The 72,089-nt window shown below is 43.0% G+C and overlaps 1 protein-coding gene across 2 annotated transcripts; it reads left to right on the top strand.

Moving 5' to 3' along the window:
* The first annotated feature begins 22,997 nt into the window (after nucleotides 1–22,997).
* LOC112217439 (dual specificity protein phosphatase 10) lies at nucleotides 22,998–50,104 on the top strand. 2 transcript variants are annotated; one of them, XM_042319559.1, is made up of 5 exons: nucleotides 22,998–23,178; nucleotides 29,570–30,446; nucleotides 43,606–43,992; nucleotides 44,762–44,940; nucleotides 45,693–45,827. In XM_042319559.1, exons 2-4 carry the CDS (start codon nucleotides 29,618–29,620, stop codon nucleotides 44,899–44,901), a joined length of 1,356 nt encoding a protein of 451 aa, XP_042175493.1. In that variant the 5' UTR covers nucleotides 22,998–23,178; nucleotides 29,570–29,617; the 3' UTR covers nucleotides 44,902–44,940; nucleotides 45,693–45,827. The 2 variants fall into 2 exon arrangements, with proteins under 2 accessions (XP_042175493.1, XP_024233495.1); XM_024377727.2 differs by lacking the exon at nucleotides 44,762–44,940 and having other exon boundaries at nucleotides 23,002–23,178; nucleotides 45,693–50,104.
* Nucleotides 50,105–72,089: the final 21,985 nt, after the last annotated feature.

The following is a 72,089-nucleotide window of genomic DNA, read 5'->3' as shown; positions in this document are numbered from 1 at the left end:
TTTATATATAAAATTAATATTGATATGTGTGGTCGTAACATGATTTTGTGACATACCACAACAATATCAGGTGACCGTATCAATTGTCCAACACATAAATATATGCCGCATGCATCTGTTTATGTACTGTATATGTGCACCTGACTCAAGTTTCAACTCCGGTTGCATGGCCTTCACTTATGTATGGAATACTGTGATAAGTGCATGTGTAACAGTATATGAAGTATGCTAATGTACTGACTGGTGTGAAGACATTTGGGCAGTGGTGTAAAGTACTTCAGTAAAAATACCGTGAAGTTCTACTTAAGTATTTTTTGGAGTTATCTGTACATTACTTTACTATTTATATTTTTGGCAACTTTTACATTTACTTAACTACATTCCGAAAGAAAATAATGTACTTTTTACTACATACATTTTCCCTGACACCCAAAAGTACACCCAAAAGTACTCGTTACAATTCAAACACTTATCAAGAGAACATCCCTGGTCATCCCTACTGCATTTCATCTGGCAGACTCACTAAACACAAATGCTTCGTTTGTAAATTATGTCTGAGTGTTGTAGTGTGTCCCTGGCTATCCGTCAATAAAAAAAATATATTAAAAAATGGTTCTGTCTGGTTTAATATAAGGAATTTTTAAATGATTTATACTTTTGTACTTTTACTTTTATACTTTTAGCAATTCCATTTACTTTTGATACTTAAGTATTTTTAAAACCAAATACATTTAGACTTTTACTCAAGTAGTATTTTACTGGGTGACTTCATCTTCAGTCATTTTCTATTAAGCTATCTTTACATTAACTCAAGTATGACAAATTAGTACTTTTTCCACCACCAGATGTTGCTGGGGGATATAGCATTTCTGTCACATGACCCATCAATTTAGACAAGTGTGTCTGGGGAAAGGGGAAAACCTAGTCAGTTGTACAATTGAATGCGTCTTCTGCATTTAACCCAACCCCTCTGAATCAGAGAGGTGTGGGGGGCTGCCTCAACAGAGCCCGGGGAACAGTTTGTAAACTTCCTTGCTCAGGGGCAGAATGAGAGATTTTTACCTTGTCAGCTCGGGGATTCAATCCAGCAACCTTTCAGTTACTGACCAAGCACTCTAACCACTAGGCTACCTGCCACCCCTGCCCTCAACCTATATTCATGTACTGTGTATCCTATTTATGTTCGCCTAGACAAGTATATGTGACTCATCACCTGGATTCGGTCTTATGTAGCAAAATTTGAAAAAAAGCTCTCCTTTGTCTACACCCATTCAGCATTGTTCACACCCTCTTAAACCAGCCCCACCCACCTACCACTTTTAGTCTTAATCTTTGCTACACTACTCACTCTTAAGCATATGACCTCACATGTGAATCCTTAAAGAGATGGGTGGTGCTGGCTTAACTGTTAAGAGGGTGTGAACAATGCTGAATTGGTGTAAACAAAGGAGAGCTCTCCAGTAGGTACCACAACATTCAAAGGCCCTTTTCTCAAAAGTGAGCTTACAAGTTTATCAACTTTCAAAGCAGAACTACTTTCCCATTGTTCCTAAAAAAAACGCAGTATATGATATAACATTTTGTAGCTCTGAGTCTCCACCTTTTACCAATGTAATTAATTTTTTTATTGTATTTTTTTACATTTTGCCACATAAGACCGAATCCAGGTGGTGAGTCACATATACTTTTCTAGGCGAACATAAAGTGGATATACAGTACACGAATATAGGTTGAAGGCAGGTTACTTTTAAAAAAGCAATGTAAGAAAACCTGTTTCTTGGGTTAACTAAAAAATGTATATGTAGGACAACCTATTTCCTAGGCTACAAGAGGTTAAGTTGTGACAGCGCTTGGGCTGCTCTTTAAGTGAACACAGGAAGTGGTTTAGCTTCTTCCTGTGCTTCAGAACCAGCAAATACCACATGGTGAATTAGCTGTCAGATTTTCCAAATAGAGCGAGAAACATGTACAACCCCACGCTGCCCTGTTTAGCATCAAAGTTTTGATATGATCCGGTAATATGCGTGTCATCGGGTCAATGAAGGAAACCTGTGAGTTCATTTTATCATGCGTTCCAAGCCTTGACATTAAGAAAGCTCCCATTGAAGTGAAACACAGACCGAACCATATCTGCAGCCAAAGATGATTTGGGCCTGAGAAATTGAAGATACAAGAACATTCTTCTCCCAATGGGGACCTTATGACCTCATATGGCACATTAGCATTTCTCTAGTGCTGCTGTGTCAAATCATGGATCATTTATGTTGTGGACACATGAAGATTGGTAAATAGATGTTCACTTAAATATAACTAAAATAATGTGAGTAGTCCTAAAAGCTAATGAACATGAATTTGCAAGTTCCCTTCCCAAAGATACTGTATACTGTATGCCATTGCACTACTGTAAAAAAAACAAGCCTCCATTTAGCTATCTCCATTGTAAATTAAACATGCCTGTAATGTAAGTATTATTATTTATGGTAACCAAGGTACATTTTGTTCTACAACATAGTTTACAGTGCAAGTCAAACTTTGGAATGAAAAGTGGGGTGAAATTCTCAAGATAAACTAGTTGAACAACTAAATGAAAAAAAATGCATGTTAACACATCAAGGACTTTCCCACATTTAATTTACATGTGTGTAAATAAAGGTATGATTATAAAAATAGATGGGAATGCTACTCTCTTTTGATTCAAACAACACATTATCTGAAGAGTAGGCTTCCAAACTGAAAATGAAATACCATGAATGTGTCTGATTTATGCAACCCTGGTTTAAATGTAATTTTTCAACATTACATTAGGTAATTTTACAAACAGAACATAGGCTGCATACTAAATGAAATTCTACAATAAAATTCACTGGCAATAAATAATTTTGCGATCTTTCAATGTCTGGTTAATAAATAATAGGACTGTGGTTCATCATGAAAAGTGACAAGACGCAAAACGCTACACACAAAAAAGGAGGGTTCCTCAAGGGTTCTTTGGGAAGGGTGGTGGTTCTATGTGGAACCATACTGACCCAAAGTAACCTTTGAGCCTTTAAATGGTTCTTTGAAGTTCAAAAAATGTTTTTTTTCCAGAATATTTTGGGGTGTGGTTTGTGCACAGCTCTTTTTGTGCAACCATAAGTGAGTGTCATTTCAGTTGATCTGTTGTGTTATGCTATTTCATGTTATATACTGTATGACTATGGCCAGTGATGGTGTTTTGTGAAAGACTCATATGGCCTTCTGTCAATTGAGAACGGTTGACTATGTCAGTAGTTCTAAATTGTCGCATATACTCCCTCTCCAGCTCTTTAGGTCACCAGGCTACTCATTATTACACACACCTGTCACCATTGTTGCGCGCACCAGTGCCTCATCAGACTCAGACAGACTTCATCACCTTCCTGATTACCTTCCCAATATCTGTCACTCCCTTTGGTTCCTTCCCCAGGCGTTATTGTTTCTGATCATGTCTGTACGCTACCCGTGTTTCTTGTTTTGGTCCATGTTCATTTTTTTACTAAATACACTCACTGAACTTGCTTTTTTGTTACATCAATTCTCTCCTCAGGGGCCCCTAGCTGTTCCAGAGCTAGCACACCTGATTCAACTTGTTAATAAACACAATAATAAAACCTATTGAAATTGTAAACTATAGTATGGCTATTAAACCAGAATAAAAAACCCTGTAAGGTTATAAAAAAAAGGTTGAGATTGAGCAAGGTTATTTATATAACCATTCTCCATAAAGGTTCCACAAAGAACCATAAGAGAAGGCTATATATACACAGATGCAATATCTTAATTTGATCACTCTTTTGTGCAGGAAATGCAAACTTGTCTATTCAAGGCAATTTTAGGCTTCTAATGGTTGCAATTTCCATTCCACTTCATTTGCCCTAATGAAAAATGTATTAACCCCTACAAAACATGCATATTAATTATAATTCACATAATTATTTACATTTTCTGTTGCTGCAGGATTATTTTCCTGCTGTAGCAAACTGGCTCAAATTAAGATCCTATATTTGTAGTCCTAAAAAGGGTTGTATCCATAGCAGAACCCTTTTTTGATGGTGTATATAACCTTTTTTAATGGCTATTTATAGAACCTTAGGATAGGGTTCTTTATAGCACCATACAGGTTCCATTTAAAACCTTAAGAGCATGGTTCTTTATAATAAACCTTATTTGGCACTATATAGAACTATTTGTTTTTAGAGTATAGGTTCCACAGCATACATGCAGTTTATCTAAGCTATTTCTAGGTTTGACAAACATAGAATCTATGCGCATAAAGCTAAACCATTCTATAGGACAAACTAGCCTTTCAAAATACCTCACTAACATCAGTGTGACAATCCTCCAACCAACGTTGACCTGTACTTTTATTCTATGTTTTGTAACCAGACAAACTGGCTCAGTTTGCAAAAAGCACATTCACCACGCTGTCAGTGTTAGCATGGGTTTCACTGGGGAAAGCTGATGAATCTGCTATGCTGAGTCATTTGTTGTGTATTTTTCAGAAATCCCAGAGTACAACCGTGTTGTGTATTTTGGAAGAGGCTTTAGAATATAACAGAATCACTTAATTTTTTTACCAGTGGAAATAGTTGTGGCTTTCACTAGCACCTGACACGTAGGCTGCATAGCCTTTGCTGTCCTGAATGGTGCACGCCTACCACAGAAAACAATAGGAGATCATCATCAAGAATGGTCTGGTGATATTATTTTGGTTACTATTGTAAAATGTGACTAAGATGAATATTGATTCAGGGTTGGTGATTAATTGTTATGTTTATTCAACCTGGGACAATTACTGTCAGTGCTTTTCATGAACATGAAAGGGGAATTTCACACTGGCTCTGTCACAGCATATAGTCATTATTTTATTGACAACATTAAATTTTTGTCATAAACATCAACATTATCCAAACCACAAGCTAGAAAGAGCGCATTTTCATTTTACCGGTAGAATCTGGAAGTTTTGAATTCCTGTGTATTCGTCTGCTCATAGTGAACCACAGTCCACCCTTACAAAAAAAGATTGCAGTCAGAGTGCAGTATAACTGCAATTATAGTGCAGTGTAACAGCAGTTTGCTGCAAATACTGCGTCCAAAGTTACTTTTTTTACTGCAGTAATTTTGCAGTGCAAATGCAGTTAGAGTGCAGTATAACTGCAGTATAACTGCAGTTACTGCACTTTTACTTCAGTTTCCAAACGGCAATGTGTTTTTTGTAAAGACAGCATTCATAGTGAATGCAGATAGCACCGTTAGGTAGATGGAGTGTGACCACAAACTTGGTTCATGGCGTTGTTTACAACACACAGAAATCTCAGAACTTCTCCAGGCACATATACGTTTGTTTTTTAACTAACGTTTGTCATCATGCCCGTGTGGTCTTCTGTCTGGCTGTCCTAATTACAACCAAGCGCAAAAATGTGTTATCTTTCACCTTTCTACCTACCAGAGATTTATCCAGATGCTGCCAGTGGTTTGTGGATATGAAGAATGATGCTTACGGTGACCAAAGATTATCAGAGGGATTTTCAGGCTGAACAGATGGGGAATCCATTTAGACGATAGCTGAGAAGTGATGCGATACCATCGTTTTCTCCTTTCACAACAAAATGAAAGATTCTCAATTCGAGGTAGCGTAACGTTAGCTGGACTAGTTAAATTATCTGCGTTAGCAAACATTACAGTCTTGTATTGAACTCTGAAAGCTATCAGCAAAATCATATTGCTAGCTATCATTTGGATACACACTGTTAATCAATTTCGCCAATGCCATGGTAGTCACTGCTAGACTGGTAGCTACCTTCAGCAGAGTAAGCATGTTTGTTTGTCTGTTTTTTCTATCTTGGACTAATGTTAGCTAGCGTAAGCTAGCTAATGTTAACAAATAAGAGTAACTCAATCTGGTAGCCATCTATTCCACCCTTGTCTGGAAAACACTATAATTGTCTATATAGCTAAGTATTTGTTACAATAAATGAGCATTTTCTAAACTCAAACTGAACCCCTGCAATTGGACATGGACATTTTCTGAGACTCCTGTTTCCACAAACCGAGGACGAAGACACCATCAAAAATGCCATGCTACACCAAATAGTACCTATCCTGTAACTCCCAGTAATGGACACCAAACATATTTGGTTAAATCACATTGTCTGGTGTATCAATTTGTAGCTAAGAGAACTGATGATCAGCAGATGATGGGTGAGGTGGTCATGATAAAATTGCCATTCCAAAGAAACATACAGTAAGTTCAGAGACCAAATGTATAGCTGTGGGAGGTGTGTTGTCATGCTCAAACTGCTATTCAGCTCCTCTTGAGTCATCTTCTGCTTGAAATCCAGCATAATGTCCAATCCATCGAGAGGGATACAGTTCACAGGAGTCAGTTCTACAATGACATACGCAGGCAAAGGAATTACTTCTCTCTCTAAGAATCCACTCTAGAAAGAAGCCCAGGCACCACACAGTATTGCCTGTAAGACAAAAAAAGATAATAAATGATATTCCATTGCACAGTTTAAACAACAGTTGAACTGTGCCAGCATAACACTATTAGGGTAGACTAGTTGAACATGCAAACATGTGCATAGGCACATAGATTACATTTAGAACAATATCTAGCCTAATAGAAAGAAATATGGCATAGCCTTCAACCTTTGCACAGTGACCAGACAGTAGAAATGTACCTAGGTAAGTAGGTAGGCAGAGTATCTAGTATCTATTTTTACAGTAAAACCAGTTTAGCATTTTTTGAGATTTACAACATTTAAATTGTTGTATTATTTTTTTCTCCTCACTGTTAGCTAGTAAACGTAAGTAGCTAGCTTGCTGCATAGCCTATAATTGTTATTCACATCTGTTTGTAATCCTATTTTGCGTCATGCCTATGATTTTGTGATTTTGAAATGCATCCATGGTCATTGTCAATTATGTTACATAGCTAGCTAGTAAAACTATTTACAGTTGCTGATGTTACATGTTTGCTAAAAAGTTACATAAGGGAGGCCTGGTGCATAGTAATAAGTTAGCAGGTGCCAGGCTAACTAGCTAGCCAACTCCAGTCATGTGTTAATGTTTGCTGATAAACCTAGCTTTAGGTAGCTGGTTGTAACATTATCACTTGCTGTTAAGTAGCCATATCTACGACTAAAAAGAGAAGAGGTTTTACAATAGATCTCTCTTGGTAAAACCTCTTAATTTTTTTTGGTCATGGATATGACTACCTGTATTGTTTAGCTAATTTAGCTAGCTAGGTACCTAAAGTTAGCAAACTGGGAAAAAACATGATGTCCCCCCACTGTACCACAAAAGTATGTTCGTCAGTAATACGCAATATGGGTTTCAGTAGATAAACTAAAGATATCTAGGTGGCTTGCAGGAAAAATGACTTACTAGCCACCGTATTTGTCATCTGCCCTCTTGGTACTGTAAATGGCTCTAGCTGAGCCTCTAGCAAAATCTAACTCCTTGTTTTGAATCCTCTTCGCTATATTCCGGTTGAAACATGTATGGTTGAATGTCACCATGTAGCTAAAAAAAAAGCTCCATCTTCGAATTCGTGTTGATGAGAGGAGTCACTTGAAGCCATTGTGCTCTGGTCAGTTATTTCCGTTTTGCCAAATGGATTGTGTCCGCCTGTCACGCCCTGGTCAAAGTATTTTGTGTTTATCTTTATGTATTTGGTCAGGCCAGGGTGTGGCATGGGGTTTTTGTAATTGTGGTGTGTTTGTCTTGGGGTTTTGGTGGTGGTATTGGGATTGTAGCTTAGTGGGTTGTCTAGCAAAGTCTATGGCTGTCTGGAGTGGTTCTCAATCAGAGGCAGGTGCTTATCGTTGTCTCTGATTGGGAACCATATTTAGGCAGCCATATTCTTTGAGTTTGTCGTGGGTGATTGTCCTTAGTGTCCTATGTGTACTCTCTGTTAGTTTGCACCAGATAGGCTGTTTCGGTTTCGTTTATTGTTTTTTGTAAGTTCGTGTTTCTTTGTTGTATTAAACATGGATCGCAATCGACACGCTGCAGTTTGGTCCGACTCTCCTTCATCACTATATGAAAACCGTTACAGAATCACCCACCACCAACGGACCAAGCGGCGTGTCAACAGCCAGGAGAAGCCGAAGAAGGAGATGCTAAATAAGGATTTCTGGACATGGGAGGAAATCCTCGACGGGAGAGGACCCTGGGCTAAACCAGGGGAGTGTAGCCGCCCAAAGGTGCAACAGGAGAAGAGGCAACAGAGGCAGCAGCAGCAGGAGCAGCAGAAGCTACAGTGGGAGAGGTTGCACCACAATGGAGAAATGGACATGGGAGGAGGAATTGGATGGTAAAGGACCCTGGAATCAGCCTGGAGATTATTGTCGCCCCAAAGCCGAGCTGGAGGCAGCAAAAGCAGAGAGGCGGCATTATGAGGAGCTAGCACGGCAGAGTGGATGGAAGCCTGAGAGTCAGCCCCAAAATTTCTTGGGGGGCTTACAGGGAGTATGGCTATGCCAGGTAGGAGACCTGCGCAAACTCCCTGTGCTTACCGGGGGGCTGGAGAGACCGGGCAGGCACCGTGTTATGCTGTGGAGCGCACGATGTCTCCAGTGCGGGTGCACAGCCCGGTTCGGTATATTCCAGCTCCGAGTATCGGCCGGGCTAGATTGAGCGTCGAGCCAAATGCCATGAAGCCGGCTCTACGCATCTGGTCCCCAGTGCGTCTCCTTGGGCCGGCTTACATGGCACCAGCCTTGCGCTCGGTGTCTCCGGTTCGCCTGCATAGCCCAGTGCGGGCTATTCCACCTCGCCACACTGGCAGGGCAACCGAGAGCATTCAACCAGGTAAGGTTGGGCAGGCTCGGTGCTCAAGAGCTCCAGTGCGCCTGCACGGTCCGGTCTATCCAGTACCACCTCCACAACCCAGCCCTCCGGTAGCAGCTCCCCGCACCAGGCTTCCTGTGCGTGTCCTCGGTCCAGTACCACCAGTACCAGCACCACGCATCAGGCCTACAGTGCGCCTCGCCTCTCTAGCGCTGTTAGAGCTTTCCTCATCTCCAGCGCTGCCGGAGTCTCCCGCCTGTTCAGCGCAGCCAGAGCCTTCCTCCGACACAGCGCTTCAGGAGTCTCCCCGCCTGTTCAGCGCAGCCAGAGCTGCCAGTCTGCATGAAGCAGCCAGAGCTGTCAGTCTGCATGAAGCAGCCAGTCTACATGAAGCAGCCCGAGCTGCCAGTCTGCATGAAGCAGCCAGTCTACATGGAGCAGCCAGAGCTGTCAGTCTGCATGAAGCAGCCAGAGATGTCAGTCTGCATAGAGCAGCCAGTCTGCATGGAGCTGCCAGTCTGCATGGAGCTGCCAGTCTGCATGGAGCTGCCAGTCTGCAAGGAGCTGCCAGTCTGCAAGGAGCTGTCAGTCTGCACGGAGCTGTCAGTCTGCACGGAGCTGTCAGTCTGTAAGGAGCTGCCAGTCTGCAAGGAGCTGCCAGTCAGCACGGAGCCGCCAGAGCGGTCAGTCTGTAAGAAGCCGCCAGAGCTGTCAGCCTATATGGAGCAGCTAGTGCCGCCAGTCTGCCCAGCGCCGCCAGTGCCCCCAGTCTGCCCAGCGTCGCCAGTCTGCCCAGCGCCGTCAGTCTGCCCAGCATCGCCAGTCTGCCCAGCATCGCCAGTCGGCCCAGCACCGCCAGTCTGCCCAGCGTCGTCAGTCTGCCCAGCGTCGCCAGTCTGCCCAGCGCCGCCAGTCTGCCCAGCGCCGCCAGTCTGCCCAGGGTCGCCAGTCTGCCCAGCGTTGTCAGTCTGCCCAGCGCCACCAGTCTGCCCAGCACCGCCAGTCTGCCCAGCACCGCCAGTCTGCCCAGCGCCGCCAGTCTGCCCAGCATCGCCAGTCTGCCCAGCGCCGCCAGTCTGCCCAGCGCCGCCAGTCTGCCCAGCGCCGCCAGATCTGCCAGTCAACCAGACTCTTCCAGATCTGCCAGTCAGCCAGACTCTTCCAGATCTGCCAGTCAGCCAGACTCTTCCAGATCTGCCAGTCAACCAGACTCTTCCAGATCTGCCAGTCAACCAGACTCTTCCAGATCTGCCAGTCAACCAGACTCTTCCAGATCTGCCAGTCAACCAGACTCTTCCAGATCTGCCAGTCAGCCAGGATCTGCCAGTCAGCCAGGATCTGCCAGTCAGCCAGGATCTGCTGAAACCACCAGCCAGCCAGGAGCTGGTAGATCTATCTACCTGCCTGAGCTTCCTCTCACTCCTGAGCTTCCTCTCACTCCTGAGCTTCCTCTCACTCCTGAGCTTCCTCTCACTCCTGAGCTTTCTCTCACTCCTGAGCTTTCTCTCACTCCCGAGCTTCCCCTCAGTCCCGAGCTGCCTCGGTCCCGAGCTGTCCTTCAGTCCCGATCTGCTCCTCAGTCCAGTGGGGTTCTGGGTGAGGACTACTAGGCCATGGTCGGCGGCGAGGGTGGACTATCCAGGGACGAAGGGAGAGGGGACTAAGACATTAAAGGAGTGGGGTCCACGTCCCCGCGCCGGAGCCGCCACCATGGACAGACGCCCACCCGGACCCTCCCTATTGTTTTGAGGTGCGTTCGGGAGTCCGCACCTTAGGGGGGTTCTGTCACGCCCTGGTCAAAGTATTTTGTGTTTATCTTTATGTATTTGGTCAGGCCAGGGTGTGGCATGGGGTTTTTGTAATTGTGGTGTGTTTGTCTTGGGGTTTTGGTGGTGGTATTGGGATTGTAGCTTAGTGGGTTGTCTAGCAAAGTCTATGGCTGTCTGGAGTGGTTCTCAATCAGAGGCAGGTGCTTATCGTTGTCTCTGATTGGGAACCATATTTAGGCAGCCATATTCTTTGAGTTTGTCGTGGGTGATTGTCCTTAGTGTCCTATGTGTACTCTCTGTTAGTTTGCACCAGATAGGCTGTTTCGGTTTCGTTTATTGTTTTTTGTAAGTTCGTGTTTCTTTGTTGTATTAAACATGGATCGCAATCGACACGCTGCAGTTTGGTCCGACTCTCCTTCATCACTATATGAAAACCGTTACACCGCCTCCCTTTAAAAAAAGTCTGCCTTTGGGGCAGGACGGGGCCAGAGCACGAAACACCGCCCATACGAGTTGTAGTATTTCAAATATGGAAAAATTGTGTCAGCTTGTATAATTAGCAATGAATCTGCTGATAAGAACATCGCTGAAAGATGTCCAAAGGCTCTATTGAATAAGGACAACCATATCTACATGCACAAAACGTATAGTGCGATCAGCATCACATAGAGCCTTTGCGAAATGCCAAAAAGCAGGACTACATTTATTGTCAGCCTCCCCCTATAAATACACCAGAGGCCGTGATACAGTGTATCAATTCAGCATGCAAAGCCCAGACCGGCCTTACTCCTGGGCAATTATGTGTGAAACACATCTCACTGTCCTAGAAATGCCTCAGACATGATGAAAACAATCCCAGATTTCCCCTGGGTGAAATTCCCCTTTAACAGTGACACATATTCATGACAACACAACCCGGCTGTGATATCACCAACTGCCGATGCTATTTCAACATTGACTATGAGTATTAATTTGAATGTTATGTAAATCTGAACGTGTTGTATTTCCTGTATCTACACCTGCATCCATTTTTAGCACATTCAGCAAAAACAATAACACCAGGAGTAGGTTACTGCCTTTAAAGTTTTAGCATAATGTCAGGTGAAATAGTTTATGGGATAAACATAACGTAACGTAACATAACATAACAAAACATCGCCAATCGCCAAAACGACACCAATCACACTCTCTATCAAACCATGATACCATACACTTAAGTGTGGACATTGATACGATTATACTAGGGTCTTGCGGGGTGAACAATTATTCATGGCCAGGTCTCAGATAATTCAAATTGGATGGGGCTTTGATCAGCTCCAGCCACACATTTATAAATACCCCCTCTGTGCAGCTGCTAAGAATAGAAGCAATAATAAATGTCCTGCATTGTTCAAGGCTGCCAACGGGTATAAATAGAGAGTCTCGGTGAGACCCTCTCCCTACGACATGTGTCCTGTCATATGGGAGCATGTGCTCTTAGCCAAGTTGGCACTTTTCTCAACGGGCCCGCTGCCACTTAATTACCCAACAACAATATTACCTCACATTTTTTACAGGCTTCAGGGGTAACTTTAGTTTGTGTGTGTAAACAAGCAGCACTATAACCCTATTTTCTTGGACAGGTTTTCAAAGTCTTTGCGTCATTGACCTGCTATCCCTTGTCAGAATTGACTGGATGGGATGGGCAGCCAACTTTGTGTAGTTAATCAAAACTAACTTTAAAAAGTTTTATTTGGACTTTTTTAAATTTTATCTTTTGACCATCATGCTCTCTCACACACAGCAACTCCACTCCCACTTGTCTCCAATTCCACATACCAACCCTCAGCCCATCCCATCTATCTCTGCTGGCCACCCACTTCGTGTTTCTACGCAACACATATCTTTCAACTATGCTATGATGTTTAACATACAATTTCAATCTATCTAATCGAATAGAATCTACAGATTGTGTGTTGAAGAGAAATACTTTTACTAAGAGTATCAGTATATTAGTAATTGACTGACCCAGTCTCTCCAGATCTCCTAACATTACTATTTCTAGGGTCAATTTTAGGTCAATGCTATGCATTTTCAGCCATTCCTGAACCTGAGACCAGAAACAGGCTACCTGAGGGCAATACCAAAATAAATGGTCTATTTATTCTGTATCCTCACAACAAAATCTGCAGAGCTTAGATGATTTTATGCCCCAAATATTCAACATTTTGATGGTGGCAAGAATTCTATATAATAATTTTAGCTAAAAAGCACGAAGTTTTGAATCTTGCGTTGTTTAATATATCAACTCATACACCCTGTACCATGAAATCGGTACATCAAAAATCTCTTCCCAACTATTTTGCAATCTGTATGGCAGTTGTCAACATCCTGGTCCTCAAATGAAACTGGTATACTTTCCTATTTATGCTATTTTTATTCCTTTGATCCTTTATATTGGGCAGACAGACCAGTTCCCTACCTCCTCCCGCTGCCACCCGCCTCCTCCATTTTTGGGGCAATGCTGTAATCAATTGGTTATACTATTGGATTGAGGAGACCTTCCCATACAATTCTGATAACTCCATGAAGGACATAACAATATAATTTAAGAACAAAATACCCTTTTCAAACATCTTTCACATAAATACAGGTACTTTATCAACCAGCACATTTAAGTTCAGTAATAATATTTTTTGTAATATTTGTTCTATCTTTTCAGGGGGATGAAATTGAAATTGTAGCCAGCTCTGCAATGCTTGTTTGAAAAAGACAGATTCTTTGAAAAAAGGCAAAAAGGCCATTTTTAAACAATGGATGAGCTTTTCTTATTAATCTAGTTGAGAACCATTTAGGATTCAAATAAAACTTTTGAACGAGTGAAGCTTTTACAGAGATTTAGTGCTTTTATATTTCATCTTAACCCACCCAATTCATATTCATTATATAGATAGGCACGTTTTATTTTGTCTGGTTTAGCGTCCCAGACAAAGTGAAATATTTTTTTGCTCATATGATCTGAAAAACAAATCAGGAGTAGGCAGCGCCATAAGTAAGTGAGTAAACTGAGATATGACTAAGGAATTAATCAGGGCAATTTTTCCACAAATAGACAGGAATTTACCTCTCCATGGTTGCAGGATCTTGTCTACTTTTACAAGTTTTCTATTGAAATTCATTGTGGAGAGCTTATTTATGTATTTTGTGATATGAATACCGAGTATGTCTACTTCACCATCAGCCCATTTTATAGGTAAGCTGCAGGGTAATGTAAACATTGTATTTTTTAAGGATCCAATACGTAATATTGTACACTTATCATAATTAGGTTTTAGTCCAGAGAGTACAGTCAAGTTATCGAGACCTTTAATGAGACATTGCAGGTATCTAGCTTGCGGACTTAACATAAAACTTGAGTAATCGGCATACATGGACACCTTTGTTTTTAAGCCTTGGATTTCTAATCCTTGTTTTTGGATCTGATTTTAATAGCTAGCATTTCGATGGCCAAAACGAATAGATATGGTGACAGCGGACACCCTTGTTTATCTCCTTTTGACAATTTAAAACTCTCTGAGAAGTAGCCATTATTTACTATTTTACACATGTGGTTGCTATACATTATTTTTACCCATTTTATAAGAGAATTACCGAAATTGAAAAAAATCCAGGCATTTACAAGTAAAATCCAGTCTTACTTTATAAAATGCCTTTTCAAAATCCGCTATAAATACCATTCCTGGCTTCTTATACAGTGGGGAGAACAAGTATTTGATACACTGATGATTTTGCAGGTTTACCTACTTACAAAGCATGTAGAGGTCTGTAATTTTGCACACACTGCAGCAGGGATTTTGCCTCCATCATACAGACCTTCTCCAGATCCTTCAGGTTTCGGGGCTGTCGCTGGGCAATACGGTCTTTCAGCTCCCTCTAAAGATTTTCTATTGGGTTCAGGTCTGGAGACTGGCTAGGCCACTCCAGGACCTTGGGATGCTTCTTACGGAGCCACTCCTTAGTATCTTCAATGCTCTTACTGAGGGAAGGAGGTTGTTGGCCAAGATCTCGCGATACATGGCCCCAACCATCCTCCCCTCAATACGGTGTAGTCGTCCTGTCCCCTTTGCAGAAAAGCATCCCCAAAGAATGATGTTTCTACCTCCATGCTTCACGGTTGGGATGGTGTTCTTGGGGTTGTACTCATCCTTCTTCTTCCTCCAAACACGGCGAGTGGAGTTTAGACCAAAAAGCTATATTTTTGTCTCATCAGACTACATGACTTTCTCCCATTCCTCCTCTGGATGGTCATTGGCAAACTTCAGACAGGGCTGGACATGCGCTGGCTTAAGCAGGGGGACCTTGCGTGTGCTGCAGGATTTTAATCCATGACAGCGTAGTGTGTTACTAATGGTTTTCTTTGAGACTGTGGTCCCAGCTTTCTTCAGGTCATTGACCAGGTCCTGCCATGTAGTTCTGGGCTGATCTCTCACCTTCCTCATGATCATTGATGCCCCACGAAGTGAGATCTTGCATGGAGCCCCAGACCGAGGGTGATTGACCGTCATCTTGAACTTCTTCCATTTTCTAATAATTGCACCAACAGTTGTTGCCTTCTCACCAAGCTGCTTGCCTATTGTCCTGGAGCCCATCCCAGCCTTGTGCAGGTCTACAACTTTATCCCTGATATCCTTACACAGCTCTCTGATCTTGGCCATTGAGGAGAGGTTGGCGTCTGTTTGATTGAGTGTGTGGACAGGTGTCTTTTATACAGGTAACGAGTTCAAACAGGTGCAGTTAATACAGGTAATGAGTGGAGAACAGGAGGGCTTCTTAAAGAAAAACTAACAGGTCTGTGAGAGCCGGAATTCTTACTGGTTGGTAGGTGATCAAATACTTATGTCATGCAATAAAATGCAAATTAATTACTTACAAATCATACAATGTGATTCCGTCTCTCACAGTTGACGTGTACCTATGATAAAAATGACAGACCTCTACATGCTTTGTAAGTAGGAAGACCTGCAAAATCGGCAGTGTATCAAATACTTGTTCTCCCCACTGTATGTTTCATGATGTTCTATTATTTCTAGTAGTTGTTGTATATTATCTCCAATGTATCGTCCATGTAAAAAACCTGTCTGATCAGGATGAACAATACCTGGTAAAACCCTTTTAATTCTGAGTGCTATGCATTTTGCTAGTATTGTTGCATCACACATTGAAGTGTAAGGGGCCTCCAGTGTTTTAGATGGACTGGGTCTTTATATTTGCCATCTGGGTCTTGTTTTAGTAATAGAAAAATCAGACCTTCCTGCTGAGTACCTGGCAGACTACCATTTCTATAGGAGTAGATAAAACAATCTAACAATGGTGTCACGATCGTCATGCGAACTGGAAATATACTCAGCAGCGTGATTTGGGATCCACATGTTTAATAAAGGACTCTCACAAAAACAATAAACAGCAAACTAAATGTGAAGCTCAAGCAGTGCTCACAGGCAACTACACAGAAATATGATCCCACAAAAACCCAGTGGGAAAAAGGCTGCCTAAATATGATCCCCTATCAGAGACAACGATAGACAGCTGCCTCTGATTGGGAAACATACCAGGCCAACATAGAAATACAAAAACTAGAGTACCCACTCTAGTCACACCCCGACCTAACCAAATTAGAGAATAAAAGGCTCTCTAAGGTCAGGGCGTGACGAATGGAGCTTTTAGTATATCAAAAAATACTTGATATCCCTCTACCGGTATGCCATCAAGCCCTGTGGTTTTTCCAGACTGAAAGGAATTAATAGCCTCAAAAAGTTATTCCTCTAATTTGGTACACTGATCTTTCTGTACATTTGTTAATTTTCCATTTTTTATATTATTTGGAAAGAATTCCTTACCGTAATCTTCATTCAGTGGGAGAGGATGAGACGGAAAAGAGAACATCTGCCTAAAATAATTAGCTTCCTCTTTTAAAATATAATTTGGAGAATCATAGATGACTCCGTCTTCAGTAACGGGTTTCTGCTAATTATTTTTGTTAGCGTTCCTGTATAGGAGAGACAGGAAGAATTTTGTGCATTTTTTGTCCATATTGCATCCCGTTTGCTTTATTTTTTGTAATAGATTACATTAGATCATTCTTGAATAAGTTCCTCAAGTCAAAATAAAACATAATAAAAGTACATTCGAATGACACTAAGTGGCAGTTAAAAAAAAATTATAAAAACTTTAAAAAGTTATTCTACAGTAATAGACTTGTATCAAACCATGGTGGACGTGTTGTCCTGGTGGACCATACTTTTATAATAGGGGTTAATGGATTCTTGAAAGGACATACACTGAGTGTACAAAATATTAAGAACTTCCTAGTATTGAGTTGCACCGCCTCCCAACCCCCCCTTTTTAATTTAATTTTTTTTAAATTTCACCTTCATTTAACCAGGTAGGCTAGTTGAGAACACGTTCTCATTTACAACTGCGACCTGGCCAAGATAAAGCAAAGCAGTGTAACACAAACAACAACACAGAGTTACACATAGAATAAACAAACATACAGTCAATAATACAATAGAAAAAGTCTATATACAGTGTGTGCAAATGAGGTAGGGTAAGGGAGGTAAGGCAATAAATAGGCCATAGTGGCGAAATAATTACAATATAGCGCCCTCAGAACAGCCTCAATTCATCGGGCATGGTCTCTACAAGGTGTTGAAAGTGTTCCACATGGATGCTGGCCTATGTTGACTCCAATGCTTCCCAAAGTTGTGTCAAGTTGGCTGGATGTCCTTTGGGTGGTGGACCATTCTTGATACAGACAGGAAACGGTTGAGTGTATATATTTTGTCTTGCCCATTCACCCTATGAATGGCACACATACATAATCCATAGCTGTGTTCGAATACCCATACTAACATACTGTATACTACATACTTAATAAGTATATACTACATACTATGTACTATTAGTTAATTTTAGTATACTGGAAATGAACGGTATTGTTTAAGTTGAGCATACCAGAGCTTCGACTGTCTACCTGAAGTTGCTAGATTGTTAGTTTTACAAATGACTAGCTAAACATTCGTAAATTCAATCTGGAGTGTGCCCTCTAAATTCAGAGCGTCAGATTGTCCGTATATGTAAATTCAGAGCACACACTGGACGCTCTGGCCAAAGAGTAGGGTTGATCCGAGCGTTCTGCCCTCACAACGGCAGTCAAGCACCCAAGCTAACTGGCTAGCTTGCTAGCTACTTCCAGACACAAATGAGAGAACACCTCACTCTGACCATTTTACTCGCCCTAGCAGAGCTGGATAGGCTGTTTTCATGTTATCCAGATCGTTGGTGACTGTACCTGTGCTGCTGGGAACAATTTAGTTATGCTTTTTTTTGCCAACATTTACTGACACTGGGCCATATTCAATGGGTGTTGAGCACTCGTAAATTCATCAGTTATTCTGTGCGAGAGTGCTCTGAAATCGAAGTAGATAGCCATTGAATCGTGGCGCCGGAAGAAATGGCAGCAGTTTTATGGGCGCCCAATTAATTGGACTATTATGTGTTTTTTAAAACTTTTTTCTGCAAACATATCTTACGGCAAAAAAGAGCTTCTGGATATCAGGACAGTGATCACTCACCTCGGATTAGATTTAGATTTTTTCTTCAACAAGCAGAACGCAAAGGACATTCTCCGAACACCTGACAAGGCCAACATCCCAGTTATTTGCAAGAGGAAGTGACACAGGTACAGAGGACACAGAGCTGGGTGCCTCGTAAGGATCCGCAGAAGGCAAGTGGGAAAGCTGCCGTTACCATCAATATTACTCGCCAACGCGCAATCACTGGACAATAAATTAGACTAGGTACAATCATGAATATCCTACCAACAGGACATCAGAAACTGTAATATCTTATGTTTCACGGAATCGTGGCTGAATGATGACATAGATATTCAGCTAGTGGGATATACGCTGGGGGGGAGCGGTCTTTGCATATTTGTAAACAACAGCTGGTGCACAAAATCTAAGGAACTAAGGAATTTTGCTCACCTGAAGTAGAGTATCCTGTGATAAAATGCGGGACACCCTATTTGCCTAGAGAGTTTTCAGCTATACTTTCCGTGGCTGTTTATTTACCACCATAGACGGATGCTGGCACTAAGACCGCACTCAGTCAGCTGTATAAGGAAATAAGCAAAAAGGAAACCGCTCACCCAGAGCTGACACACCTAGTGGCCGGAGACTGTAATGTAAGGAAACTTAAATCAGTTCTACCTAATTTCTATCAACATGATGTGTTGTGCAACCAGAGTTGGAAAGAAATTCTAGATCACCTGTACTTCACACACAGAGACACGTACAAAGCTCTCCCTTGCCCTCCATTTGGTATATCCGACCACAATTCTATCCTCCTGATTCCCGCTTACAAGCAAAAATTAAAGCAGGAAGCACCAGTGACTCGGTCGATAAAAAAGTGGTCAGATGAAGCAGATGCTAAACTGCAGGACTGTTTTGCTATCACAGACTGGAACAAGAATTCTTCCGATGGCATTGAAGAGTACACCACATCAGTCACTGGCTTTATCAATAAGTGCATCGAAGACGTAGTCCCCACAGCGGCTGTACGTACATACCCCAACCAGAAGCCATGGATTACAGGCAACATTCACACTGAGCTAAAGGGTAGAGCTGCTGCTTTCAAGGTGTGGGACTCTAACCCAGAAGCTTATAAGAAATCCTGCTATGCCCTACGATGAACCATCAAACAGGCAAAGCATCAATACGGGGCTAAGATTGATTCGTACTACACCGGCTCCGATGCTCTTCTTATGTGGCAGGGCTTGCAAACTATTACAGACTACAAAGGGAAGCTGCCCAGTGACACTAGCCTACCAGATGAGCAAAATCACTTCTATGCTCGCTTCGAGGCAAGCAACACTGAGGCATGCATGAGAGCATCAGCTGTTCCGGACAACTGTGTGATCACGCCCGTAGCCGATGTGAGTAAGACGTTTAAACAGGTCAACATTCACAAGGCCGCAGGGCTAGATGGATTACCAGGACGTGTACTCTGAGCATGCGCTGACCAACTAGCAAGAGTCTTCACTGACATTTTCAACCAGTCACTGACTGAGTCTGTAATACCAACATGTTTCAAGCAGACCACCATTGTCCCTGTGCCCAAGAACACTAAGGTCTAAATGATTTCCTACCCATAGCACTCACGTCCTTAGCCATGAAGTGCTTTGAAAGTGTCACGCCCTGGCCATTTATTCTCTATTTTGGTTAGGCCAGGGTGTGACTAGGGTGGGCATTCTAGTTTATTTAATTCTATGTTTTCTATTTCTTTGGTTTTTGCCGAGTGTGGTTCCCAATCAGAGGCAGCTGTTTATCGTTGTCTCTGATTGGAGATCACGTATAAGTTGTCATTCTCCTTTTGTTGTTTGTGGGATCTTGTTTTTTGTTAGCTCTGTGAAGCCTGCAGAACGTGACGTTCGTTATTCTTTTGTTGTTTTTGTTTAGTGTTCTGAGTAATTAAAGTATCATGAACACCTACTACAACGCTGCACCTTGGTCTCCTTCCGACGACAAACGTTACAGATAGGCTGGTAATGGCTCACAACAACACCATTATCCCAGAAACCCTAGACACACTCCAATTTGCATACCGCCCCAACAGATCCACAAATTATGCAATCTCTATTGCACTCCACACTGCCCTTTCCCACCAGGACAAAAGGAACACCTACGTGAGAATGCTATTCATTGACTACAGCTCAGCGTTCAAAACCATAGTACCCTCAAAGCTCATCACTAAGCTTAAGATCCCGGGACTAAACACCTGCCTCTGCAACTGGATCCTGGCGTGATCACTGACAACGACGAGACAGCCTATAGGGAGGAGGTCAGAGACCTGGCCGGGTGGTGTCAGAATAACAACCTATCACTCAACGTAACCAAGACTAAGGAGATGATTGTGGACTACAGGAAAAGGAGGACCGAGCATGCCCCCATTCTCATCGACAGGGCTGTAGTAGAGGAGGTTGAGAGCTTCAAGGTCCTTGGTGTCCACATCACCAACAAACTAGAATGGTCCAAACACACCAAGACAGTCATGAATAGGGCACGACAAAGCCTATTCCCCCTCAGGAAACTAAAAAGATGGGCATGGGTCCTCAGATCCTGGCATGGGTCCTCAGATCCTCAAAAGGTTCTACAGCCGTAACATCGAGTGTATCCTGACTGGTTGCATCACTGCCTGGTACGGCAACTGCTCGGCCTCCGACTGCAAGGCACTACAGAGGGTAGTGCGTATGGCCCAGTACATCACTGGGGCTAAGCTGCCTGCCATCCAGGACCTCTACACCAGGCGGTGTCAGAGGAAGGCCCTAAAAATTGTCAAAGACTCCAGCCACCCCAGTCATAGACTGTTCTCTCTACTACCGCATGGAAAGCGTTACCGGAGTGCCAAGTCTAGGACAGAAAGGCTTCTCAACAGTTTTTACCCCCATGCCATAAGACTCCTGAACAGGTAATCAAATGGCTACCCAGACTATTTGCATTGTGTGCCCCTACCCAACCCCTCTTTTACGCTGCTGCTACTCTCTGTTCATCGTACAGTGCCTTGCGAAAGTATTCGGCCTCCTTGAACTTTGCGACCTTTTGCCACATTTCAGGCTTCAAACACAAAGATATAAAACTGTATTTTTTTGTGAAGAATCAACAACAAGTGGGACACAATCATGAAGTGGAACGACATTTATTGGATATTTCAAACTTTTTTAACAAATCAAAAACTGAAAAATTGGGCATGCAAAATTATTCAGCCCCCTTAAGTTAATACTTTGTAGCGCCACATTTGATGTAAATAATCAAGTCAATAAACACTGGTAGTTTGATAGATAGCAGATAGTTAATATACTGCCTGGCAAGTTGAATGTATTGGTAGCCAAATAACGTTAGGTAACTATAACATACCGGTACATACTGCTATAATGCTATGCGGTTCGTAAGGATAGCATAGCTAACAAATTGTCAGCCAACATTAACATGTAACGTAACTTATTTGAAAAGGCATTACTTTATTACATTTTTCAACATTTTCTTAACATTTGTCATAATTAGTCAAAAGCAATGAACCTGTATCCGCTTTCGTCGGACTTCGGCTGAATATATTCTGCCATTTTCTTCAAAACCCGAAAAGTTATGAAGCCACGCCTCAATCATCTCAAGGCACAAAAAGAAATGCACTTGTCTCCTCTTAATCTACACTGATTGAAGTGGATTTATCAAGTGAAATCAATGAGGGATCTTAGCTTTCACCTGGTCAATCTATGTCATGGAAAGAGCCTAATATTCATCATGTTTTGTACACTCAGTGCATATCCAAGAAGAATGTATACAGGCTATAATTAACAAGTATATGTCCATGTAACCTAGATGTGCAAGCCACACATCACAGTATCTTGAGTAGGGTATTGGTTCAGGGTCTTATAAGCAGAGATATGCTCCCTTTCATATGAACCTTTTAATGTCCATATAATATACGTGCCTAAGCCATAGCCCTACATCAAAATATCGTGAGTAGGGTATTGGTTCAGGGTCTTATATGCAGAGACATGAGCCTTGTTACACAGTATCTACTAGGGAGGACCTAGGCATGGCTATTCTGGAGCAGGACATCACATGACTATAATTATCCATGATACACCCCTAAATGAGCAAATTGTCAAGATCATTTCCAATGAACATGAATCACAGACAGGCTAATTGAAGGCACCTGTGGCCATAACCTTATATAATAGGCTATTGTAGATTATGCATTAGCATTGTAATATCATAGCCTAGCTGCATAATATGAATCACTATAAACCAGTTAGCCCCTGAAAAAACAATCATTATTAAACTATTAAATTGCATGCAACTACTACAGTGGTTATGACTGTATGTTCTGCAAAAATAGGCGGAGAAGAACGCATTAAAGACGAAACAGGATGAACGAATTTCTAATCTGAGAATGTTATCATCCGTCTACACTTGCTTCACTCTTCCTCGTAGCGCACTTTTGATTGGTTGCCAGTGACATCACCCTGCTCTCATACATGGGACTCTGAGAATTGTTAATTTGACTATTTAAGGAGAAACTCAATTACTCACTCCTCGCGTCCTGTCTCTGCTCTCCTCGCCTTCTCAAAATCCATTGGATGAGAAAGCCAAATGTCCCGCCCCTCTGAATTTCTCATCCAATGTGTTTTGAGAAGGAGGCGAGGAGACAACAGAGAGTACACGAGGATTACAATTGAGATTGAAATCCTAGCCGATTTTTAAGACCCGCTGCGGAACACCCACTACTGGGTTGGTTCTCGCTGCGCTCTCACTGTACAAAACGACTAATTGAATATTAATGAAGTCGTTTATTGGCTCATACACGTGCCAATCCTAAAGTGCCAATTCTCTAGGTTGGCTGAACCCCTTGTATATTATTACTGGGGACCAGGCTAAAAGTAGAAATGTTGCGGATCCGCGGCACTGGGAAAGGCTGAATGGATTCAACATTGAGCACAAATAAAATTCGTCAACACTCAACCGGAGCACCCAAAACATTGTCTTACAAAAATGTAAGTAAACTTCTAAAATTCCTTTATTAGGCGACCTTTCACAGTGTATATAGCTTACAAGTTGTGTATAAATTACGCTGGCGGTTATCAACATGAACATACCATACTCAGCAATTTCAAGTCATAACAGTGCTAACGTTAAATATGAACGATTTCAGATATCAGGAATTTCACATGAAACTATAGGCTATTCGATATCCTATATCCTTTAGATCGTTGCAAGAACTCATTTTCTTCATGCTAACTGATAGATGATAAACTGCTGGCTTTTCAATATCACTTTTAACAAATATCTGTTACTGGCTACAATGTTGCCAAAATTATCCAGACTAGACTATCACTACAAATGATACAATGTTTTACTATACGAGATAAATATGTGCTGTCCAACCGCGGCGTCTTTGAATTGGAATTGACATGTTTAATCTAATCAAACCGTGTCTGTACCGCTGAAGCCCTCCAATACTTTTATTCTCAGCACGTCCTCATGCCGGTCTCTTCAATGAATGTACACCCTGTGATTTTTTTTACATTACCAGCCAGTTGAAACAGCTGGACACTAAATGCACGGGCCAGACGACGCGACCATGGGCGTACTTTGACGTGAGGACATGGCTTATTACATCGTTATTATTACAACGTTTGATGACATTTAAGCAGCCTCGCGCATCCCATGACTGTCCCAGATGTGATTTGGAGGGAGAGACCAAACTGCGGCGTAGCTCTACTACAGGTTGAAGCAGTATTCCAGTCTTTTTTGTCACCTGAAATGCATAGCCTTATTGCACTGCAATGTGAAATTGACAGTAGCCTAGCTGCGTAGTCCAGATATTTGCTCTGTGAATTTCAATCCCCGTGTGACCTGCACATATTTGTGAGGATTATATTATTTGCTCATAGGCTACATATTCATTGGACACTCCACATATATCATATAGTCTATGGTTTATATCCACCCTCACTAAATGGTCAGTAGGCTCTCTGTTTAACCTGCATATTCCCATGACTGTGGTAGTTGTCTTGCAGACGTTTACTTAGCAGATATGTGGTGACTGTGTAGCTGTTTAGTTTCTCATTCACTGTCCCCAGTCAGTGGCATTGGTCATCAACAAACCTCCATGCTATTCGATAGACGCTGTGGTTATTATTGATTCTACCCACGTCATAGTAGCCTATAGCAGAAGTCTTCTCTGGTTTAACTGGGCCCGAACGGACCCAGTAGAGCCTACGTTGAAATGCTTGGAATGTTCTTCCTGTGAAACGCATTAAACAATGCCCACGTTAATTTCTACTCCCGTCTCATGTCCTGTCCTTATATTAGTTGTATAAGTAATACAGTGTGCTATACAACACAACTGGCGACGAATAAGAAACGTTCTCACGTTTGTGCTCATTATCTTCAGCAGAAAGTCTGAGTTAAATTCATTAAAAAGAATTCGCTGTAGAAAGACGCAAACAAAACGTGCTTTTGATGTCACAGCAGACCCTCGAGGGATAGGAAGAGTTTGCTGCTGGAGAAAGTGAAGTCAGCGTGAGTTAAAAGAAGAAAAAAGGGCCTGGGAGTAAGGGAACGTCTGAAAAGTGTGAGAAAGAAAAATAAACCGAAAATGTCTGCATTGGTTGGAAATATAGGAACATTTGATTAATCTGTGGAACAATGGAGTTCTTACACAGAACGTTTTGAGTACTTTGTGTTGGCAAATGGAATTAAAACAGAAGTCGTGCCAACATTTTTGACTGTGATGGGAGGAAAAACATTCAATCTATTGCACAGCCTGGTAACGCCTGAAAAACCTGGTGATGAATCATATCTGTCAATATGCATATTCTAGCATCTGGTCCTGAGAAATAGGCTGTTTACTTTGGGAACGTTATTTTTCCAAACATAAAAATAGTGCCCCCTAGCTTCAAGAGGTTAACATTGCAGAGAGCAATAGAAGTGAGTACGTCATTGGAAATGGCAAGTAAAGATGCACAACAGTTAAGTGCATCGACCCAAGTGCCAAAGGTGTCTATGGAGTTAAAAAACAAGGCACGAGGTGGCAAGCCATGCTATCGCTGTGGGAAACCAGGTCACCAAGCAGAGGAGTGTTGGTGCAAAGATTTAGACTACAGAAGTTGTGGAAAAAAGGGTCACATCGAACGTGCATGTAAAAACAAAAAGAGACAATCAAACAAAAGTACTGAACAAAGGAAAAGCGACTTCAGGGAGTACAAAAAGAAAGTGCATAAAATGGAGCACATAGAGGATGAACAAAGTGATACCCTGTCTGAAGGGGAAGAATCTTTGCATGTTTTGTCCATTTCAGACAATGGATACGAATACTGGGTGACACCGCTACTGGATGGAAACGCAGTACGGATGCAAGTGGACACTGGAGCAGCCATATCTTTGCTGTCTGAGGCTGTATACAAGGATAAACTACATTACTTCACACTACAGCCCACAAAGATGATGCTGAAAACATACACCGGTGAGATTGCTTCAGTGAGAGGAAGCGTGATTGTTACAGTGGAGCTCAACAAACAGAAGGTAAAGCTACCACTCTACATTGTGAAAGGCAACCATCCAGCATTGCTAGGACGCACATGGCTGGAAAAGATCAAACTAAACTGGCAGGAAATTCACATGGTTGCAAAAGAGGACACAAACCTACAAGGGATATTGAGGAAACACGCGGGTGTGTTCAAAGGAGAACTTGGCAGTATGAAGGACATAACAGTTAAATTGACCGTGAAACCAGACAGCAAACTAAATGCTTCAAAGCTAGACCTGTCCCATACGCCATAAAACCAAAAGTTGAAATTGAGCTAAACAGACTAGTGGAGAGTGGAGTATTGGATCCAGTGAATGGGCTACTCTGTGGTGATTTCAAAGTCACAATTAACCCAGTCTTGACTGCTGAAAAATATTCACTACCCCTCATTGATAACCTGTTTTCTGGTTTAGCTGGAGGACAAAAATTCAGTAAGATAGACATATGTCAGGCCTATCTACATGTGCATGTGGACCAAGAGTCACAAGAACTGTTGACCATAGTGACTCACAAAGGACTGTACAGGTACCGGAGGCTTCATTTTGGAATCACCTCAGTTCCGGCCTTGTTTCAGAGAGCTATGGACCAGATACTGAGTGGGCTCACTGGGGTCCAATGTTACCTCGATGATCTACTCATCACCAGCAAAGACGAGCAGGAGCACCTGAGAAACAAGAACGCTACACTACAGAGATTGGAGGAGAACGGTCTGAGGGTCCGGAAGGACAAATGCAAGTTTTTCCGGCCCTCTGTTGAGTACCTGGTCCACGTCATCGACAGTTCAGGTCTCCACAAGGTGCCATCGAAGGTGAAGGCCGTTGCGGAAGCAACCTAGCTAACATGTTAAAGCAACTGCATTAACTTTTGAACAAAACCAAACAGTGGAAGTGGACAGACAGATGTGAGGAGGCCTTCAAGAAAGTGAAAACATCCTTAGCTCAGTCAGAGGCCCTAACCCACTTCAACCCCAACCTGCCATTACAGTTGGCATGTGATGCATCGCCTTATGGCGTTGGTGCGGTTGTCTCACACATTATGCCATCACGTGAAGAAAGGCCAATTGCTTTCACATCACGGACCTTAAGTAAAGCCGAGAGCAATTATGCACAGATAGAGCGTGAAACACTCGCCATTGTGTTTAGAGTTAAGATATTTCATCAGTTTCTGTATGGCCGACGATTCACACTGCTGACAAACCATAGACTCCTCAACTTCATCTTTGGTCCCCACACCGGCATTCCGCCGCTTGCAGCCAGCCGCATGCAGCCAACCGTATGCAGCGATGGGCATTGTTATCTGCTCACCAGTACGATATCAAGTACAGAAGGTATGAGCAGCACTGCAATGCAGACGGTCTCTCAAGGCTTCCCTTACCTGTCGCATACACTGAGCACTCCCAGGCTGAAATCTTCTACTTCAAGGAAGTGACGAACGCCCCAGTTACATCTGTCCAAGTGAAAAAGTTCAGCCACACTGTCCCAGTGATGTCTGAGGTCACGGACATTGTCACTCGTGGAAAAGAAGGAGAGATGTCGGGCAGCCTATAACCTTACCTAGTGAGGAGAAACCAGCTCACAGTTCAGTTCGGATGCTTGCTATGGGGTTTTCCGGTCATCATACCGCCGCCACTGAGAAGGCAGGTGCTTGAAGAACTCCATTCAGGGCACTGTGGCATGGTGTGAATGAAGGAGATTACACGCAGGTACTTTTGGTGGCAAGGTCTGGACACCGCTATCAAAGACAAGGTCAAGTCATGATCTGCACGTCAAAAGATGAGGAACATGTCTCAGCTAGCGCCACTACACCCATGGCACTTCCCAGGGGAGCCTTGGCAGCGAGTCCACATAGACTATGCAGGCCCACTGGAGGATCGTATGTTCTTAGTCGTAGTTGACGCACACAGCAAATGGCCTGAGGTCATAGTGATGAAGAGCACCTCAGCGGAGAGAACCATTAAAGAGCTACTGTCAATCTTCAGTCGCTTCGGCTTGCCAAAGCAACTCATTAGTGATAATGGCCCCCAACAGGTGTCTGAAGAGTTCCGGTCATTCATGGAAGCAAATGGAATTCAGCACATCAAGTCAGTGCCGTATCATCCTGCAACGAACGGCCTCTCCGAAAGGTTTGTCCAAACGATGAAGCAAGCTTTAAAATCATCACAAGGGAACGGCTCCCTCAATAGGCACCTAAAAACACCTTCCTGTTAACCTACATAAACACTCCCCACGCTACAACCAAAGTGGCACCCGCGTCAGCCATGATGAAAAGACAGTTTTGCACGCGACTCAACCTCCTGAGACCTCCAAAGACTAAACAGGTTGTACAGACACAACAGAGAGCACAGGAGGGAGAGACAGGGCAAAGCAAATGACAGAAGCTTCATAGCTGGAGAGAAAGTTCTTGCTCGGAACTACTGTAAAGTTCCAAAGTGGATACCAGCCACAGTGGTTGCACAAACAGGACCTGTGTCCTACACAGTTCACACACCAGAAAACATCATCTGGAGGAGACACGTGGATCAACTGTTGCCAGGAACCATCCTCAGAGATGACTCCTGTCAAGCGACAATCCAAGATCAGCTACTGGAGGCCTATCATGACTACGAGCCATCACTTGAACATCCACTGCAGCAACCTACAAATGTGGAAAGTGCTCTAGACTCACCTGAACCAGCCAGAGAGCCTATTCAGGGTACTGTTGCACCCCAGTCTGGGCATACACCATCACCACTCCGACTCAGAGACAATGTGACTGTAGACTCACCTGTACGTCGTCATTACCCTGCAAGAGAAAGACGAACCCGTGACAGGTTGACTATTTAGTTCAGACTAACCTCTGACATTGGGGCAGAATTACACCCCAGGGTTAAGTCGGGGAACTGTGTCAGTCTACCCTCTTTCCCTTGTTTAAAAAAGGTTATTCTGAGAAGTTCATTTATTTACATTAAGATAACTTATGTTAAAAAGAAAACAATAGGCAAAACATTGAATCATCAAAGGTAAAGGGGGAGGAATATGTTGTGTATTGATATTCTAGTTTTGTCCCTTTAGGGCACCTGTAACTCCCTTGCTTACCTACGATGAAATGCTTGGAATGTTATTCCTGTGAAACGCATTAAACAATGCCCATGTTAATTTCTACTCTGGTCTCATTTCCTGTCCTTATATTAGTTGTATAAGTAATACAGTGATACAATAATACAGTGATACAATACAGTAATACAACACAATCATTTTAAGAAAAGGGGACCCGGACTTGAACAATCAGATCCGAACCCAAATGGGCCCGACTACAACTATATCAGACCCAATTGGACCTTAATAAAAAATAAAAAAGATTATCAGCCAGTTGCTCTTCTCGTTAACGAATAGGTCTTCATATGTTGGCTAGGCCTTCTATAAGTGAACAGATTCACCTTATTACTGTAAAATAAATATGCTATAGGCTATGCAAACCCGTGATCAGGTCCATTCAGGTCCACTTGGGTCTATCAATTGCAGTTACATAGACCCGAGACCGATGACAATCAAACAGGACCTGACCTGAACCTGAGGGAAAAGTTTGAATTTTGGATCCGGGCCCCTTGTGTCCCGGGTCGGGCTCGGGTATTCAGGTTAGGGTGGACCCATAAAGACCTCTAGTCTATAGTGGATTCCGTTGGTGCACTCACAAACCTAATCTAGGCCCATATTCATAAAGCATCTCGGAGTACTGGTCTAGCTTCGTGTCAATGTAATCTTATTTATTATTATCTAAAAGGCAAAACATATCCTAAATCAGCAGTCTTACTCTGAAATGCTTTATGCATGCAAGCCCTGACATTTTGTTTCTTCTGTCAATCTTTCCCCATGTAGACTGGCTTCTTGTAGTTCTCCCTAGACGTCCTGACCCTCAGCCTCCCCATGCCTCCATCTCCCCTCGACGACAGAATTGTGGTGGCGCTGCCAAGGCCGATCCGACCTCAGGAACTCCGACTGTGCCTGGACACCAGCTACCTGGACACCACCGTCACCAGCCACAGCAGCAAGGCAACGGTCATCAGCACCACGGTGGTGAAGATCCGGGCGACCAACCTCACGTATATGCCCTCATCCAACGGCTCCACGCGCTCCCTGTCGTGTGGATGCAGCAGTGCCAGCTGCTGCTCGGTCACCACCTACGAGAAGGACAGCCAGCACAACCAGCGCCACCAGCAGAGCCACCAGAGCCATGTGAGCCAGGTGAGCGCCAGCAGCCCCAACCTCAGCTATGCTGGACCCACCTCTTCCTCCAACCCCATGGGCATGGTCCACCATGAGGCCTTTAGTGACCCCAGTCTCACCTCAGGCTCACCCAGGGCTCTAGGGTCCACCATCCGGGTCATCCACCCCAATGAGCTGGCCAAACGAATGGCCAGATGCCCCATGGGACACCTGGTCGGGCCGGTCCCGGTCATCATCGATTGCCGACCCTTCATGGAGTACAACAAGAGCCACATCCAGGGCGCGGTACACATCAACTGTTCGGACAAGATCAGCCGGCGGCGGCTGCAGCAGGGCAAGATCACAGTGTTGGACCTCCTGTCATGCCGCGAGTCTTCCGGCAAGGACTCCTTCAAAAGCATCTTCTCCAAAGAGATCGTGGTGTATGACGAAAATACCATGGATCCCCAGAGGGTGACTTCCTCGCAGCCCCTCCATGTGGTCCTGGATTCGCTGAGGAGGGAGGGCAAGGACCCCATCGTTCTCAAAGGTAGGATGAAGTTCTGGGCTCATATTCACAAAATGTCCCAGATAAGGTAGTGTAGGAGTGCGGATCTAGCATCAGTTTTGCCTTCCAGATCATAATCTTGAGGTTCTCCGGAGGTTGTGTCGAAGCTTCAGTGAGTCAATGTAGAAACATCAGGGATGTTAACTGGAATTGTTGAAAGATGAGGATGAGGTCTTTCATATAAAAAGCCTACTGGACTGTTTTAATTAGAGACAATTTTTTAAGAGCTCTGGTTTGTTTCTGAGAAGATGAGAGAGATTGGTTTACGTAGCTCTAAGCTGGTCCGTCCAAGTCCTTTTCCAGAGTCTTTATGCTTCTGTTGTGATGGAGATAGACGTTTAGATGACAATAGGCAATGAAGTTGGTGCAATGGTGATATTTGCTATTGATTGTATGTCCCTGATGAATAGGCTCATGTTAGGTGTAAAGTAGGAATTTGTCTTGCCTCCATTGTGTGTAAGACTCTTTTACTGTAACTCACACTGCAATTTACTTTGTACTACCCATATAAATTACAGAATGAAGGCCTAAACTGACACTTCTGCTTAATCTACACACACACACACACACACACACACACACACACACACACACACACACACACACACACACACACACACACACACACACACACACACACACACACACACACACACACACACACACACACACACACACACACACACACACAGACAGGGATCTTAATTTGGCAGGCAGCTCTTGTCCTGCCAGGGTATGTAATATGCTTTGGCTGTTGGGCAGATACGAGGAGGCAGCTGTTCGTAAATACTGAGCCCTGTTGAGGCAGCAGCCTCTGGGTTAGTGCCATGTTTTATATCTTCGGTTCGTGTGTGTCTGTGTGTGAGTGTTTGTGTGTGTGCAGAGCTGGAGCAGCAGCAGGCTGTGTTCTGGGTTGGGGGCTAGGACATGTTTCTGCCGTCTGCTTCGCAGACGCTGTCTTTCAGGGAGATCATACTGTAGCACCTTGATGCCATCCCATCCTCCTACGGCTCTACTGTCCTCTCTACCCTCCTCTCCTCTCGACCTGATGGCTTCCTCCATTCCTTCCCCCTTCCTTCCTCCTTCGCTCTCCCTCTGCGCCCATCTCTGTCTGCGGCGGTGGGGAACAGGGAGCGGGCTACAGTAGGGCAGAATGTCTTGGTCTTTTTATCTGATTTAATTCCCCTGAAATGCAGACATCTGCTGCTGCAGGAATCCAACGACTCAGCTTCAGCCCTGAGCTCCATCGACCCTGTTTCTCCTGGGGCGGCAAGGTAGCCTAGTGGTTAGAGCGTTGGACTAGTAACCGGAGGGTTGCAAGTTCAAATCCCTGAGCTGACAAGGTACAAATTTGTCATTCTGCCAGTTAACCCACTGTTCCTAGGCTGTATTTGAAAATAAGAATTTGTTCTGAACTAGTTTAAAATAAAAATATTTATGTCTCGGCTGGTCTCAACCGCCGTATGTGGGTTTCCCAGTGTCAGTGTAATTTATAACAAGACATGATTAATTCTAATATTGATCATGGAGGGTCTTAGTGATTAATTGGATCCTGTAGAAGAGAGGCCTCTAACCATAGACATAGGATGCGTCCCAAATGGCATTCTATTCCCTATGTTCTGGAATAGGGTGTACTAGTCTTTTTAAAGAAGTTTTGAAAAATAAAAGGAGCATGTTATTTTCTTCACCTTCTTCTTTCATTCTTCTTCAAAATTGTAAATACATTTAAAAAAAAACTTTAGTAAAGTTTCATTGGATCAAGAAGTTGTGGGTATTTTTTTAATCAGTTATGACCCTGCAATCAAAAGCCAGAAATACACTACATGGCCAAAAGTATGTGGATACCAGTTCAAATTAGTTGATTTGGCTATTTCCTCCACACCCGTTGCTGACAGATGTATAAAATTGAGCACACCGCCATGCAATCTCCATAGACAAACATTGGCAGTAGAATGGCCCATTCTGTAGAGCTCGGTGACTTTCAACGTGGCACCGTCATATAATGCTACATTTCCAACAAGTTAGTTCTTAAAATGTCTGACCTGCTTGAGCTGTCCGGGTCAACAGTAAGCGTTGTTATTGTGAAGTGGAAACGTCTAGGAGCAACAACGGCTCAGCCGCAGGCCACACAAGCTCACAGATTGGGTCTGCCGAGTGCTTAAGTGAGTAGCGCGTATAAATCATCTGTCCTCGGTCCTCTGGAAGCAATGTCAGCACAAGAACTGTTCGTCTGGAGCTTCATGAAATGGGTTTCCATGACCGAGCAACTGCACATAAGCCTAAGATTATCATTCGCAATGCCCAGCTGGAGTGGTGTAAAGCTCACTGACATTGGACTCTGGAGCAGTGGTAACGTGTTCTCTGGAGTGATGAATCACGCTTGAATATCTGGCAGTCTGACAGAAGAATCTGGGTTTGGTGGATGCCAGGAGACCGCTACCTGCCCCAATGCATAATGCCAACTGTAAAGTTTGCTGAAGGAGAAATAATGGTCTGGGGCTGTTTTTCATGGTTCAGGTTAGACGCCTTCGGTCCAGTAAAAGGAAATCTGAACACTACACAATCTTCCAACTCCAACTGTGGGGAATCCCTTTCCTGTTTCAGCATGGCAATGCCCCTGTGCACGAAGCGAGGTCTATACAGAAATGGTTTGTCGAAATGGTATTTAATTTACCCATAAGGAGGGATACCAAATGTTAGTTACGATTTACTCATGCATTAATGAAATGTGAAAAACAGTTTTGGATGCATCCCAAATAACATTCTATTCCCTAGCTACTTACGTGCACTACTTTTGACAGGGCCCATAGAGCTCTGTTCAAGAATCAACAGTACATAAGGATTTCAAATAAAATTTTATTGTTCACATACACATGGTTAGCAGTACAGGTCAACCAATTAATCGAAATGGCCGATTAATTATGGCCGATTTCAAGTTTTCATAACAATCTGCATTTTTGGACACCGATCATGGCCGATTACATTGCACTCCACGAGGAGACTGCGTGGCAGGCTGACTACCTGTTCTGCAAGTGCAGCAAGGAGCCAAGGTAAGGTGCTAGCTAGCATTAAATGTATCTTATAAAAAACAATCAATCTTAACATAATCACTAGTTAACTACACATGGATGATGATATTACTAGTTTATCTAGCTTGTCCTGCGTTGCATATAATCGATGCGGTGCCTGTTAATTTATCATTGAATCATAGCCTACTTCGCCAAACGGGTGATTTAACAAGCGCATTTGCGAAAAAAGCACTGTCGTTGCACCAATGTGTACCTAACCATAAACATCAACGCCTTTCTTAAAATCAATACACAAGTATATGTTTTTAAACCTGCATATTTAGTTAATATTGCCTGCTAACATTAATTTATTTTAACTAGGGAAATTGTGTCACTTCTCTTTTATTCTATGCAACAGAGTCAGGGTATATGCAGCAGTTTGGGCCGCCTGGCTCGTTGCGAAATGTGTGAAGACTATTTCTTCCTAACAAAGACAGCCAACTTCGCCAAACTGGGGATGATTCAAGAAAAGCGCATTTGCAAAAAAAGCACAATTGTTGCACGAATGTACCTAACCATAAACATCAATGCCTTTCTTAAAATCAATACACAGAAGTATATTTTTTTAAACTTGCATATTTAGTTAAAAGAAATCCAGGTTAGTAGGCAATATTAAACTAGGGAAATAGTCTTCTTGCGTTCATTGCACGCAGAGTTAGGGAATATGCAACAGTTTGGGCCGCCTGGCTCGTTGCGAACTAATTTGCCAGAATTTTATGTAATTATGACATAACATTGGAAGGTTGTGCAATGTAACAGAAATATTTAGACTTATGGATGCTACCCGTTAGATAAAATACGGAATGGTTCCGTATTTCACTGAAAGAATAAAGGTTTTGTTTTCAAAATGATCTGCGGTTATGGTTATGGGCAGTGCAGTTGCCGTACCAGGCGGTGATGCAGCCCGACAGGATGCTCTCAACTGTGCATCTGTAAAAGTTTGTGAGGGTTTTAGGTGACAAGCCAAATTTCTTCAGCCTCCTGAGGCACTGTTGCGCCTTCTTCACCAGACTCTCTGTGTGGGTGGGCTATTTCAGTTTGTCCGTAAAGTGTACGCCAAGGAACTTAAAACTTTCCACCTTCTCCACTGCTGTCCCATCGTTGTGGATAGAGGGGTGCTCCCTCTGATGTTTCCTGATGTCCACGATCATCTCCTTTGTTTTGTTAACGTTGAGTGAGAGGTTGTTTAACTGACATCACAGTCCGAGTGCCCTCACCTCATCCTTATAGGCTGTCTCGTCGTTGTTGGTAATCAAGCCTACTACTATCTCTACCAGGTGAGATAGGGCAGTGTGCAGTGTGATGGCGATTGCATCACCTGTGGACCTATTGGGGCGGTACGTAAATTGAAGTGGGTCTAGGGTGGCAGGTAAGGTGGAGGTGATATGATCCTTGACTAGTTTCTCAAAGCACTTCATGATCCCAGATGTGAGTGCTACGGGGCGCTAGTCATTTATTTCAGTTACCTTTGCCTTCTTGGGTACAGGAAGAAAGGTGGCCATCTTGAAGCATGTGGGGGACTGCAGACTGGGATAGGGAGAGATTGAATATTTCTATAAACACACCAGCCAGCATGCTCTGAGGACGCTGCTGGGGATGCTCTCTGGGCTGGCAGCCTTGCGAGGGTTAACACGTTTAAATATCTTACTTACGTTGACCACGGAGAAGGAGAGCACACATTGTCCTTGGTAGGTGGCACTGTATTATCCTCAAACTGGGCGAAGAAGGTGTTTAGTTTGTCTGGAAGCAAGACGTCGATGTCTGTGATGTGGCTGGTTTTCTTTTTGTAGTCCATGATTGTCTGTTGACCCTGCCACATACGTCTTGTGTCTGAGCCGTTGAATAGTGTTTCCACTTTGTCTCTATACTGACAATTCACCTTGTTTGATTGCCTTGCTGAGGGAATTACTACACTGTTTGTATTCGGTCATATTCCCAGTAAACCTTCCATGGTTGAATGCAGTGGTTCGTGCTTTCAGTTTTGAGTTTCTGCCTATAGGAAGGGAGGAGCAAAATGGAGTTGTGGTCAGATTTGCCGAAGGGAGGGCGGGGGAGGGCCCTATGGTTTCCAGTTTGTGTAAAGTCCAGTGAAGTTCCTTGAGGGCCGTCGTGGTATGGGCTTGAGGGGCGATATACATAGCTGTGACAATAACCGACGGGAATTCTCTTGGGAGACAATAAGGTTGGCATTTGATTGTGAGGAATTCTAGGTCACGTGAACAAAAGGACTTGAGTTCCTGTATGTTGTTACGATTACACTATGAGTCGTTAATTATGAAACATACACCCCCACCCTTCTTCTTCCCGGAGAGATGTTTATTTCTGTCGGCGCGACGCACAAAGATTCCCGGGGGCTGTACCGACTCCGACAGCAAATCCCGAGAGAGCCATGTTTCCGTGAAACAGAGTATGTTACAATCCCTGATGTCTCTCTGGAAAGCAACTCTTACCCTAATTTCACCTACCTTGTTATCCATAGACTGGACATTAGCGAGTAATATATTCGGAAGCGGTGGGTAGTGTGTGCGCCTCCGAAAGTCTGACCAGAAGGCCACACCGTCTACCTCATCTATGGTGACGTTATTTTGGGTTAGCCTCTGGAATCAGTTCAGATGCCCTGGGTGGTTCGGACAAAGGATCCGCTTCAGGAAAGTTGTATTCCTGGTCGTAGTGCTGGTAAGTTCACTTCGCTCTGATATTCAATAGTTCTTCCCAGCAGTATGCAATAACACTTCAGATTTTCTGTGACACCAGTGTAAGAAATAATACATTTAAAAAAAATATTTCAATGTTTCCTAGGAAGAAGCTAAATCAGTCTTTTGGGATGCAACCTCAGTCTCCGGTTTAATTATTGTTTTTTTTTCCAGAAGAGTAAATCATCAAATGGCGTATATCAATATGGTTGTTGGAACTTGGATGGCGTATTTTGATGCAGAGAACAGCAACATTTCTGGTCCTGACTTGCTTTTTTCCCTGTGACCCAGACCTACACACACACACACACACACACACACACACACACACACACACACACACACACACACACACACACACACACACACACACACACACACACACACACATAACTAGGTTGTGGTGGTCACTATGATTTATTCAACTGTAGTAATGTTCAACGCCTTTAAGACTCGTGTGAAGAGACTCTCATTCCATTATTTACACTCAGAGTGAGTGTTTTTCTATTTCATTTTTTAATTTCACCTTTATTTAACCAGGTAGGCTAGTTGAGGACACGTTCTCATTTACAACTGCGACCTGGCCAAGATAAAGCAAAGCAGTGCGACACAAACAACAACAGAGTTACACATGGAATAAACAAACATACAGTCAATAATACAATAGAAAAAGTCTATATACAGTGTGTGCAAATGAGGTAGGAATTTTTAGAGACTTGTAGATAACCTGTAGCCAGTGGGTTCGGCGACGAGTATGAAGCGAGGGCCAGCCAACGAGAGCGTACAGGTCGCAGTGGTGGGTAGTGTATGGGGCTTTGGTGACAAACTGGATGGCAATGTGATAGACTGCATCCAATTTGTTGAGTAGAGTGTTGGAGGCTATTTTATAGATGACAAGGATCGGTAGGATGGTAAGTTTTACGAGGGTATGTTTGGCAGCTTGAGTGAAGGATGCTTTGTTGCAATATAGGAAGCCAATTCTAGATTTAATTTTGGATTGGAGATGCTTAATGTGAGTCTGGAAGGAGAGTTTACAGTCTAGTTGTCCACGTGTTGACAGAGTCGAAAGCCTTGGCCAGGTCGATGAATACGGCTGCACAGTAATGTCTCTTATCGATAGCCGTTATGATATCATTTAGGACCTTGAGCGTGGCTGAGGTGCACCCATGACCAGCTCTGAAACCAGATTGCATAGCGGAGAAGGTACAATGGGATTCGAAATGGTCAGTAATCTGTTTGTTAACTTGGCTTTCTGTCACGACTTCCGCTGAAGTTGGTCCTTCTCCTTGCTTGGGCGGCGTTCGGCGGTCCACGTTATACCGGTCTTCTAGCCATTGCCGCTCCACCTTTAATTTTCCATGTGTTTTGTCTTGTTTTCCACACATCCTCTGTTCCCTCCATGTCTGTGTGGGATATTGTTTATTTTCTAGTTGGGCACACTTCTGGCTGGGTTGTGCCAGGTTTTATTTGTACTTGTGATTTGTGGCAGCTGGTACTTTGTACTTGGTTGTTGTACTTTGTGCTGCCTCACTTGTTCTTTGGGCATTTGTTTCTGTGATGCGGTTGCGTTCTGTTCTTACAATTGCCTCAGTAAAGTGCTTCTTTATTCACTCATCTCTGCTCTCCTGCGCCTGACTACACCCACCGCATGACATTTTCGAAGACCTTAGAAAGACAGGGTAGGATAGATATAGGTCTGTAGCAGTTTGGGTCTAGAGTGTCACCCCCTTAGAAGAGGGGGATGACCGCAGCAGCTTTCCAATCTTTGGGAATCTCAGACGATACGAAAGAGAGGTTGAACAGGCTAGTAATAGGGGTTGCAATAATTTCTGCAGATAATTTTAGAAAGAGAGGGTCCAGATTGTCTAGCCCGGCTGATTTGTAGGGGTCCAGATTTTGCAGCTCTTTCAGAACATCAGCTATCTGGATTTGGTGAAGGAGAAATGGTGGGGGCTTGGGCGGGTTGCTGTGGAGGGTGCCAGGCAGTTGACCGAGGTAGGGGTAGCCAGGTGGAAAGCATGGCCAGCCATAGAGAAATGCTTGTTGAAATTCTCAATTATAGTGGATTTATCAGTGGTAACAGTGTTTCCTAGCCTCAGAGCAGTGGGCAGCTGGGAGGAGGTGCTTTTATTCTCCATGGACTTTACAGTGTCCCAGAACTTTTTTGAGGTCGTACTACAGGATGCACATTTCTGTTTGAAAAAGCTAGCCTTAGCTTTCCTAACTGCCTGTGTATATTTGTTCCTAACTTCCCCGAAAAGTTGCATATCATGGGGGCTATTCGATGCTAATGCAGAACTCCACACAATGTTTTTGTGCTGGTCAAGGGCAGACAGGTCTGGAGTGAACCAAGGACTATATCTATTCCTAGTTCTACATTTTTTGAATGGAACATGCTTATTTAAGATGGTGAGGAAGGCACTTTTAAAGAATAACCAGGCATCCTCTACTGACGGAAGGAGGTCAATGTCGTTCCAGGATACCCTGGCCAGGTCAGTTAGAAAGGCCTGCTCACAGAAGTGTTTCAGGGAGCGTTTGACAGTGATGAGGGGTGGTTGTTTGATTGCAGACCCATTCCGGATGCAGGCAATGAGGCAGTGATCGCTGAGATCTTGATTGAAAACAGCAGAGGTGTATTTGGAGGGCGAGTTAGTTAGGATGACATCTATGAGGGTGCCCATGTTTACAGATTTGGGGTTGTACGTGGTAGATTCATTGATAATTTGTGTGAGATCATCAAGCTTAGATTGTAGGATGGCAGGGGTGTTAAGCATGTTCCAGTTTAGGTCACCTAGAAGCACGAGCTTAGAAGATAGATGGGGGGGCAATCAATTCATATATGGTGTCGAGGGCACAGCTGTGAGCAGAGGGTGGTCTCTAGCAAGCGCCAACGGTGAGAAACTTGTTTCTGGAAAGGTACATTTCTAGAAATAGACGCTCAAATTGTTTGGGTACAGACCTGGATAGTAAGACAGAACTCTGCAGGCTATCTTTGCAGTGGATTGCACCTCCGCCCCCTTTGGCAGTTCTATCTTGTCGGAAAATGTTATAGTTAGGAATGGAGATTTCAGGGTTTTTGGTGGTCTTCCTAAGCCAGGATTCAGAAACGGCTAGGACATACGGGTTGGCAGAGTGTGCTAAAGCAGTGAATAAAACAAAACTTAGAGACAGTGAATAAAACAAAACTTAGAGAGGAGTCTTCTAATGTTGACATGCATGAAACCAAGGCTTTTATGGTTACAGAAGTCAACAAATGAGAGCGCCTTTTGGAATGGGAGTGGAGCTAGGCACTGCAGGGCCTGGATTAACCTCTACATCACCAGAGGAACAGAGGAGGAGTAGGATAAGGGTGCGGCTAAAGGCTATAAGAACTGGTCGTCTAGTACGTTTGGAACAGAGAGTAAAAGGAGCAGGTTTCTGGGAATGGTAGAATAGATTCAAGGCATAATGTACAGACAGGTATGGTAGGATGTGAATACAGTGGAGGTAAACCTATGCATTGAGTGACGATGAGAGAGATATTGTCTCTAGAAACAATTTAAACCAGGTGAGGTCACCGCATGTGTAGGTGGTGGAACTAAAGTAGAGGTCAACCGATTAATCGGAATGGCCGATTAATTAGGGCCATTAATTAGGGCCATTTAATGATGGCCTAGGAACTGTGGGTTAACTGCCTCGTTCAGGGGCAAAAAGACAGATTTTTACCATGTGATCGGGGATCTAATCTTACAGTTAACTAGTCCAACGCAATAACGACCTGCCTCTCTCTCGTTGCACTCCACAAGGAGACTGCCTGTTACACGAATGCAGTAAGCCAAGGTAAGCTGCTAGCTAGCATTAAACTTATCTTATAAAAAACAATCAATCAATCATAATCACTAGTTAACTACACATGGTTGATGATATTACTAGATATTATCTAGCGTGTCCTGCGTTGCATATAATCTGACTGAGCATACAAGCATACACGTTTCTAAGTATCTGACTGAGCGGTGTCAGGCTTGTAAACATTAATTCAAACAGCACTTTCGTGCGTTTTGCCAGCAGCTCTTCGTTGTGCGTCAAGCATTGCGCTGTTTATGACTTCAAGCCTATCAACTCCAGAGATTAGGCTGGTGTAGCTGATGTGAAATGGCTAGCTAGTTAGCAGGGTGCGCGCTAATAGCGTTTCAAACGTCACTCGCTCTGAGCCTGTGGTTGTTTCCCTTGCTCTGCATGGGTAACGCTGCTTCGAGGGTGGCTGTTGTCATTGTGTTCCTGGTTCGAGCCCAGGGAGGAGCGAGGAGAGGGACGGAAGCTATGCTGTTATACTATACTATACACTGGCAATACTGAAGTGCCTATAAGAACATCCAATAGTCAAAGGTTAATGAAATACAAATGGTATAGAGGGACAACAGCCTAAAACTTCTTACCTGGGAATATTGAAGACTCATGTTAAAAGGAACCACCAGCTTTCATATGTTCTCATGTTCTGAGCAAGAAACTTAAACGTTAGCTTTCTTACATAGCACATATTGCACTTTTACTTTCTTCTCCAACACTTTGTTTTTGCATTATTTAAACCAAATTGAACATGTTTCATTATTTATTTGAGGCTAAATTGAACTTATTGATGTTTTATATTAAGTTAAAATAAGTGTTCCTTCAGTATTGTTGTAATTGTCATTATTACAAAAAAACAAACAATTTAATCGCCAGATTAATCGGTATCGGCTTTTTTGGTCCTCCAATAATCTGTATCGGTATCGGTGTTGAAAAATCATAATCGGTCGACCTCTAAACTAAAGGGTTAGCTAAGGCATATTGAGCAGGGCTAGAGGCTCTACGGTGAAACAAGGCAATAATCACTAACCAAAACAGCGATGGACAAGGCATATTGACATTAGGGAGAGGCATGCGTAGCCAAGTGATCATAGGGGTCCAGTGAGTAGCTCGGCGGGCTCAAGACACGGCGGTTCAGACAGCTAGCGGGCCGGGGCTAGCAGCTAGCTAGCAGTTGCGCCTTAGAGGGACGTCGCAATGGAAGAAGTCTGTTGTAGCCCCCTCGTGCTGTTACGTCGGCAGACCAGTCGTGATGGATCAGCAGAGCTCCGTGTGGTAAAAAGGTCCATGCCAATTGGCAAAATAGGTATAGTGGCCAAAGAATTTGTCCTATGGGCCTCTTCAGCTAACAGTCCGATATGCTCTAGACAGCTAGCGGGCCGTGGCTAGCAGGCTAGCAGATGGGCATTCAGAGGACGTCCCGACGTAGGAGCCAGTGGAAAAAACACCTCGGGCAGTTTACATCGGTAGTCCAGTTGTGATGGATGGGCGTGGCTCCGTGTCGGCAGTAACAGGGGTCCAGGCCAATTGGCAAAATAGGTATTGTAGCCCAAGGAGTGGCTGATGGACCTCTTTGGCTAGCCGGGAGATGGGCCTAGCAAAGGCTAGCTCCAGGCTAATTGGTTCTTGCTTCGGGACAGAGACGTTAGCCAGGAGTGGCCACTCGGATAGCAGCTAGCTAGATGCGATGATCCAGGTGAAAAGGTTCAGAGCTTGCAGTAGGAATCCGTAGATATGGAGAAAAATAAGTCCGATTTGCTGTGGTCTGAGTCGCGCTGTGCATACTGGCAAGAGTTGTCCGGGCAATAGGTTAGCTGATGACCGCTAGCAGTGGCTAGCTGACTACTAGCTAGTAACTAGTTAGCTGGCTAGCTTCTGTTGGGGGTTCCGGTTCAAAAGTAAAAAAAATAGCAGATCCGTACCACATTGGGTGAGGCGGATTGCAGGAGAGTATGTTGAAGTTGAGGTTAATAAAAAAAAGTAAAATAAATATGTGAAGAAAAAAAAATATAAAGATATATACACAGGACACGACAAGACGAGGACAAAGACGTCTGACTGCTACGCCATCTTGGAATACTTGCGTGAGAGAGTGATGAAAAAGCGTTACTTTAGAAACATAGCAGTTTAATATGTTTGTTTAGTGTGGCCCTATCAGTTAGACTCATTTTATGACCCTCTTATGATAGACAACATCCTCCCTAGTTGAAAGTTGATAGGAGATGCTTACCTGCCCCATTTCTATGGTGAAGCCGGTGAGGCCATACCATGAACTCACTTAGCATGATGTTAGATTTTGTTAACTGACACTGATACTCTGTGTCAGGCCCCCATGCCGATGGTGTCATGCCCTATGTGTGTTAACGTTATGTTAACGTTGTGTCAACATTGTGTCAACGTTACACAATGTTATTTGAAGGAGTGCAGATGTCCAGAAAGACAAATGTTCAACATTTATTATCCTTATTTGGCCATCATCTTTGCTCTGAGGAGAGTGATGACAGCTATTTTTCAGAGGTAAAAAAGGGAATGCTGTGTGGATTGCCTTGGGGCCATGTTTTATGTTTCTCTCACTCTCTAAATGATCAAGGAAATAGGACATTACCTCCAGGACCGTAGGTGATTGAGAGACAGAAACAAATGAAGTGCAAAGCCTTCCCTTCAAACTGTTGTGATATCCAATTCAAACACATTATATGGTTTGAATGGTTGGGTTAGTTGGTTAGTTGGGGGATTGGAGTGTCCCAGTGTTCGACTTCAGGCTATAGAAGTGTATGTTATGATAATTTGGTCACCTATTTTGCCACCCTATCAGATTGATATGAAAAACTCCACTTTTCAAAGTAGAACGAGGAGAGATGGGCCAGAAAGAAGGAAGAACAACCGAATAATAGGTAGATACATCAATTGGACTCTAAGAATATTTTGAAGATAAATACACAACACATAGGATGAGAAGATGAGAGTACTAAAAACGAAATATACTAATGGTCAATAGGGAATTGTCAATGTAAATAGGAGTTGATTTTCAGTTCAACAGCTGTTTAGAATCTGTGGAATGTCACTCCTGAACTCAGAGCTACGTGTGCTACGTTCTGTGCATTGAGTCGGGGATAGTTGTTATTCGGCCATTGGCCCAGTTGTACTGCAAGGACTTCTGATTGGTCAACCCCAGGCTAGGGTGGGGGGTTATAAATGGCGTCCTGTTCCTTTGTTCTGTGGAGAAAAGCTGAGGAGACTGAACATCTACCTCCCAGCATAATATCTATGATTTGTCCTTCTCAAATAAACCTATTTTTCTCCTCCTGATTTGCTTTGGAGTCTGTGTTATTGAAGAATAACATCAACTGCTAACAATATGGACATGGATTGTTTTTGATAGTTTAATACAGTAATATTTCCCTCCAATAGACACGTAGCAGACGTGTTCCTGTCAGGCAGTAGTAACCTGCCATTGACATAAAGGATTATACCTGCAGGCGTTAAGTTTATTGTCACATTTAAGTGTATTTATGTTTCGCTAACTCATCCTGTTGTTGTCTATTGTTTACCCAGGGGGCCTCAGCTCCTTTAGACAGAACCACCAGAGCCTGTGTGACCACTCCCTCCACCTCCACGAGAGCCTGGACGCCAGCATGGGCGTCAGTGGGGCCTCCGGCCACACGGGGGTGCTACCTCACTCCATGTCCCTGCCCTCCACGCCGGACATCGAGAATGCCGACCTGACGCCAATTCTGCCCTTCCTCTACTTGGGCAATGAGCACGACGCACAGGACGCACACACGCTGCAGCGCTACAACATCAGCTTCGTGCTTAACGTTACCACCCACCTGCCGCTCTACCATTACGATACGGGTCTCTTCAGCTACAAGCGGTTGCCCGCAACTGACAGCAACAAGCAGAACCTGCGCCAGTACTTTGAGGAGGCATTTGAATTCATCGGTACGAAATTTTTCCAAGTTTAGTCAGTGCATGGCAGCTTGGCCCACATGAAAAAGTACTATATTGTGTACAATGGTAGGAATACTATAGTATTCACTGTACTGTTTTTGCTGACCCTACTGTAGTATACTGTAGTATTTATTGTTTGCTATAGTATAAATACTGTATTTTTTTTTTTTTGTATATACTATAGTCATTACTGTCGTGTTTTTGCGGACTGAAGTATACTGTAATGTCTTTATACTTTAGGATTTACTGTAGTGTTTTTGGGGACATTACTGTCATATTTACTAAAGACAGACAGACAGGCAGGCAGGCAGGCAGGCAGGCAGGACTGGGTTCTGAACAGAGAGTTTCGTGCTCCTGCTCTTTTCTATGACCTGTATGGAACACAGTATATGGTCTATATTTGGCATGTAGGTTTTTCACTTACAGGTAGCACAAATTGGGATATGGGGGAGGGGAATGGGCAAGGTATATGCAAATTCAATACTATAGTAAAACATATATTACGTTTTTGCAGACATTTCTGTTGTATTTACTACAGTGTTTTTTTTGTGTGGATAATACTGTAGTATTCTATACTATACTACAAAATTCTATACTAAGTACTACACATAATTGAGGGATGCTAATGTATTCTAAAGTATGCTATAGTAAACTGTAGTATTTCTTATTTGGGTGGGTGCACAGTAGAAGTGTACACTGAGTGTACAACTCATTTAGGAACACCTTCCTAATATTTAGTTGTACCCCCTTTTGCCCTCAGAACAGCCTCAATTCTTTGGGGCATGGACTCTTCAAGGCGTCGAAAGCGTTCCAGAGGAAGGCTGGCCCATGTTCACTCCAATGCTTCCCACAGTTGTGTCAAGTTGGATGGATGTCCTTTGGGTGGTGGACAATTGTTGATTCACACGGGAAACTGTTGAGCGTGAAAAACCCAGCAAGGTTGCAGTTCTTGACACTCAAACCTGGCACCTACTACCATACCCCGTTCAAAGGCACTTCAATATTTTGTCTTGCCCATTCACCCTCACAATCCATGTCTCAGTTTTCTCAAGGCTTAAAAATCCTTCTTTAACCTATCTCCTCCCCTTCATCTACACTGATTGAAGTGGATTTAACAAGTGACATCAATAAGGGATCATAGCTTTCACCTGGATTCACCTGGTCATTCTGTCATGGAAAGAGCATAACGCATGGTAGACTCAGTGAATAGGACAGAGCACGGCAGGGGTTGCAGTTGGTGGCAGTGGTGGGATCTCATTGAATCGATTCAGTTGTATTATTTATTTTCAGGCCACATTATGATTGGAGTTAGTCAGTGATTTAGTTTGGTTGATACATATTCAAATGGCTTGTTTTTATCGATCAGAGGCTGTGTAGGTTGTTGGACTTTTGAAATTATGGATTTGTTAGCTCTACAGTTAGTATAACGTATGCACAGTGTAGGTTTTGAGTGAGCGGACTGCAGGGTAAAATATGACACATTAGTTACATAACTAAAACATTAATGTGATGTTGTCGAAGTCTATTTTGTACTACTGCATGTTTTATGTTGCTATGATGAGTTCTATTCTAAAGAGACTAAAATGATTATCTGTTTCTGTTGAAGTCTATTTTGTACAATGTTTCATATGCCTTAGCACTAAAACGCTCCTAAAACTCTCCTAAAATGCTCCTGTCTTTCCTTTCTTCAGAGGAAGCACAGCAAGCAGGGATGGGCCTCTTGATCCACTGCCAGGCGGGTGTGTCTCGCTCGGCAACCATTGTCATCGCCTACCTGATGAAGCACACCTGGATGACCATGACAGACGCCTACAAGTTCGTCAAGACTCGGCGGCCCATCATTTCACCCAACCTTAACTTCATGGGCCAGCTGCTTGAGTTCGAGGAGGACTTGAACAACGGTGTCACACCGCGCATCCTCACGCCAAAGCTCATTGGGGTGGAGACCATGGTTTAAGGAGGACACCTGCCATTCCTGCTTTAGGAGGACATCCAACAGGCTACTCTTAAAGGCTGATTCTGAGAGAGAAATCTTTATTTCAGAATCTCCTAATCATGCTCTTTTGGGACTGTCACAGGAGTGCCAAAGTTCTTGAGATGAGATACGCCAAATATCCCAGCTGTTCTGAACTGGCCGGCTTCCCGGAGGAACAGCAGTGTTGGGGAGAGAAAACGGTCAGTGGGAAGCTGTCTGTGCATGACAACGGAGGAGCAAAAACATGGAAGGAAAGGAAAATAGATGAACTATTTTGAGAGAAAAAAACACCATGTTCTGTGGGGACTGAGCAATTTAGTAGTTATAGAAACTGAACTCTTCAGGCTCACACTGTGCTGTGGCTCATGGTTAATGTTGCAGGCAGGCTGGGAACGAGCTGGCCGAGGCGGTGCCTGTCAGAAAAGATGAAGACTTGTTTGGTGTGTTGATGTTCTTGTTCTATTTTTATACAGGAGTTTATGGGAGTGACCATGACAAGCCCAAAGTGGCTTACTGTGCAATAATTTCTGAGTGGACTGCGCCTGAGAGCTTGATATTATGTGTATATATGGGTATTCAATGACGATTAAACATTTCCAGCTCGCCGCTGATTTGACATTAAGTACCTTTTTTAAATTTTTTATTGTTGTTCTCAATTCCGTATTTTTTGGCACATACAATTGAGCTGTTACGTTTGGCACAAATTAGATTGACAAAATAGTTGTATTTTTTTTAAAGTGTCTCAGTTGTGTGTGTATATTTGTTTCATTCTGTTTACTCTTCAAAAATACTATGAAAACATTCACGCTGTCTGTGTTTTTTGTTTTCCAACTGTGTTTTTCCATTGCCCATCACCATCAACCATACCATTTGTTTTTAGTAATACATTTACTGCCATAAAGAGACAGCCATTTACTGAAAGCAGATATATTGCTCCTCAAACAAAATGGTAGTAATCCTGTTTTAAGTATTACTTCAGTTGTAAAGTAGATTTGAGGACTATTCTGTGTTTCTTTTTAAATAATTTACCCTCGCTTCTAACCTGTCCCTCTTTTAATGTAGTGTCTAACCTCTCCAGATATATTTTGGTATAGTTGCCCTTATAGAGTATGATTTACTACATTACAAAGTAACACAGTTCTGAGATTACCCTGAATTGGGCCTCTGGCATCAAATGAGACATTGTATCAAGGGTCATTGTTAAAAGTCAGACCTGTCGTAGAAGGAAGGTACTGTAACCCCTTTCTAATATTTTGAAACCTCCCAGTCCTGCCTCTAAGCTAAGCTAATGGGGAGCTCTTGTTCTGCCACTTCGTGTAACACCAAGCTCAGTACTTGTGCCTCTATCTATGCCTTAACTAACACCTATCTTTTCTCCACTGGATCTTTTTGCGGCACTGTACAGTACAGGCCATCATCGCATGCAGACAGAAGCAGCCGAGCAGGCTGGGGTCGACTACACGGCCTACGGATGCAAACCAAACCTTCAGCAGCAGTCAACTCTGTGATACATTCAAAAGGATATTAAGGCAGTTTGCACACAGTTTCACTCCAAAGAGCCTGTCACAGAATTTGTTTTAAAACCAAATTTCACTAATGGACTCTGTGCTGCTCTGGTTTTTAAGGCACTTTGGGCTATTTAGATAATGTGTATTTTAAAATGACTATGATCTGGTGCTGAATCTGATATTTGAAAGGAGAATTGAGATCCTGACCAACTTATAGTCTAGGCCTCTTCCACACAGGTTGTGCTGAAGCAAAACAGTCTGTTATGATGGCTGTGTGTGTGACTCCGCACTGAGCTTTTGAATCTCATCAAAGACGAGTCACTGAAATGTTTCCTTGCATAATGCATGCTGTTTCAAACAAGGTGATGTGCAGCCACTTAGCTGCTAATTATGTTGATCAGTTTTGGCCCTAACTAGCGTTAGCATTAGGGTTAGCGCGACAACTCAAACAATGGTAGACTATACAACGAAAGACAAAATAGGGTCGTAAGTCAATAGGGCATGCAATGCTTAAAAATTTTCACAACAGAAAATGGAAATTTTTGTTTTCATTGGATAAGGGGGTCCGGCCCGCAAGGGTGTCCAAAATTGGGCGGGATAACTCAATATACATTAAAATGACTAAAAACAAATCAAAACTGTGGAAATTAGAATGGACCTACATTTATATAGTTTCTTGACTGTATCCAGCTCGCTAATATTCACCTAAATTAAAGCTAGACAGTCAGGGAGTGTCGAAAATTCAAAAAACAATGGATAGATTAAAATTTTGGATAGATGCAAATTTAGATGCAAATTCTTACGCCGTGGAAATTAAACACATTTTCAGTGCGGCACTCCGGATCTCATTGAAGACCGCCCAGGCAATGTTTTTGGGACACCCCTGATTTAGTGCTTGATGAATACGACCCAGAAACAAAGACAAAACATGGAGTCATATACTAGTGTCTGAATAAATTAGGAAAAGTATACTTAAATATGCTTTGCACGTGCAATCATAATATTTGTGTGGCAGTGTCCTTGGGGTTTGAACTGAAGTTATTTTGCATATAGGTTATATACATACTGTTGCTACTGCTGCACCCAAAACCTCATGATTATTCATTGTATATTCCACTCAAGAAAACATTTGAGAGTTTAGGGAGACTACAAGACAAATTAAGCAAATTGAGGTGTTCTTTAGGAGATTGCACAGCTAAAGAGAGTACAAAGCATTTATCTATCCACAAAATATCTATGTATTGGGGTAATAAATTATAATTTTTGAATTCTCACCTATTCTTCCTGTCTTCAGTTGCTATTATCGTTTACAGTACATTGGTGTATATTGGTGCTATACAAACACTGTACGTGGATATGACTGGTCTTCAAAAGTTTACCATACGTTTGTAGCTTGTACATTTACAGTATATGAAATGATAACCATCTGCAAAAGAAGTACACATCTGAACCAATTAAGTAAAAAATATAAACCCCCATTTCTCTTCCACTGGTTCCTAAACCTGTTCCCTATCGGCACATATTTGCTTTTCATTTGTAAATACAGTGTGGTATTTGATTGATAAATGTTACTGTTGTACATTCTTCTTCTATGGTTGGAAAACAAAGCATGTGTGTTGAGCGTCCCGGGTCGGTTCATGAGAGATGCTCATAACTCTCTATTGTCTTTCCAATGATGCTCTCTCACTGTGGATGTCGAGCTTTTATGCCTTGTTCCAAATGGCACCCAATATCAGTGATTTGGGGGATATTAGTTTCTTGTTAAAAAAGACTGTAAAATGACCAGGGTGGGTTTACTTTAGGACATGTATTCCCACAAATAGAAAAATCATATCGCAATGTAATCAATATATTCAATTATTGTTCTTTTCAAATGCAATCTCTTTTTGGGTTTAGCTGTGGTCATTTTGCAGTTTACAAATTATTCAAATTATGTTCCGGCCCCCCTCTGACGAAAATCAGTCCGCGGCTGAATATATTTGCCTACCCATGCCATCCATAGTGCACTTATTTTGATTAGACTTGTCGAAGGTAGTGCATTAAATAGGGAGTAGGGTGCCATTTGGGAGGCAACTTTTGTGTCTCTCGCCAAGGCGGTGTTGAGTGACAGCTCCCTGAAAGGGATTCCGGTGAATGGCTTTTATTTGGAAAGACACCTCTGTATTAGAACCATTTAAAACTGTCATATTTGATTTGGGACTGTTTATGGCTAGACCTGTTTGAGTTTCTGCTTTGGGCTCGGAGACTCTGGGGAGAACAGGGGGGTCACTATACAAGTGTATGTACTTTAACAGTGAGTGTGTGTCTATAGTTCCGCAGTTAAAGCATATACTCTATATTCACAACTTTTCTATGCATAAATTTATATCCATTACTATTTTTGCACTGACCTATGGATGGACAGCTGGATTTTATTTTTTCACAAAGGGTGCTATTATAATGGAGGCCTTCTCCCGGACAACACCTTTTTGCATGACCTGCTTAATATTACCCCCTATGACGGATCTATGACTATGAACCTCTCCTCCTCTCTATTCTTAAACAGTTGTGGTTTAAGCACTGTAATTTTGTAATCCCTTCCCTACTTGTAAGGTTTAAAATAAACCGAGGCTAAAAGTTTTATCTGGGGTTGCGTGTGTTTTTGCGTTTGTAAAAATGTTTACGTGTTCTCTTCCTTTTGAATCCATTTCCTGGTTGCATTGACTGTAAGCACACACATTTTGGGTAAATATTTTATTGTTATGTACATTATAACCCAGCAACAACAATAACAACAACAGTTTCACCACAGTGTAACACTACCACACAGTCCATAAAGAGTGGCACTATTCCCAGTTATCCCAGCCTACTGAAATGCGAATAGTCACATCGCCACTGCACCGAAACAGAGTTGTGAATTATTTGCACTCGTCCATTGAACCCTGTGTCACATAGCTGCAGGACTTATGGGCCTATTTTTACTCCAACCCTGCAGGAATCCACTGCTGCATGGCTAGGGGGAATAGGGGGTTTTGATTAACACAGCGCGGGTCAAGTTCCCTCCATAGGAATAGGCCCAGAAATAGTTTTTAGTGTTGTTTCTAATTACGAGTGATGAGCGGCCCTGCCTCATTAATCCTTTCCTTTCAGCGCTGGGCAGGCCGGCGGCACCAGAATAGCCCTGATCTTAGCGCTGCTGCATGCGCGCCACTCCCTCCCTGCTCCCCACTCCCCGGCTACGCTTCATGGACGTATTAGGAAAGGCAGGCTCTCCCAGCTCTGGGCCCAAGAGGACGGCCTATCTCTTGGACACACACACAATATAAACACACACATATATTATGTACACTTGCGTACTGTAAATAGGCATATTTACACTCACACACAAACAAATGCATGCACGTGCGCCCACACACACACTCAAACACACATAGCTACATACACGTACACAATAGGCGGACGGTGGCACCTTAATTGCGGAGGAGGGGTTGATAGTAATGGTTGAAACGGGATCAAAGGAATAGTATTAAACCCATGAAACACATGGTTTCCATGTGGTTGATACCATTCCATTCACTCCATTCCAGCCATTATTAAGAGTCGTCCCCTCAGCAGCCTCCTGTGACGTACACACACAGTTGTATACACTCTGCTGCCTCCCAGCCAGAGGACTCAGAAATAAACCAGGGAGGATGTTTCAGTTTGAGCCCTGCTGCACTGGTAACCGTCAAAACAGTTTCCTGTGTCATAGGAGGGATGAAATCAACCTACTCGCACGATATCCCTTCAAGCCTGGATAAAATGCTGTAACACAAATACTACAACTGCTCTCTAAGGTGCTGCTTGCCAAAGCTAAACTATGCTACCTAAAAACTAGAACGCTTCAATATTTTTATACTATGGCCTGATGAGATAACTCAGAACTGGTTGATTTATGCACATGTCAAATACAGGTTTTAAAGTCCCAGGCCTCCACACAGGTTTTTGTTGAAACTTCAGGGAAAAGACTAACATGTACAGTGCTTTCAGAAAGTATTCATACCCCTTGATGTTTTCCACATTTGTTTGTGTTTACAGCCTGAATTTTGTGTCACTGGCCTACACAAAATACTCCATAATGTTAAAGTGGAAGTACACTACCGGTCAAATGTTTTAGAACACCTAACTCATTCAAGGGTTCTTCTTTAATGTTTATAATGTTCAACTGTTGGGGAATAATCAGAATTAGTTGGTAACATAGGTAAGATGTTTTATATTCATCATATGTTTGTAAGTTACTTCTCATCAGAATGTTTATTTTTGTATAATACCGTGGCAATACTGTGCAGTCATCTGTTCTCTGTCAGGACTAAGTTACTTGGGCCGCAGAGAGGGGAGAGGTCAAGCGTGTATCTCTTGGCTCCACAATGTCTGTGTGCCAGTCAATGTGTCTCTGTGATCTTGTCAAGATAGGGTGGATTTGATATATGCCCGTTGATATGAGGATTTGTTTAGGTTCTGAGTTTGAGAAAAGAACATAGTTTAGGAGACAAAGCTGAACGATAAATTATGGCCAATGCTGTCTGGCTATGTGTGTCTTTGCTATAAAGGATCTCAGTTGCAATGTGTAAGGGACTCTCAGAGAATTCATTTATAGACACTGAATTGATCTGAGAGTCACAGGGTTGTGATGGAGTTCATATAATTGTGTGTGGTTTGCTCTCATGATTTGGTAAATACAGGAAATTTCCACGACACAACATTGCAGAATAATAGTGAAGACACCAAAACTATGAAATAATACATATGAAATCATGTAGTAACAAAAAAAAGTGTTAAACAATTCTAAACATATTTTATATTTGAGATTCTTCAAATAGTCACCCTTTGCCCTGATGACAACTTTGCAGACACTTGGCATTCTCTCCGCCAGCTTCACTTGGATGTTACGGTTTTCCTTAGAGAAAGAGAGTCGGACCAAAATGCAGCGTGGTTAGTTCGATACATATTTAATGAAGACAAAAACACGAACTATACAAAAACAATAAACGTAACGTGAAAACCGAAACAGCCTAATACTTGTGCAAAACACTACACGACAGACATAAGGACAATCACCCACAAAATACTCAAAGAATATGGCTACCTAAATATGGTTCCCAATCAGAGACAACAATAATCACCTGACTCTGATTGAGATCCGCCTCAGGCAAAAACGCCATAACCCATGACACCCTGGCCTGACCAAATAAATGAAGACAAACCCCAGGGCAAAAACCCCAAGACAAAAAAACAATAGGGAGGGTCCGGGTGGGCGTCTGTCCACCACACCCCACTAACCCATGTCACACCCTGGCCTGACCAAAACCCCACTAAATGAAGACAAACATAATATACTGAGGGGTAGCTCGACTGAGGGCATGACAGAACCCCACTGAGGGGAAGCTCCACTAAGGTGCACTGGACTCAGCACTGAGAGGAAGCTCAGGCACATCAAAACAATAGGGAGGGTCCGGGAGTGGGACGTCTGTCCATGGTGGCGGCTCCTGGCGATCTGGGAGTCTGGCTGACGTGGACCCCACTCTATCAATGTCTTAGTTCCTCCCCTCTGGGGAGACTGAGCTCTGGCCGCTCCACGCAGACTGGCAGCTCCGGCTGCTCCATGCAGACTGGCAGCTCTGGCTGCTCCATGCAGACTGGCAGCTCTGGCTGCTCAATACAGACTGGCAGCTCTGGCTGCTCCATGCAGACTGGCAGCTCTGGCTGCTCCATGCAGACTGGCAGCTCTGGCTGCGCTGAACAGGCAGTAGACTCCGGCAGCGCTGGAGAGGAGGAAGGCTCTGATAGCGCTAGACAGGCGGGAGACTCCGGCAGCACTGGAGAGGAGGAAGGCTCTGGCAGCGCTAAACAGGCGGGAGACTCCGACAGCGCTAAACAGGCGGGAGACTCCGACAGCACTGGAGAGGAGAAAGGCTCTGGCAGCGCTGAACAGGCGAGGCGCACTTGAAGGCCTGGTGCGTGGTGCTGGCACTGGTGGTACTGGGCCGAGAACACGTACAGGAAGCCTGGTGCGGGGATCTGCCACCGGAGGACTGGTTTGTGGAGGTGGCACTGGATAGACCGGACCGTGCAGGCGCACTGGAGCTCTTGAGCACCGAGCCTGCCCAACCTTACCTGGCTCGATGCCCACTCTAGCCCGGCCAATACGAGGAGCTGGTATGTACCACACCGGGCTATACACCCGCACTGGAGACACCGTGCGCTCCACAGCATAACACGGTGCCTGCCCGGTCTCTTTAGCCCCCCGGTAAGCACAGGAAGTTTGCGCAGGTCTCCTACCTGACGTAGCCATACTCCCTGTGAGCCCCCCCCCAATACATTTTTGGGGCTGACTCTCGGGCTTTCATCCGCGTCGCCGTGCTGCCTCTTCATACCAGCGCCTCTCCGCTTTCGCCGCCTCCAGTTCTTCTTTGGGGCATCGATATTCTCCAGGCTGTGCCCAGGGTCCTTTTCCGTCCAATATCTCCTCCCAAGTCCAGAAGTCCTGTGATCGCTGCTCCTCACGATAAACAGGGGGAGTTGGCTCAGGTCTGAACCCTGACTCTGCCACACTCTCCCTGAGCCCCCCCCAATACATTTTTGGGGCTGACTCTCGGGCTTCCTTGCCAACCGTGTTCCCTCGTATTGCCGGCTCCTCTCTCCGGCTGCCTCTGCTCTCCTAAGTGCCTCCACCTGTTCCCATGGGAGGCGATCTCTTCCAGCCAGTATCTCCTCCCAAGTATAACAACCCTTGCCATCCAAAACGTCTTCCCATGTCCATTCCTCTTTTCGTTGCTCCTGCTGTCGCTGCCTGTCACCACGCCGCTTGGTCCAGTTGTGGTGGGTGATTCTGTTACGGTTTTCCTTAGGTGAAAGAGAGTCGGACCAAAATGCAGCGTGGTTAGTTCGATACATATTTAATGAAGACAAAAACACGAACTATACAAAAACAATAAATGTAACGTGAAAACCGAAACAGCCTAATACTTGTGCAAAACACTACACGAAAGACATAAGGACAATCACCCACAAAATACTCAAAGAATATGGCTACCTAAATATGGTTCCCAATCAGAGACAACGATAATCACCTGACTCTGATTGTGAACCGCCTCAGGCAGCCATAGACTAGACTATGCTAGACACCCCACAAAAACCCCAAGACAAAAACGCACCACAATAAATCAAATCAAATCAAATGTATTTATATAGCCCTTCGTACATCAGCTGATATCTCAAAGTGCTGTACAGAAACCCAGCCTAAAACCCCAAACAGCAAGCAATGCAGGTGTAGAAGCACGGTGGCTAGGAAAAACTCCCTAGAAAGGCCAAAACCTAGGAAGAAACCTAGAGAGGAACCAGGCTATGTGGGGTGGCCAGTCCTCTTCTGGCTGTGCCGGGTGGAGATTATAACAGAACATGGCCAAGATGTTCAAATGTTCATAAATGACCAGCGTGGTCGTATAATAATAAGGCAGAACAGTTGAAACTGGAGCAGCAGCACGGTCAGGTGGAAGTTGAAACTGGAGCAGCAGCACGGTCAGGTGGACTGGGGACAGCAAGGAGTCATCATGTCAGGTAGTCCTGGGGCATGGTCCTAGGGCTCAGGTCCTCCGAGAGAGAGAAAGAAAGAGAGAATTAGAGAGAGCATATGTGGGGTGGCCAGTCCTCTTCTGGCTGTGCCGGGTGGAAATTATAACAGAACACGGCCAAGATGTTCAAATGTTCATAAATGACCAGCATGGTCGAATAATAATAAGGCAGAACAGTTGAAACTGGAGCAGCAGCACGGCCAGGTGGACTGGGGACAGCAAGGAGTCATCATGTCAGGTAGTCCTGGGGCATGGTCCTAGGGCTCAGGTCCTCCGAGAGAGAGAGAGAGAGAGAGAGAAAGAGAGAGAATTAGAGAACGCACACTTAGATTCACACAGGACACCGAATAGGACAGGAGAGGTACTCCAGATATAACAAACTGACCCTAGCCCCCGACACATTAACTACTGCAGCATAAATACTGGAGGCTGAGACAGGAGGGGTCAGGAGACACTGTGGCCCCATCTGAGGACACCCCCGGACAGGGCCAAACAGGAAGGATATAACCCCACCCACTTTGCCAAAGCACAGCCCCCACACCATTAGAGGGATATCTTCAACCACCAACTTACCATCTTGAGACAAGGCTGAGTATAGCCCACAAAGATCTCCGCCACGGCACAACCCAAGGGGGGGCGCCAACCCAGACAGGATGACCACATCAGTGAATCAACCCACTCAAGTGACGCACCCCTTCCAGGGACGGCATGAGAGAGCCCCAGTAAGCCAGTGACTCAGCCCCTGTAATAAGGTTAGAGGCAGAGAATCCCAGTGGAAAGAGGGGAACCGGCCAGGCAGAGACAGCAAGGGCGGTTCGTTGCTCCAGATCCTTTCCGTTCACCTTCCCACTCCTGGGCCAGACTACACTCAATCATATGACCCACTAAAGAGATGAGTCTTCAGTAAAGACTTAAAGGTTGAGACCGAGTTTGCGTCTCTGACATGGGTAGGCAGACCGTTCCATAAAAATGGAGCTCTATAGGAGAAAGCCCTGCCTCCAGCTGTTTGCTTAGAAATTCTAGGGACAATTAGGAGGCCTGCGTCTTGTGACCGTAGCGTACGTGTAGGTATGTACGGCAGGACCAAATCAGAGAGATAGGTAGGAGCAAGCCCATGTAATGCTTTGTAGGTTAGCAGTTAAACCTTGAAATCAACCCTTGCTTTGACAGGAAGCCAGTGTAGAGAGGCTAGCACTGGAGTAATATGATCAAATTTTTTGGTTCTAGTCAGGATTCTAGCAGCCGTATTTAGCACCAACTGAAGTTTATTTAGTGCTTTATCCGGGTAGCCGGAAAGTAGAGCATTGCAGTAGTCTAACCTAGAAGTGACAAAAGCATGGATTAATTTTTCTGCATCATTTTTGGACAGAAAGTTTCTGATTTTTGCAATGTTACGTAGATGGAAAAAAACTGTCCTTGAAATGGTCTTGATATGTTCTTCAAAAGAGAGATCAGGGTCCAGAGTAACGCCGAGGTCCTTCACAGTTTTATTTGAGATGACTGTACAACCATTAAGATTAATTGTCAGATTCAACAGAAGATCTCTATGACCCATGTCACACCCTGGCCTGACCAAATAAATGAAGACAAACATAATATACTTCGACCAGGGCGTGACATTGGATTGCTTTTCCAACAGTCTTGAAAGAGTTCCCACATATGCTGAGCACTTGTTGGCTGCTTTACTTTCACTCTGCGGTCTGACTCATCCCAACCATCTCAATTTGGTTGAGGTCGGGCGATTGTGGAGGCCAGGTCATCTGATGCAGCATCACTCTCCTTGGTAAAATAGCCCTTACATAGCCTGGAGGTGGGTTTGGTCATTGTCCTGTTGAAAAACATATGATAAGCCCAAACCAGATGGGATGGCGTATCGCTGCAGAGCGCTGTGGTAGCCATGCTGGTTAAGTGTGCCTTAAAATCTAAATAAATCAAAGCCTTAACATCTGACACATAATGAAGGCATAATTGCCAGAAAATAGACAAACATTCCTTTGAGATTTTGAGATCAATATGTCCAACTTTCATCCCTCAAACTCTCCTGTTGGATTTATCTATAGTTATGCACATGCGCATAAGGGATTCATTCACAATCCTAGCAGTCATACAAGTTAAATCAGCATCCATTGATGGAAAATACGGAGATCATCTGTTCACCCACACCGCGTCTCACAAAGACACGGGTTGGAACCAAACATCTCCAAATTGGACTCCAGACCAAAGGACAAATTTACACCGGTCTAATGTCTAACGTTTATTTGGGCTTCAATTTCTGGGGCTGGTAACTTTAATGAACGTATCCTCTGCAGCAGAGGTAACTCTGGGACTTCCATTCCTGTGGCGGTCCTCATGAGAGCCAATTTCGTCATAGCGCTTGATGGTTTTTGCGACTGCACTTGAAGAAACTTTAAAAGTCCTTGAAATTTTCTGTATTGACTGACCATCATGTATTAAAGTAATGATGGACTGTCATTTCTCTTTGCTTATTTGAGCTGTTCTTGCCATAAAATTGTCTTGGTCTTTTACCAAATAGGGTTATCTTCTCTATACCACCCCTACCTTGTCACAACACAACTGATTGGCTCAAACGCATTAAGAAGGAAAGATATTCCACAAATTCATTTTTAAGAAGGCACACCTGTTAATTGAAATGCATTGCAGTTGACATTGCAATCCAGGTATATAAAGCTCTTAGAGATTTACCCAGATAGACTCATAGCTGTAATCTGACTGTTGCTCATCGAATGATTAAAAGTTTATAAGTGATTTACTGAATCAAGCAATTATTAACTCATTAACCTGGGGCACCATGCGAAAATACATTTTTATTGAGTTTCTATTTCCCAAATTAACTCAAAGGATATCATAATATCGATTTTACAACAGCCGCTAATTAATCAGTTACCTCTACAATCTCATTCTGAACGTCGTATAATCCGGGAATCTGCACGGACCCGGGTCTCACCAATGAGTTCGTACCACACCAATCTTAGTTGAGTATTTATTTACTAGAAAGCTAAAATGATGATAAAAGATACACATGCACAAAAACACATTCTAGGCTATTGATTAGAACTTAGTATAACGGGCCAACACACTATGGCGCGTGTTACCCAAAATGGGGATTTAAAAGAGAGAGAAAAAGAGAAAGTACATGAGAGAAATATACATTTGGGTGAATTTGTCAGCTATGCTTATTCTAACCCTAGCCTTGCCCCAAACTGCCGCTCTTATGGGTCAGAATATAATGATGTAATTACGTGGGGAAGGTCTCTGTGGATTCTCCGCGTGGACCGTTCAGGCTGCTCAATGACGCACTTCTCCGGCGCACCTCTCTGGTCGTCGCCATTTGGCTTAGGAGTCTGTTCCCTCGCCCTTGTTCTGGAAGGGCTCTTCTGAGGACAGACAGCTCTGTGGCTCAGAGCTCACAGCATAGGAATAAAACAGTGTAGTTACCAAGATTCGATGGGAGGTGGAGGCTAGGTGGTTCGACTTGAATTCACCTGCTTAGACACAGCTACACATCCGTAGCTTGGGTAGAAAAAGATTTCTTTGTCTTCAAACTTGTGTTGCGTTTCGAGTTTGTTTTAGACCTCGGCTGCTGCTTGGGTCCCGTAGTCTTATCTGTAAATTCTTCACTCACAGGTTTTATACCATTGTGTCAGAAGTGGGCGTAACCGCCTTTAGGGCAATTCTCTGGGCATACCTAGTTAAGAGGCAAGGTCTAGATTTGACTTATATCCAATTTTAGACAACTAACTTCACATTTCATCTTTACCAAAACATTGTCTTTGATTTGGAAATTTTCCATACAATGTACAATGTATAAACATCAAACATATACGAGGTAAACTGTTGACCTACAATGTTTTCGTAATAACGTCATCTATTAACCTTTAATAACAAAATAAAAATTACATACATTTTCATATTCCATCTATTGTCATGACCACCATTTTGGTTGACAGAAACCATTGTTCCAAAGTCCCTTTATTTCATGTTTAATGTTCTGAGGCTGGTTCTCCATAGTAACAGGACAAAAATAATTTGTCTATGGCCTAAGATTTACCAGGGGCGTGAGGGGTCATAAAACCCCCACATCTTCAGACCCCTAGATCTCTCTTCCTCTGTTGGGGTTGAGAGATAATCTGTAGGGTTGTGGTCTCCTGTAACCTGACCTGATCAGGACAGTCATGACACTACCAAAGGTGATTATAACATGTATTTACTCAGTGGGTTGAATACTTATGTAATAAGATATGTTAGTGGTTAATTTATAGTTATTTTTATAATTGTTTTAAAAAATTGTCTAGATCGATGACAAAAAAAAACAAATCAATACATGTTCATCACACCTTGTAAGACAAAAAAATGTGGAAAGAGTAAAGGTTGTGTGAATTCTTTCTGAAGGCACTGTACAACACGAAATAACCAAAAACATACCAAAAACAAACAAAAGCATTTTTTAAAAATGTGTTAAAATAACATGAAATTGATCATAAATACAGTGTAGACATTGTAAATGTTATACATGACTATTGTAGCTGGAAATGGCACATTTTGTTAGCAATGTGTTTCAATAGAGTGTTGTGTTAGCTAATCCAAGTTTATCATTTTAAAAGGCGAATTGATCATTAGAAAACCCTTTTGCAATTATGTTAGCACAGCTGAAAACTGTTGTGATGATTAAAGAAGCAATAAAACTGGCCTTCTTTAGACTAGTTGAGTATCTGGATAATCAGCATTTGTGGGTTTGTAAGGAAACTAAGAACTTTCTTCTGAATCTTCTCAGTCTATTCTTGTTCTGAGAAATAAAGGTTATTCCATGCGAGAAATTGCCAAGAAACTGAAGGTCTAGTACAACTCTGTGTACTACTCCCTTCACAGTACAGCGCAAATTGGCTCTAACCAGAATAGAAAGAGGAGTGGGAGGCCCCGGTGCACAACTGAGCAAGAGGGCAAGTACATTACAGTGTCTAGTTTGAGAAACAGATGGCTCACAAGTCCTCATCTGGCAGCTTCATTAAATAGTACCCACAAAACACCAGTCTCAATGTCAACAGTGAAGAGGCGACTCCGGGATGCTAGCCTTCAAGGCAGAGTTCCTCTGTCCAGTGTCTGTGTTATTTGGCCCATCTTAATCTTTTCTTTTCATTGACCAGTCTGAGATATGGCTTTTTCTTTGCAACTCGGAGCGTCCTGGAGTCGACTCTTCATTGTTGAACAAAGCCATCACCTACAGAGAAATAAACCTGGAGAAGTGGCCCCGAAGCAAGCTGGTCCTAGGGCTCTGTTCACAAACACAAACAGACCCCACAGAGCCCCAGGACAGCAACACAATTAAAGCAAATCATGAGAAAACAAAAAGAGAATTACCCGACACAGAAAGAATTTAAAAAACTGAGCAAACTAGAATGCTATTTGGCCCTAAACAGAGAGTACACAGTGGCAGAATACCTGACCACAGTGACTGACCCAAAATTAAGGAAATATTTGACAAAATTAAGGAGAAAATAGCCTTGTTATTGAAAATGGCCACCGAAGGCAGACCTGGCTTTCAAGAGAAGACAGTGTATGTGCACATTGCCCACAAAATGAGGTGGAAACTGAGCTGCACTTCCTAACCTCCTTCCAAATGTATGACCATATTAGAGACACATATTTCCCTCAGATTACACATACCCACAAAGAATTGGAAAACATGTTTATGGGACATATTGGAGTGCCAACAGAAGAAGCTCGTCAAAGGTAAGGCATGATTTATATTTTTATTTCTGCGTTTTGTGTCGTGCCTGCAGGGTTGAAATATGTTTTCTCTCTTTGTTTATGGAGGTGCTACTCTCATATAATAGCATCGTTCATTCGCTGAAAAGCCTTTTTGAAATCTGACATGTTGGCTGGATTCACAACACGTGTAGCTTTATTTTGGTATCTTACATGTGTGATTTCATGAAAGTTAGATTTTTATAGTAATTTATTTTAATTTGGCGCTCTGCATTTTCTCTGGCTTTTGGCCAGGTGGGACGTCCCACATATCCCGGAGAGGTTACGAGCTTGGAGGTAAGAATTTCACCGTAAGGTCTACACTTGTTGTATTCGGCACATGTGACAAATAAAGTTTGGTTTGATTTGATTTTGATTTGTTTATATACATAATATGACATTTGAAATGTCTTTATTCTTTTGGAACTTTGGAAGTGTAATGTTTACTGTTAATTTTCTGTTGTTTATTTCACTTTAGTTTATTATCTATTTCAACTTGCTTTGGCAATGTAAACATATGTTGCCCATGCCAATAAAGCCCTTAAATTTAGTTGAAATTGAATTGAGAGAGATATAGGTAGAGAGAAAGTGAGAGAGAGAGTGAGAGAGAGAAAGAGAAAGAGAGAGGAAAGAGAGACATGAGTAGAGGAGAGCAGGGTCCTGGCCCAATTCACATGGGTCCACCAAGGAAATTACAGCCAGGTCTTCAGGCCACTCCTCTATGCAAACTACAAATTAATCTCTGTAGAAGCGAGGAGGACTGGGAAGGACAAGGATAGTTAAGGCCATACACTTGAGGAAGAGATACGTTTTCAAGACATTCACCGATTATCTGTTATGTTTGCGTCTATCAAATTGGCCAAAACAGAAACAGCAGGGGTTCAAACTTTAGAACCCAGTTCCTACATTTGAATTTAAAAATTGATTTTATCAAACAAAACTATGCTACATTTTATCTCTGGGACCCTCAGGATGACAAAACAGAGCAAGATTACTGAATGTAATACATTATTTACGTATCAGAGGCGAATGTATCAAACCAGTTGTCGTGATAAAAGTTTTTCGTTATTGTTCACTCTTCTGAAACAATAGCATGGCATTTTTTCGCTATAATAGCTACTGTAAATTGGACAGTGCAGTTCAATAAACAAGAATTTGAGCTTTCTGCCCATATAAGACATGTCCATGTCCTGGGAAATGTTCTTGTTACTTACATCGTCATGCTAATCACATTAGCGCACGTTATTTCCACCCGTCCCGGCAGTGGGACACTGATCCCATAGAGGTTTTAAGGTGACAATATGTTTTACAAATGTTGTCAAACCTAGGGGCTAGATTCAAGTAGTTCTGCCTTAACCTGTGATAACCGACAACTGCATAGAAGTTCATTGTTTTTATTTAGGTGATGTTGGAGGTGTAACTGTGTTGGAGCTGTCAAATCATCAGCGTCTCCCGGGCGTTATACCTATTGCCATTGGATGCTCCAGGTTGCATTAGTAATAATCCCATTTTACAAATTCGAACACTGGTATGTGTGTTGTAATCTACACCTTGATTAGGCTGATATGAATCCCTATTACTTAATTGGATGATTTTCAGTTTGAGTGTGATTATTTCGAAATATCCTACACTTTCTCGTTCTTCTATATAGCCTACACTTTCTCATTCTGAACTTCTAACGTGAGTGAGTGGGACAGGTGTCGTGGACTGTGAGCTCTCGTTCTCTGTGGCCAACGTGAGTAAGACATTTAAGCGTGTTAACCCTCGCAAGGTTGCTGGTCCAGACGGCCGCGTTTTCAGAGCATACGCAGACCAGCTGAGTGTTTACAGCCATATTCAATCTCTCCTTATCCCAGTCTGTTGTCCCCACTTGCTTCAACATGTCCACCATTGGGGCGGCAGGGTAGCCTAGTGGTTAGAGCGTTGGACTAGTAACCGGAAGGTTGCGAGTTCAAACCCCCGAGCTGACAAGGTACAAATCTGTCCCCTGAACAGGCAGTTAACCCACTGTTCCTAGGCCGTCATTGAAAATAAGAATTTGTTCTTAACTGACTTGCCTGGTCAAATAAAGGTAAAATTAAAAAAAATATTTTAAAAATTGTTCCTGTACCCAAGAGTGCAAAGGTAACTGAAATAAATGACTATCACCTGTAGCAGTCACTTCTCTCATCATGAAGTGCATTGAGTTAAAGGTCATATCACCTCCACGGATTGCCCAATTGCCATCACACTGCCCTATCCCATCTGGACAAGAGGAATACCTACGTAAGAATGCTCTTCATTGACTATAGCTCAGCCTTCAACACCATAGTACCCTCATCATTAAGCTGGGGACACTGGGTCTGAACCCCGTCCTGTGCAACTGGGTGGCCCTTCCGGTCACAGGAAGGATCTGTCTGGATCTGTTTTTCATGGTTCGGGCTAGGCTCCTTAGTTACAGTGAAGGGGAATCTTAACGTTACAGCATACAATGACATTCTAAACGATGTTGTGCTTCCAACTTTATAGGAACAGTTTGTGGAAGGCCCTACCCTGTTTTAGCATGACAAAGCCCCTGTGCACAAAGCGTGTTCCATACAGAAATGGTTTGTTGAGATCTGTGTGGAAGAACTTCACTGACCTGCACAGAACCCTGACCTCAACTAATCGCCCAACATCATAGTCCGACCTATAAATTCTGTTCTTTAACTTTTTTGATTTGTGTGTATTGTGTATCGTTATATATTACTGCACTGTTGTAGCTAGGACATATGTGTATGCGACCAATGAAATGTGATTTGATTTGTGATATAATGACACTGACCACACGATTAGCCGCTCTGATTTTACAGCTATAACACAGTTGAACCTCCAACACACCCGAAACACCAGCTATGCCGGTGTCGGCTATATCCAGGTTAACACTTCATAGGATAAAATCTAAGCCAAAGTCATTTTTATTTTATTTCTTATTGTAGTATGGTACAAATGGTGCTGTTGGCTCTCTGGGTCTAGATGTGTATTAGCCACACACACAGAATCACCCCAGTGCACTGACCAGTCCGACAGATAGGTGAGGGGCCAGTGGCACTGAGCGACGATGATAGGATATCTCCATGTAGCTGTCTTACTAAGCATACACACACATAAAAATGTCCTTGTTTTTGAAACAACATCAAATTGATCAGAAATACAGTGTAGACATTGTTAATGTTGTAAATTACCATTGTAGCTGGAAACAGCAGATTTTTAAATGGAATATCTACATAGGCGTACAGAGGCCCATTGTCATCAACCATCACTCCTGTGTTCCAATGGCACGTTGTGTTAGCTAATCCAAGTTTATCACTTTAAAAGGATAATTGATCATTAGAAAACCCTTTTGCAGTTATGTTAGCACAGCTGAAAACTGTTGTGATGATTAAAGAAGCAATTAAACTGACCTTTAGACTAGTTATGTATCTGGAGAATCGGCGTTTGTGGGTGCACAACTGAGCAAGAGGACAAGTACATTAGAGTGCCTAGTTTGAGAAACAGACGCCTCACAAGTCCTCACCTGGCAGCTTCATTAAATAGTACCTTCAAAACACCAGTCTCAACGTCAACAGTGAAGAGAGGACTCCGGGATGCTGGCCTTCTAGGCAGAGTTGAAAAAGAAAAAGCCATATCTCAGACTGGCCAATAAAAAGAGAATATTAAGATGGGCAAAATAACACAGACACTGGACAGAGGAACTCAGCCTAGAAGGCCAGCAACCCGGAGTCGCCTCTTCACGGTTGACGTTGAGACTGGTGTTTTGCGGGTACAAAAATGGGTGCACGCACTACTGTAAGTAGCTTTGGATAAAAGGCATGTATTATTATATGATAAAACAGATCATCTCATCATAATAATGATGCATAAAGTCATCATCAACATTATTATGATTTGACTTAGTTGATTTATATCTACAATCACTACATCCCCATAGAAGCCTGTTGTATATTGGGCTGTGTGATGGTGAATTCTTTCAGTCCCAGTTGTCCTAGTACCTAAAAAAGGAACATTCTCCCTGACATCCCTCTTCTCCTTGGGTCCACATTAAATGTCACACCACAACTTTTTTTCAGAATGGATACTTTTCTGGAGCTGAATCAGGGCTTTTATAAATAGCACTGTGATAACAATACTGTGACTCCCAGTGTGGATGATAGCCTACTGTAGCTGAGGGCACCTGGCTCTATGTCCATGGTCTGCAGTCATTCGCATAGAGAAATAGTGAAGCCCATTGCTTCCCTCTGGTGGACAAATTATGTGCTAGCAAGCAAATTACGTATTGAGAACCATGCTCATAAAAACATTAAAAAGATGGGCCCTGTTTTCTGAATGAAGTAAGGCATTCCAAACTTCAGAGAGTGAATTCAAGGGTGAGTGCAAGAATACACAAGTTATATCATCTTATAAGCTTACAGTCAGCGTCATTATTATTTATTTATTTTTATTTCACCTTTATTTAACCAGGTAGGCAAGTTGAGAACAAGCTCTCGTTTACAATTGCGACCTGGCCAAGACACATGGAGTAGAACAAACATACAGTCAATAATACAGTGGAAAAATAAGTCTATATACAATGTGAGCAAATGAGGTGAGATAAGGGAGGTAAAGGCAAAAAAAGGAGAAAAAAGGCCATGGTGGCGAAGTAAATACAATATAGCAAGTAAAACACTTGAATGGTAGATTTGCAGTGGAAGAATGTGCAAGATAGAAATAATGGGGTGCAAATACAGTAGAAGGAGAGGTAGTTGTTTGGGCTAAATTATAGATGGGCTATATACAGATGCAGTGATCTGTGAGCTGCTCTGACAGCTGGTGCCTAAAGCTAGTGAGGGAGATAAGTGTTTCCAGTTTGAGATTTTTGTAGTTCGTTCCAGTCATTGCAGCAGAGAACCAGAAGGAGAGGCGACCATATGGTTGTTATAAGTAATCAATGTTGAGTCACACACTGCTTTAAGGCTTGCATCGCTCACATCCCTATGTGGTGGTGAATGTGCCAATGGAACTAGGACTTTGACATATAGTACATTGACCACACATCATAACCTGACAGCATGACTAGTCTTACTGGTTACTCAAACTTATTTTTTAACTTATCTCGGCATACATGGTCTGAAATAACAGAATTCACAAACGTACTTGTATCCATTCTGGATAGAATGTTACAGTAGTGTATTTTTGGCTATCTAGGCTTCAGGCTCAATATCACTGAATTTGAGATTGAGAGTGGGGATTTCAGGAGGCTTGCTGAAAGACAAAATCACCACAGTCAAGTATTATACTGAAGGCTACGGTCTTCTGCTTTCTCAGCTTGTCGTCTATGTAAGCTCTCTCCCTCATACATATTCCATCCCTTCTCTTACATCTTAATTTGACCAGTATTCAAGCATAAAAATAATCCTGCTCGATAAAAGTGCATTACTGTTAATACAGCCATGTGTTATTGCGGGTTTTCAGTGAATTTGTGTAAATCCTGAAGCTCATCTGCATTTCATGCAGTGCAGGAACATTCTCAGTAACAAAAGAGTGATCAAATTAAGACTCTTCATCTGTACATCTCTTTGTTTCTCCTCTTACATACACTACATGACTAAAAGTATGTGGACACCTGCTCGTCGAACATCTCATTCCAAAATCATGGGCATTAATTTGGAGTTGGTCCCCCCTTTGCTACTATAACAGCCTCCACTCTTCTGGGAAGGCTTTCCAGTAGATGTTGGAACATTACTACGGGGACTTGCTTCCATTCAGCCACAAGAGCATTAGTGAGGTTAGACTATGATGTTGGGTGATTAGGGTCTGGCTCGGAGTCGGCGTTCCGATTCATCCCAAAGGTGTTCGACGGGGTTGAGGTCAGGGCTTTGTTCAGGCCAGTAAAGTTCTTCGATACCAATCTCGACAAACCATTTCTGTACGGAAATCGCTTTGTGCACTGTCATGCTGAAACAGGATAGGGCCTTCCCCAAACTGTTGCCACAAACTCAACTCTGGACCTTGAAGCCAGTTCCACTGCATTTTTTAAATTTTTTCTCTCTAATGCAAGATGGCACCGACAGAGAGGGTCGCCTCGCTTCTAGTCCTTAGGAAACTACGCAGTATTTTTTTTAATGCATTACTAATGTTTATTTTCTTACATTGTTAACACTTAAGATTTTCTGGGCTATTACATACAGCCGGGAATAACTATTGGATATCAGAGCCACGTCAACTTACCAACATTACGACCTGAAGACATACCCAAATCTAACTGCCTGTAGCTCAGGCCCAGAACCAAGGATATGCATATTCTTGGTTTCATTTGAAAGAAAACACTCTGAAGTTTGTGTAAATGTGAATTGAATGTAAGGAGAATATAACACAATAGATCTGGTTTAGATAATACAATGAAAAAAACATACATTTTTTCATTTTTATTGTTGTATCATCATCATCAAAATGAACAAGACAAAACCAACATTCAGATAGGATGATGGGGACAATTTCAGTGAAAAACATAAGAGGGCAACAGTACTTGTGCAAGGTTTCAGAATGATAATTTCCAAAATGAGTGTGCTACATGACATTTATCATGAAGTCACCCAGGTGTCCCACACAAGTAGCCCAAATGTACCCAAGTGGCCAAATTGGTGAAGTTATACATTTTGAATGGAATAACTATATACAAAATACCAAAATGGTATTCTAACACACCACCCCAAAAAAATGAGAAATAACATGAAGAAAAAATATATACATTTACAAAATAACACTTTCAATATTTGGAAGACCCTCAGTCCTCTACACAATTTTGTGCTGCTGATGCCAGGTGCCATAGCAATCTCTTTCTGCTGTAAAGCAGAGGGTCACCAAGCATGTGGTGCAGGTGATGGGGGACTTCATTTTGCAAAGAACACAGCGACGCCTACATGCTGTGCCCTTTTGGCCCTGAGGCACATCCATGCCTGCAGAAATACATTTGGGCAGATGAACATCACTTGTGGCAGGAGCAGAAGGGACAGAGGTAGAGTGGCCAGAACATGGTGCAGTGGTGCTGTAGCCAGCAAGCTCCTTGATGAGCAGCTCTCTGAAGGCTAGCTGTGAGATGGCGGGCTTTCCACAGCTCTTAGCCATTTCCTTGTGTAGGATGAATGCATTCACCACAGCAATGTCGATGGAATGATAGAAGAAGGTCTTTGTACCATTTCATCGTCTTATGGAGAACATTGTAATAGCCTATCATCGCACCTGACAGGTCCACACATCCCATGCTCTTGTTGTAGTCCTTTATTGCAGTTGAAATGGGGACATTTTTTGGGGTCCATGCCCCAGTAGCGCCGAGACAACAGGTGTCCGGCTGGATGAACCAGCTTCAGTGGGGGATGGACACTTTGGCACTGGGGGCTCCCATTCGGAGTCAGTGTCACTGTGAAAGAAAATGTTCAGTTAGAATAGTTTCACATATGAGCCCTGTATCAACAGGTATAATAAACAGATATATATATAGAGTACAGAGAACATAAGGTTGAACATATTATTATAGACCTGCTAGATCTACTGTCTTTATTATATTACAACAGACCAGCTGTATCTACTGTCTCCATTTCACTTTGGCCATTGTTGTGGGCCTGCCCTCCCCTTAACAGCCTCAAACAGGCTATTTCATGTGGGATTGGGGTGGGGTGGGATGGAGCGGCAGACACGCATCTCGGCCATGCTCCCTCTAATCCACAATATGTATTTATACACACACAAACATAGGCTATGGGTAAAACACATACATACAAACATACCCCCACCCACAATGTATAGCCAGCGTGTACTTTACACATTTCATTACATTATTATATATTGCTACTAAAATAAAATAAAAATCACAAATAATATTTTATTTTATTAATTTCAAACAACGGCATTAGCATGAGAAGAACTTACCAGTTCAAAACAATGTCCTCTCCGTAAAAAAAAACCTACATTTGGGAATCAAAACTATGCTAGCTAAATGTATCGTCCTCAAACAATCTCTGTCTCACTTTCCCGATCAATTTCTTCTAAAATTGTGTGTACATCTGTATATCTAGACTTAGATTTAGCTTTCCCTGACTTAGTCGCCATACTGATTGATATATAAACAGCTGAAGATGCGCTTTACCAAAAAAGTGCTGTGTGTAACATGCGTTCCTTCCAGAATGAATCTTCAATGGCGAATGACCCTCTTTACGCCGGAGTTTACCACATGGGTTGGTCTTCCAACACATAACCATTACATATTGCTGTTTACCTCAGCTCATTGGCTATCTACCCAGCTAGATTTCAATACAATCAGTGGTAATTGGGTTAAAATACAGTCAATCAACGAAACAGAGGTCATATCATTGGTGCACAATGATGTCATTACTTGTTGTCTTCAAATCGGTTTCTTTCAGTCAATACGTCCCGCGAAATGACCCATCACATTTGGTTGTGTTACAAACACAAACAAACCAGTTGTTACAAACAAACCAGTTGATTGCAATGAAACCAAACATGACTGGAAAAGTCACGTTTAGTGTGTGTATTTACATCGAATGTGTCGTCGAAAATTGAATGAGAAGGAATTCAAGACACAAGCGGTTCACAAAATGTTTCGTGTTAGGCTATAAAAATGGATTTTATCAAACAAAAGACAATTCATTGTGTAACAATGAGCATTGGGATTGCAAACAGAGGAAGATCGTCAAAGGTAAACTATTCATTTTATTGCAATTTGTGATTTTGTTACACCTGTGCTGGTTGAAATAGTTTTTTATGGGGCTCTATCCTCAGATAATTGCATCGTATTCTTTCGCTGTAAATCCTTTTTTAAATCTGACAACGCAGTTGGATGAGCAAGATTCTAGGCTTTCGAAACATGTGAGACACTTGTATTTTCATGAATGTTTAATATGACTATAAATGTAGCGATCACTGTATGTTGTCGAATTTAATCCCGCTAACGGGTTCGGTTCGCAGAGAGGTTAAGGAAGTGAATAGGAGATGTTGTGACAAATAAAACTTACCATAACCAGAAAACGTGGCTAGATGACGGCATTCGCGCAAAACTGAAAGCGCAAACCACCGCATTTAACCATGGAAAGATGACGGGGAAAATGGCGGAATATAAACAGTGTAATTATTCCCTCCGCAAGGCAATCAAACAAGCAAAATGTCAGTATAGGGACAAAGTGGAGTCGCAATTCAATGGCTCAGACACAAGACGTATGTGGAAAGGTCTACAGACAATCACGCTCTACAAAAAGAAAACCAGCCACATCACGGACACCTAGTACGTCTTGCTTCCAGACAAACTTAACACCTTCTTTGCCTGCTTTGAGGATAATACAGTGCAGCCCGCTACCAAGGACTGTGGGCTCTCTCTCTCCTTCACCGTGGCCGACGTGAGTAAGACATTTAAACATGTTAACCCTCTCAAGGCTGCTCGGCCCAGATGGCATCCCTAGCCGCGCCCTCAGAGCATGCGCAGACCAGATGGCTGGTGTGTTTACGGACATACGCAATCTCTCCCTATCCCAGTCTGCTGTCTCAACATGCTTCAAGATGGCCAACATTGTCCCTGTACCCAGGAAGTTAAAGGTAACTTAACTAAATGACTATTGCCCCATAGCACACACTTAAGTCATCATGAAGTGCTTGGAGAGACTAGTTAACAAGCATCATATCACCTTACCTGCCACCCTAGACCCACTTCAATTGGCATACCGCCCCAATAGGTCCATCTGGACAAGAGAAATACCTACAGTGTGGCAGAAAAGTATTTAGTCAGCCACCAATTGTGCAAGTTCTCCCACTTAAAAAAGATGAGAGAGGCCCGTAATTTTCATCATAGGTACACTTCAACTATGACAGACAAAATGAGAAGAAAAAAATCCAGAAAATCACATTGTAGGATTTTTAATGAATTTATTTGCAAATTATGGTGGAATATAAGTATTTGGTCAATAACAAAAGTGTATCTCAATACTTTGTTATATACCCTTTGTTGGCAATGACAGAGGTCAAACATTTTCTGTAAGTCTTCACAAGGTTTTCACACACTGGTATTTTGGCCCATTCCTCCATGCAGATCTCCTCTAGAGCAGTAATGTTTTGGGGCTGTTGCTGGGCAACACAGACTTTCAACTCCCTCCAAAGATTTTCTATGGGGTTGAGATCTGGAGACTGGCTAGGCCACTCCAGGACCTTGAAATGCTTCTTACGAAGCCACTCCTTTCGTTGCCCGGGCGGTGTGTTTGGGATCATTGTCATGCTAAAAGACCCAGCCACGTTTCATCTTCAATGCCCTTGCTGATGGAAGGAGGTTTTCACTCAAAATCTCACGATACATGGCCCCATTCATTCTTTCCTTTACACGGATCAGTCGTCCTGGTCCCTTTGCAGAAAAACAGCCCAGAAGTATGATGTTTCCACCCCCATGCTTCACAGTAGGTATGGTGTTCTTTGGATGCAACTCAGCATTCTTTGTCCTCCAAACACAACGAGTTGACTTTTTACCAAAAGGTTCTATTTTGATTTCCTCTGACCATATGACATTCTCCCAATCTTCTTCTGGATCATCCAAATGCTCTCTAGCAAACTTCAGACGGGCCTGGACATGTACTGGCTTAAGCAGGGAGACACGTTTGGCACTGCAGGATTTGAGTCCCTGGCGGCGTAGTGTGTTACTGATGGTAGGCTTTGTTACTTTGGTCTCAGCTCTCTGCATGTCATTCACTAGGTCCCCCCGTGTGGTTCTGGGATTTTTGCTCACCGTTCTTGTGATCATTTTGACCCCACGGGGTGAGATCTTGCGTGGAGCCCCAGATCGAGGGAGATTATCAGTGGTCTTGTATGTCTTCCATTTCCTAATAATTGCTCCCACAGTTGATTTCTTCAAACCAAGCTGCTTACCTATTGTAGATTCAGTCTTCCCAGCCTGGTGCAGGTCTACAATTTTGTTTCTGGTGTCCTTTGACAGCTCTTTGGTCTTGGCCATAGTGGAGTTTGTGGTGTGACTGTTTGAGGTTGTGGACAGGTGTCTTTTTTTACAGATAACAAGTTCAAGCAGGTGCCATTAATACAGGTAATGAGTGGAGGACAGAGGAGCCTCTTAAAGTAGAAGTTACAGGTCTGTGAGAGCCAGAAATCTTGCTTGTTTGTAGGTGACCAAATACTTATTTTCCACCATAATTTGCAAATAAATTCATTAAAAATCCTACAATGTGATTTTCTGGATTTTTTTTTCTCATT

The sequence above is a fragment of the Oncorhynchus tshawytscha genome, unplaced genomic scaffold, assembly GCF_018296145.1.
Source record: "Oncorhynchus tshawytscha isolate Ot180627B unplaced genomic scaffold, Otsh_v2.0 Un_contig_766_pilon_pilon, whole genome shotgun sequence".
Taxonomy (NCBI): Eukaryota; Metazoa; Chordata; class Actinopteri; order Salmoniformes; family Salmonidae; genus Oncorhynchus; species Oncorhynchus tshawytscha.
The sequence above is the reverse complement of the archived record's forward strand: the minus strand, read 5'-3'. Positions and strand labels throughout refer to the sequence as shown.

Coding starts and splice junctions, on each gene's coding strand:
- LOC112217439 (XM_024377727.2), top strand. CDS start 29,618: ATGCCTCCATCTCCCCTCGACGACAGAATTGTGGTGGCGCTGCCAAGG. Junction 30,447..43,605: donor GGACCCCATCGTTCTCAAAG/GTAGGATGAAGT, acceptor TTGTTTACCCAG/GGGGCCTCAGCTCCTTTAGA. Junction 43,993..45,692: donor GGAGGCATTTGAATTCATCG/GTACGAAATTTT, acceptor TCCTTTCTTCAG/AGGAAGCACAGCAAGCAGGG.